The 50,586-nt window shown below is 34.0% G+C and overlaps 6 protein-coding genes across 14 annotated transcripts in view; 4 read left to right on the forward strand and 2 right to left on the reverse strand.

Annotated features, from left to right (window-relative positions):
- Positions 1 to 10,503: 10,503 nt before the first annotated feature.
- On the forward strand, positions 10,504 to 19,359 carry LOC132621071 (uncharacterized). 7 transcript variants are annotated; one of them, XR_009575403.1, is made up of 8 exons: positions 10,506 to 11,467; positions 14,548 to 14,844; positions 15,023 to 15,148; positions 15,873 to 15,953; positions 16,355 to 16,405; positions 17,901 to 17,975; positions 18,090 to 18,157; positions 18,737 to 19,359. XR_009575403.1 is itself a non-coding variant. In XM_060335204.1 (6 exons), exons 1-5 carry the CDS (start codon positions 10,615 to 10,617, stop codon positions 16,381 to 16,383), a joined length of 1,386 nt encoding a protein of 461 aa, XP_060191187.1. In that variant the 5' UTR covers positions 10,506 to 10,614; the 3' UTR covers positions 16,384 to 16,405; positions 16,805 to 17,888. The 7 variants fall into 7 exon arrangements, 3 of the variants coding, with proteins under 3 accessions (XP_060191189.1, XP_060191188.1, XP_060191187.1); XR_009575404.1 differs by lacking the exon at positions 18,090 to 18,157; XR_009575405.1 differs by lacking the exon at positions 15,873 to 15,953.
- Positions 19,360 to 19,635: 276 nt separating this feature from the next.
- Positions 19,636 to 25,429, forward strand: LOC132622886 (uncharacterized). The gene is made up of 5 exons (XM_060337567.1): positions 19,636 to 21,869; positions 21,951 to 21,995; positions 22,126 to 22,431; positions 22,768 to 22,952; positions 24,925 to 25,429. Exons 1-5 carry the CDS (start codon positions 21,638 to 21,640, stop codon positions 25,165 to 25,167), a joined length of 1,011 nt encoding a protein of 336 aa, XP_060193550.1. The 5' UTR covers positions 19,636 to 21,637; the 3' UTR covers positions 25,168 to 25,429.
- Positions 25,430 to 28,949: 3,520 nt separating this feature from the next.
- Positions 28,950 to 32,431, forward strand: LOC132623276 (RHOMBOID-like protein 9, chloroplastic). Of its 3 annotated transcripts, none has more exons than XM_060338012.1 (7): positions 28,950 to 29,100; positions 29,991 to 30,457; positions 30,543 to 30,723; positions 30,839 to 31,004; positions 31,509 to 31,679; positions 31,856 to 32,010; positions 32,091 to 32,431. In XM_060338012.1, exons 2-7 carry the CDS (start codon positions 30,112 to 30,114, stop codon positions 32,338 to 32,340), a joined length of 1,269 nt encoding a protein of 422 aa, XP_060193995.1. In that variant the 5' UTR covers positions 28,950 to 29,100; positions 29,991 to 30,111; the 3' UTR covers positions 32,341 to 32,431. The 3 variants fall into 3 exon arrangements, with proteins under 3 accessions (XP_060193995.1, XP_060193994.1, XP_060193996.1); XM_060338011.1 differs by lacking the exon at positions 28,950 to 29,100 and adding an exon at positions 29,113 to 29,271; XM_060338013.1 differs by lacking the exon at positions 28,950 to 29,100 and adding an exon at positions 29,300 to 29,424.
- A 2,524-nt stretch (positions 32,432 to 34,955) lies between these two features.
- On the forward strand, positions 34,956 to 36,600 carry LOC132621259 (membrane protein PM19L-like). Its single transcript, XM_060335449.1, has 4 exons — positions 34,956 to 35,194; positions 35,294 to 35,471; positions 35,987 to 36,035; positions 36,226 to 36,600. Exons 1-4 carry the CDS (start codon positions 35,062 to 35,064, stop codon positions 36,349 to 36,351), a joined length of 486 nt encoding a protein of 161 aa, XP_060191432.1. The 5' UTR covers positions 34,956 to 35,061; the 3' UTR covers positions 36,352 to 36,600.
- A 356-nt stretch (positions 36,601 to 36,956) lies between these two features.
- LOC132621258 (ultraviolet-B receptor UVR8-like) lies at positions 36,957 to 44,456 on the reverse strand. Its single transcript, XM_060335448.1, has 11 exons — positions 44,266 to 44,456; positions 44,008 to 44,152; positions 43,801 to 43,911; positions 43,659 to 43,719; positions 43,170 to 43,288; positions 42,551 to 42,636; positions 42,248 to 42,449; positions 41,874 to 41,927; positions 40,680 to 40,790; positions 37,766 to 37,822; positions 36,957 to 37,293 (listed from the first exon to the last, which is right to left on the reverse strand). Exons 1-11 carry the CDS (start codon positions 44,292 to 44,294, stop codon positions 37,096 to 37,098), a joined length of 1,173 nt encoding a protein of 390 aa, XP_060191431.1. The 5' UTR covers positions 44,295 to 44,456; the 3' UTR covers positions 36,957 to 37,095.
- A 4,825-nt stretch (positions 44,457 to 49,281) lies between these two features.
- Positions 49,282 to 50,586, reverse strand: part of LOC132624665 (beta-D-glucosyl crocetin beta-1,6-glucosyltransferase-like) — a 1,368-nt gene continuing 63 nt past the window's right edge. The window contains exon 1 of the mRNA XM_060339408.1: positions 49,282 to 50,586. This exon is cut by the window's right edge and continues 63 nt beyond it. Within this exon, the coding sequence (XP_060195391.1) occupies positions 49,282 to 50,586 (1,305 nt within the window).

The raw sequence follows: 50,586 nt of genomic DNA on the forward strand, positions 1-50,586 counted from the left end.
AAAGAAAATGCTTGATAATGAGACCAGTCATGAGAAGAGGTTTCATCATTTTATAGAAGGTGTAGAGCCGTATAGCAAGCTTAATAAACATGAGAAAGCTAACGTACTTTGTGTCGTAATTTTAGGAGATTTGTAACTAACTTATTATAGGTTATAGATATACAATCAAATATAAGTTGAATGCTGTGTTAGATTTCAAAATGGTCTATATCTGATATGATTTTTTAGGAATTCAAATCCAAATACAAATTTACCACATATCTCAAAACAGTTTACTTAATGTTATCCTCATCATCACTTATTTGGTTGTTATCGTACGGGAGATTCAAATATAAATTCAGATATTTATCTTAATAGTTTAATGCAAATCCAAAAGACGTCATCTCTGTATTCATTATTTGTGTAATGTTTAGATTATTAATTTATTATTTTTAAATAAAGTTGTATATTTAAAAAAAAAAAAAAAAGGTTTGTATATTTGTTATTATACATTTGTATTTCTATTTTATTTTTTCTGTTTTCACAGGTTGATTGTTGTCATAATATCTCAAAAGTTATTAGTTTGTGCTTTTACTGTAAGTGAATATTAGCCAAGTTCATATTTTCCTCATTATTTAATATTCATTAGTTAATATTTATTTTGAAATTCAATATCTAATGGGATAGGTTAGACAACAATAAGAGTTCAACTGGGACTCTTTAGCCGTGGACCATGGTAAATATTTTCCTAATTTAGCCTAATCATATCATTTCAAATCTTTTAAATACCTTTATATCTTCCAATTCAAATTTAAGAATTCAAAAATGTTATTACAATTCTCATTAACTTTGTCTTAAAATTGCCAAGTGGCTTGTTTTTAGCTTGCCACTTGGCTTAACCACATTGCTTGTACCTCTCCTTTTTTATATATATATAGATATAGATTCAACTAACTAAATGGACTAATAAAAGCCTTAAAAATTCCTAAAGTAAATACTATCTCTTTGTAATAAAAATCCATTACTGTTTTGACTAAATCAACCACGTAGCAGGGACTAATAAAAGCCTTTAAAATTCCCAAAGTAAATAGCACTTTGTAATAAAACCCATTACCGTTTTGACTGAGTCAGCCACGTAGCACTAATTATAGATTAAATCTGTTTACAGGTAAGTCTAAATAGTGTCAATTATTACTAACCCTGCAACCTTTCATATTCTATTGTAAATCATTAATACCTATTACTGCTTAATTTCTTGAATGGTACTTATTTCACATCATTATCCTTTTATAACGTCAAAGTTAATAAATACATATAAAGAGAGAGGTAATAGGTGGAGGCTCATGGTTGATAACTTGTGAAAGGGTGAACGCAAGCATGGATGGGGAATACTCAAGTCACTCAAAAATAATTTTGTGAACATGCTTTCTTTGGTCAGTAAGGTTTGATGTGAGAAGTCTGCTGCTTCTATTCGTTAAATAAGCATTTCGTTTTTTTTTTTTCTCTAGAATTTTTTTATAAGAAAGCATTTTCACATTTATTCATTGTTCTGGAATGTATTTGCATCTTACATTTTCATAAGGCGTATTTTCATGCAGCTTTAATTTGGATGTGGGAACAGAACAATATTGCGCATAAATTCAGAATTCTCAAGCAATAGAAGAACATGAAAGAATTTAGTTTCGAAGAGCACCCGGACGAGCGACGCCCTTTACTCTACTTCTAACTAAAGGTAAACAACAGATAGAGGCGGATCCATGATTTAAACTTTATGAGTTCAATCTTTTAAGATTTTTAGCATTGAATCATTATATATTTAAAATTATAAATTCATGTCTACTATTGCAGTTTTAAAATTCTTACACATTATTAATTTTTGCTCTGCATCGAAAGTTATGAGTTTAATCAAACTCGTATCTACAATGGTACATCCACCCCGACAGCAAACATTGCAAGCAAATAAAGAAGTCATTCCCCGATTTGTACTCTCTTTTCACTTTCAATTGATTATTGAGACTACCTTTTTTGTGGGATTTATATGCGATAGAGTAACTTTAGGATGTTTAGTCTGATTTTTTTTTAGGGAAATTAAAGGAACTTTTTCCCTATGTATTCTATTTGCTGGATAAGTGGCAGGTAATAAAGAGCGGGAAGGAAACCAAAAAAAAGGGGCGGGGGAGGGGGGGGAGAGAACAGAAAATAATGCTATTACTACTATTAAGAAGAGTGAGTCCAACTCACTTTCTCGTCGTCCGTTTAATAAATTAAAAAATGTGGGGCCCACAATTTAAACAACAACTAATATTAAAAAAAATTGTGTGCCCATAATTCTAATATATGCACTCTTCTTAATTGTAGTAATATATATCCGTTCCAATTTAATTAAAACAACAACTAATATTAAAAAAAATAAATTGTGGGCCCCATAATTCTAATATATGCACTCTTCTTAATAGTAGTAATATATATCCATTCCAATTTAATTAAAAAAAAAATTGTGGGCCGTTCCAAGTTAATAAAAAAAAATTGTGTGCCCCCATATTAAAAAACCAAACAATATTCATGTAATTTCCAAAATATCTCATTAAGTCAATAATGATAGATTCTTTGCCACGTGCGTATTCGTAGCAAACACTAATATAATAAAGTTTTAAATACGGAGCACAAACTACAATGTTATATTAATCGTGTTTTGAACATAGTATCTCATATTGACAAAATCAAGCAATATATATATAAAAAAAAAGTGAATCCCATATTAAAAAAAAAACAATGTCAAAAAAAAATGTGCAAAAAAAAATTGTGAGCCCCATAATTCTAATATATAAAAGTGCCCCCCATATTAAAAAATCAAGCAATATTCATGTAATTTCCAAAGTATCTCATTAAATCAATAATGATGGATTCATTGCCACATGCGTATTCGTAGCAAACACTAATGTAATAAAGTTTTAAATACGGGGCACAAACTACAATGTTATATTAATCGTGTTTTGAACATAATATCCCATAATGACAAAATCAAGCAATATATATAAAAAAAAAAGTGAATCCCATATTAAAAAAACAAACAATGTCAAAAAAAAAAAGTCCAAAAAAATATTGTGGGCCTTATAAGTGAATCCCATATTAAAAAAATAAACAATGTCAAAAAAAAGAAAGTGCAAAAAAAAATTGTGGGCCCCATAATTCTATTATATAAAAGTGCCCCCCATATTAATATGGAGCACAAATTACAATGTTATATCAATCGTGTTTTGAACATAGTATATATATATATATATATATATATATATATATATATATATATATATATATATATATATATATATATATATATATTATATGCATAAAAATAGTGCAAACTAATAATGTCCAAAAGGGTGGGCCCCATACTAAACAACACCAAGCAATATAAAAAATAAAAACAAAGAAAAGAAGAAACTATATAAAGCATGGGTTTAAACCCATGCTTCGTCGTCCGTTGTCCCTTAAAAAAAAAAGGGATGGACCCCATACTAAATAACACCGAGCAATAAAAAAAAAAAAAAAAAAAGTGGAACTCACCATCTCCAAACTCATGGGAAAAAAAAAGTGGACTTTATATTATCAAAATCAAGCAATATAAAAAAAAAAAAAAAAAAAAAGTGAACCCCATATTAAAAAAAATATAATGTTAAAAAAAAGTGTTGGCTTTGTATTCGTAGCAAACACTAATATAATAAAGTTTTAGATACGGAGCACAAACTACAATGTTATATTAATCGTATTTTGAACATAGTATATGTATATATATTATATGCATAAAAATAGTCCAAACTAATAATGTCAAAAAAAAAAAATGTGTACCCCACAAAGGGTGGACCTCATACTAAACAACATTAAGCAATATAAAAAAAATAAAAAAAAATGGAACCCACCATCTCCAAACTCACTGTAAAAAAAAAAAGTGGACCCCATATTAACAAAATCAAGCAATATCAAAAAATAAAAAGTGAGCCCCATATTAAAAAAAAATAATGTAAAAAAGAAAGTGCAGACTTTGTATTTGTAGTAAATACTAATATACTAAAGTTTTAAATACGGAGTACAAACTACAATGTTATATTAATCGTGTTTTGAACGTAGTATATATATATATATATATATATATATATATATATATATATATATATATATATATATATATATATGCATAAAAATAGTGCAAATTAATAATGTCAAAAAAAAAAAAAAGTGCACTCCATATTAAAAAATCAAACAATATTCATGTAATTTCCAAAGTATCACATTAAGTCAATAATGATGGATTCATTGCCACGTGCGTATCAATCCACTAGTGGGAGCAAATGAAATTGCTTTTCTTCAAAAAGTTAAGTAGCCAAACCATGCAGTTTTTTTTTTTTTTTATATATTAGCCTGAGATCTAATCTAGATATTAAAGTGTTGTATTTGCTATTCCGCCATGTCATTTATTTGTTATGTTCACTAAAATAAATATACTCAAAATATTTATATTTTAAAATAAGATAGAATTTAATTACTTTTTTATTTTTATTCTCTTTTAAAAAATATTAATAAATTTGCCGATTTTGTATTCGTAGCAAACATTAATATAATAAAATTTTAGATACGGAGCACAAATTACAATGTTATATTAATCGTGTTTTAAACATAATATATATATATATATATATATATATATATATATATATATATATATATATATATATATAATCACTATTCAAAGACAACTACATACACATAGATGCACTATAATCTAAAGTATTGGATCTGTGCGCAGCACGGGCATAGGCCGTCTAGTATATATTAGAAAAAGATCCATAACTATTTGAAGCTAATATAAGGTTCAGCCTTCAATCATGTTGGGACGGAGGTGTAGCTCTATTAGCTTTTGGGCAGTTTTTTTTTTAAAAAAAAAATGTTGAAGAAATTTAGTAGAATTTCTGAAAATACTTTATATTTGAATAGCCTTTCAACCAAATACAACACTCGAGCTTTCTTTCATTGAAGCGTCCGTTTTGATTTCTTGAAAAGCACTTTGATTTCTTTGCCAACAAAAAAGATTCTACAGTTTTCAATTTTTTTCATGCACCTCATAACTTGAAGGAATGAAAGATATATATTGAGACTATCACTAAATTGTCTTCCATTGGACAAGTAATGTACCAAAATTGACTTAAAAGTTAGAGATATTGGGATCAAAACTTAAAAGTTAGAGATATTGAGATCAAAACTTGCTTTAAATAAGTTTTTATCAAGTACCATGTGTCCATATGACCTACATGAATTGATATCATCTTTGGTTTGGTCGAGGTGAGAAGGGAAAAAAAAGGAAGGATGAGTTATCATATGATTGTTTTCCTTTAAAAAGCTAAAGAAGAGCGAAGTAGAAGAGAATTACCTATATATTCATTTAAGTTTTTATATTACTTAAAAATTAGACTAAGATGATAATATATCTATCTGTTATTGATATTGTGATTTTTGCCAAACAACTAACAAAGTAAATTATGAATAGTTTATGCAAAGGAAGTTAATAAATGAATTTTTCTCTCTCCTTTACTTTGTGAAATCACACATGATATAAGGGAATGAGACGGTCAAAATTTAGGTGAAGCAACCGGCTTTAATTATTTTAAGTGAATAAATATTAATATTCATAATTACCGCTCATGTTCACTAGTTATTGAATATTTACGTGATGTATTATCATTCTTTTGTCTAATAAGTTATACTCCCTCTGATAAAAAAAAGTCTATTGAACCATTTGCACACCCCTTAAAAAATACTAATTCTTATGCAAAAATAGGTAATTTGACAAAATACCCCTAATTAAATACGTATTGGATTTGGTCACTTGACATTTAATAAGGGCAAATCTAGATAAATAAGGTTAATTCTTACTTGATTTGGTTAATAAATATTTTTTTTTGAACCAAAAAATAAAGACTAAGTGAACACTCGTTTTAAATCTCATGGAGTACTAATTTGTAATGATAATGACTTTAGTTCTTCCAAATAAAGTTGATGGCTCATTTTGTCTGAAAAAGTTGATGAACCTCATTCAAACTTGTAATTTGTGTTTATTGTTTATTCTGTGAGATATAACCTATAGTTTATCATTTCAACAAAAATAGTAGTTTCTTAGAGTTATGTTTGGTTTATTTAACAACTTCCATGAAAACGCGTACATGAAACGATTGTATGAGAACATAATTATTTAAAAATAAAATCGTCAAAAGACAAGGATGTGTTATCTTTTTCACTTAAGTGAATCTTTCATGATTAACTAGAACTTCATAATAGTTAAGAGTAAATTATAATTTTGAACTTTTAGTTACTCTTTCCACAAGTTTCAACAATTCATTTGTTATTTTAGTACTATACATTTGAAGCAATGCTGATGAACGTAGAAGGTCAAACAACGGACTAGGCAAAGTCCAGAAATTGAATGTTATCCAGTCTTCCGATGGGCAATTAGCAGGAATGCCCTTGGGGTGGTCTTTAATTTTTGCCCTTCACCTAATATCAAGATGTTTGGAGTTCGAAGCCCGGTTTAGTAAAAAAAAAAATGCAAGATAGAATTTTGTAGCAAAGTTAGGTTTATTCGGGCAAAAGTTAGGCCTCAAGTAGAATTTTAAATGCAAAACTCTACCTGTAAGAAGAGTTTTGCAAGCAAAAATTAGGCCTCAGGCATAGTTTTGCAAGCCATCAGGTATAGTTTGCAGGCAAATTCTGCCTAGCGAATCTAAACCTCTGGCTTGCGTTTTTTTTTTGTTTTTTGTTTTTGGTCTGAGCAGGGATTCGAATCCGGAACCCATGAATTTTTAGGCGAAGGGCAAAAACTAAAGATTTCAAATTTGAGGGGCAAAAATTAAAGACAGGTGCTTTTGAAGGGCAATCTGCACAAAAAAATGTCTTCCAATTGCCAAGGCGAGTATTCAATTTGGGCCTTTGGGGGAATTTGTACTTTTACTTTTTTCTTGCGCTGATTGCCCTTCATGTGGGGTGGTCTTTAATTTTTGCACTTCAAATTGGTGGTCTTTAAGCTTTGCCCTTCGCGTAACACCCTGAGGTTGTGGATTTGAACTCCAGATCAGTTAAAAAAAAATTCGCAAGGCAAAATTTGCATGGGCGAAAATTCTGCCTATGCCCATTAGGGGTGGGCATTCGGTATTTGATCCGGTATTTCTAAATTTTGAGATCGGTAATTGAAAATAGATACCAAATATCGAACCGAAAAAGTCCAGTTCGATTTGGTAAATCAAACTTCGATTTGGTAAATTCCGGTACGATATTCCGGATTTACCATTCAAAAGAGAATCAATCAATAATCTACTATACTAGTTTTAAAATGAATTGTTCAATGCTCCATGAGAAAAGCAATTCAATGCTTTGTACATAGCTTTTGAAGCAAAATATGTCATGCAAAAGAGGAGTGCTACTAATTGTAGTATGTCAAAGTACATTATCTCTTTAGGACTGGGCAGAAGATTGGTGACTGCGTGAGAAGACTGAGCAGTGACTAGACGATCGATCTTTTAATATTGAGCAGAAGACGAGGGCTCTTTTCCTCTTTGGGACTAAGGCCTCGTTTGTTTTCATTGAGATTAAGACGTTTGAATCTGAATACAAATCTGAATATTAAGATGTACATTAAGATTAAGATGTCTAAATCTGAATACACATTTGAATATTAAGATGTTGTCTCTACATCTGAACACTGAATGATTAAGACTGTTTGTTTTCAATATCTGAATGTGCATAATTTCTCTTTTAAACATAATCAATATAAAATAAAAATAAAATTAGGAATTAAATATTATATCAATATAGTATTATAAACTATCTCATTTCAGCAAAATAAAATTATGTTTTTATATGAACTAATATTTCGAATATATACAAATAGAGAATGAATTTTATGAAAGTGACTACTGACAAGGATACTCTTAACTTTTAGAAATAGAAATGAGTATATTGTAGTGTTGTCTCGTATGTACTTCAGCCAAAACGAAACAAAGAAATCAATTCATAAGCAAAATAGATGAAGAATAAAATGGCATGAAGATCTTTTCCAGACACATGGCGGCAATATAATCACGCAATAGTAGTAGATACACATCAACCAAACAATCTGGTCGAATTTATAAAGGTTTAGAATTTTATCAGTTCAAAAGGAAAAAGGTTTGGTTGCTGATGGATAGTTGGAGAGGAGAGAGGCGTAAAATTCTTTTGCAAGGCAGAAGATGATGAGGTGTGAAATATGGCGGAAATAAAGTCATATCTATTTTAAGAGTCTGAATTGTGTTCAGACTTTATTAAAAATCCGTTTCATTCATATACATTCAGACCCATTAAGAGCTTTTAAAAAGGAAAAAATAAATGCACTTAATGGGCTGAATCTGAATTATTAAAATCCAGACATAAAAAACAAACATTCTTAATGCCTGAGATCTGAATGATTAAGATTGACCTCCATTAAGTGTAAACAAATGAAGCCTAAGTAGTTAACTAATAAGGACTGGGGTCTCTTTGTGGGCTGACAATTTAGTAGGGTCTGTTAATATTTGATGGGCTTTTAGTGTAGATAAATGGATTATAATTAGGATTTAGGGGGGGATCTTTAAACAATTCGGTATTCGGAAAATATCAAATATCAAACGGTATTAATATCTCGGATCGTTTTCGAACCCGAATACCGTACCAAATACCAAATTACCGAATCCCGAATTATCAAAATTCTCAGTTCAGTTCGATAATTCAGGTTTCGGTTATTTATGCCCAGCCCTAGTGCCCATGCAAATTCTGAAGGGCAAAATTTAAAAATTACCATTTTGCGGGGTAAAAATTAAAGACCATCCCAGTGAAGGGCAATCCTGCAAATTTCCCGTACTTTTATGGTTCAGATCCAGATGCTCATGGAATTGAATCTTGAATGTTGCAAATGTTATAAAATGGCCTTATAAATTATTCAGTCAAAACTATCCTGTCTTTTCTTGTTTTCCTTTTAACAATTCTTTTTGGACTAGGGGTGTGTTTGGTATGAATGGAATATATTTTCTTGAAATTTTTCTTATTCTAAAAGATGAGTGATTTCTTAAGCAAGCAATAACATTACTCCTATCTAGGGCTGTTCACAGTTTTGGTTAAAACCAAAACCAAACCGAAAATTTAACCAAACCGATAAAATAACCGACATTTGGTTTAGTTTGGTTTGGTTTGGTTTTAAATTTGAAAAACCGATAATATTTGGTTTGGTTATGGTTATGGTTATAGTAAAAAATAACCGAATAAATAACCAAACCAAACCGATAATTATATACATAAAATTTATAATTATTTATATGTATAATATTAGCTTTTCATAAATAATTAAAGATATTTTATACCTTTTAATTATTAATTTAATTTTGGTCTACTTATTTTTAAGGCCTATGTCTTAAAAGAATATGTTCAACAATCCAAGCCCAACTCTAATAAGTCGTAAGCATAAGGGTTGTTTGTATTTTGAAACCTCTGTTTGACTTGTTCTTTTGAATCTAAACTGCGTTGCAAGTTTGGTCCACCTGATTTGCCAACAACGTGTCTTTCCCTCAATATGCAGCAAAGTTCACCCTTCTGGGCCATGAGGAAAAAAAAGCTTCATAAGAAATTTGAAGAATGTAGAGAGAGAATATTTGAATTGTCACGGCTAGTCATAAACCGAAAAACCGAACCAAACCGACAATAACCAAACCGGTGGTTATTATTTTACTTGGTTTGGTTATGGTTTTAGACATTTAAAAACCGACTAAATTGGTTTGATTATGATTTTAACCAATAATCGACCCAAACCGAACCATGAACACCCCTACTCCTATCTCATAAGCATTAAGACAAAACTCATCTGGTTGTGGTAATATCTGGTTTTATTACAATATAGTTCATGGGTTGAGCCGTTTAGTTAAAAGTGGAATTTACCTTTCACGTGCGTCACGACTAACGGCGTTATTTATCACCAAACCAAAACCAATTCATTAATTACTGTAAAAGAAAATAAAAAAAACGGAAAAAGGTCAAAATTATCCTGAACTTTGAAAAATAATTCATCCATACCCTTCGTTATACTTTAGGGTCAATTATACCCTTACAGTTATACTATGGGGTCAATTATACCCTTCTGTCTAACTGTTGCCACGTGGTATTATCCCAGTCCTTCAAAATTATTTTACCCTCAAATAATTTTTTGCTCACTAAAATAACTCAATTCGACCCGATTTTTTTTTTTTCATCAAAAATAATACAGATTATTTGAGGGTAAAATAATTTTGAAGGGCTGGGATAATGCCACGTGGCAACAGTTAGACAGAAGGGTATAATTGACCCATAGTATAACTGTAAGGATATAATTGACCCTAAAGTATAACGAAGGGTATGAATAAACTATTTTTCAAAATTCCGGCTAATTTTGACCCTTTTCCATAAAAAAAAAAAAAAAAAAGGTTCGTCTCTTTCTTCTCTGAACATCAACATCAACATCAACATTGCCACAAAAACCGGTCCAAAATCCAAATTGTCCGAAGAAACCCATTCTCTTCTCTTCTTCATCAGAATTCCACAATAACAACAATGGTCGTTGAAGCTCATCAGCTATTTCTTCCAAAACCCCCTTTCTTTTCTCCATCTTTCCCTTCTCCACCCCCTCACTTTTCTTCTTTCCTCTTTCACCCTTGTTCTTTCTCTTTAGCTCTCTTCCATTCCGATTCCTCTATCTCTCTCTACCCTTCTTTCTCTCTCCCTTCCTCTTTCCCTCCTCCTCAAACCACCGTAACGCCGCCCATCTCCGCCGCCACCTTCCTCCTCCTCCGTAACCCTAACCCTAATACCCTCTTTCTCATCTCATCTCCTGTTTCAGGCGGCTCTTCCGTTCTTCTTCGTTTCTATATACTTAACACTGCACGGAAAAGCTTTACTCTCGCGAAGGTCGTGTGCAACCACAGTGATTTGAAGTTTGATGAGAGTAAATTAGGGGTAGTTTTTAGGGTTTCACATGGGGTTTCAGTGAAATTGGTTGGGGATGTTAATGTATTTGCTTTGTACTCTATTTCGAATGGTAAGATTTGGGTTTTTGCTGTGAAGTATTTAGGGGGTGAGGTTGTGAAATTGATCAAGTGTGCTGTGATTGATTGTTCTTTACCGGTGTTTTCGATTAGTGTTTCGTTTGGGTACCTGATTTTGGGGCAGGATAATGGGGTTAGGGTTTATCCTTTGAGGCCATTGGTTAAAGGAAGAGTTAAGAAAGACAAGGGTGTGGGTAAGAAGAGTTTGAATGGTGGGTTGGAAAAAGATAAAATGGAGATAAAAAAACTACCTTTACGAAACGGGATGAATCATGGGATTAATGCTGAGATATACGAAACGGAACTGAAGTTTCCTTCCAATGCTGTATTGAATGAAAGGATCGAGAGCCGCACTGAATCAGGTGCTGGAATACTTTCTGGTTTGCTGTCCTTCTATAGCTGTTATAGAAGCTTAGCGTAGAGACTCCATGTTTTTTTCAGTAATTGTTTCATTGCTTTTGTATTGCAATTACATTTGTGGTGGTAAATGTAGTATTGTTAATTGCAAAAAGATATGCATCACTTAATCCTGAATGTGGGATCTGTACATGCATCTATTATATTACTCACATTTCTACGAGCATATCCCTGTATAAAAATAAAAATTGGGCACAATCGTAGTGTTCCTCGGCGCAATTTGTTCTGTAAAAACTTGTCTGTGTACTGTGTACTCTATGTAATAGCAAGACTTTGGTTGGTATTTCGTGTACACGTCGTTGGATTAGTTTCTACATAGAAATAGCTACTTAGAAAGTTCAATTAGAATGAACAGGCACCTGCTATTTATGTGGCAACTTTAGCTATTCCCCTGCCCGAAGGAAAGACCCATAACTTCACGAGTCGTGGGGTTTGAGTTTCTTGATTTTCTTCAAAATAGTACGTTCTTAGTATGTTACGTAAATGACACCCTATTAGATTAGTCTGATACCAACAATGTCATGAGTGAGCAAATTTGAGCCTTAAGATATGTGTCGTAGTCTCGTCGAAATGCAGATGTTAAGATGGATGTGCAGATATACCAAATTTGAGAAAATTAGAGATGATCACATCTGTTAGAGAGCACAAATAACACCCGTAGATGATAAAATGAAAGGTCATCTAAAATGGTTTGGTTACTCGTACGAGGTCTTCATATGCGCTGATCCATAGCTGCAATGATATAATGATTAGAAATGATAATAGAGGACAAAGTAGATCTAAGATCAAATGGAGAAAAGTTGGCTTAAAGATATCCAATAGATTGGATTGAAGCAAATTTAGCTAAGGACATAATACAACATAATAAAAGGAATGTAAGCGATACCAACTAATTATGATGAAGGTTTAGTTGTTGTTATGCTTACATCATGCCGGGTGTTCGTGAAAGAGTGACATTATTAGATACTTGTATATCCTTTTAGGGATAAGAATGAGATTGACACAATGTCTAGTTTTAGAGAACTCTTAATTTGTATAAATGAAATGAACCTGAACAGAGCAGAATGGATACGTTGGATTCCTATTGCTAAATGTCTTCTCAATCTATTTTGCGGGAGTAGCTTGTCTTCTGTAAATAATATTGATCATTTTTCTGATTTTCCTAGCTTCCTGATCTTATGTTAGAAAGCAATCATGTAATGGAGCAAACTTTCACTTTTGTATCTACCACAGCTTCTTGATGCCATCAATGAAACTACTTACTTTAACAAAGAAGAAAAAAAGGATTATTATAGCACACCCCAAATAATTTGGGATTGAGGTGCATGATTGGTACTTGTAACTGAGGTAGTATTTTGTTTGTCTTACCAAGGTTATGGCTTTAATTTATGTCATGATTTCTCTTTAGAGGATACACTTCCTCCCTCCTCGTCCTATATGGATCTCCATTTTCCACATCTGAGAGATACATTTAATGTCTTGGAAGCTAAGTACATCCTTCTGTCAGAAAGGTATCATCAAAAGTGAAGAAACTAAATAAAACAAAGCTTTCGCGGAAATGATCTGATTTAGTTGCAGTTTTGGATTAGCGTATTCGCATTGGGAATGATGGTGATGCATTCTGATTCTACTTTTTACCTGCATGGGCACTAAGAGTATATTTTTTTAATTGATTATTATATTGTGTTGCGTAGATGTTTAAATTTATATATTTTTGAATTGTGAAAGGTTGAAGTAGTTACTTACAAAGACTACTTGATAAAAAAGTGGTAATCTAGAAAGATGTTAATTCTACCTTGAGATAATGTGAATTAGCGTTAGTTATATAATATAGATGGGCTGAATCAATGGATGGGTCAATGCCCAACCCTGCCTAAAGCTTGCTTGGGCTAAGATGGGCTAAACGATGGGTCATTAACCAACCAACCCAACTCAACCCACGTTTTAAACATTTTGAGAATCTAAAAATATTGATATTCTTTGATTGCAAATATTCTCTCACTCATGCTTTTCCAAATAAACGGCTTTTTCAAAATCAAATCTAAATACTTTTTGGAAATAGAGAAATAAAAAAAAAACAAAAATTATTTTAAAAACTAAATAATGATTAAAAAAAGTTAATCATGTTTTGTAGCTTTTATACTTTTGAACGGAGGGCAGTTGATGAGTCAGTTTGGGCTGATGATTTGTGATGGGTCAACTTGGGCTAGCCCAAATCACCCCATCTTCAAAATCACTCTATCCCAAACCCATTAAATCTTGGGCGGGTCAAATGGGTTTGGGCTAGTTTTGCCAACCCTAGTTATTTTTGGCTGAATTATAGGAATTAGGATGTAGAAAAACTTCCCTTTTGAAAAATATTAGTCATATTTTATTAGATGCATGAGAAAAGAGAGTAGGTCAATCATTTCTGGATGGCGGGAGTAAATTCCATGTTTCAAAAAATCAACCAACAGGTTAGGTTGCAATATTTGCTCTTATCCCCCCATCTTATGATAGACACTGCCTAACGAGAAATAATACAACACAAGTATGACACCCGGGTTTGTGTGACGTCGCCGTGGAAGTCGTAGAGAGGTGTGAATTAGTTAAGCTAATGACTCTTCACCAAACATTAGTTAAGCTAATGACTGCATGAAGATTTTTCCCTAATTCAGTTCTTTGAATTTTGATGCAGACCACTTGGCATTCCATTTCTTGTCCTTTGTTCCTCCTACTTTGTTTCTTTCACCTTCTCAAAGATATGAATGCACGACAAGGCTTGTAGGAGATTCCTATATTTATTTCCAGTGAACCTTTGTCTGTACTCATTCCTGTCTGATTCCATTACCATTTCTCTTTTTCACTTCTATTGGGGTGGTCTTTGTCTTTAATCTTACTACCAAGGTGCCTCGGTTGTGTTTGCTATTGTAGAAATGTAGTTTGATATCATTTACAAGTGTTCTGTGATTTCTCCATCATGTTAAAATCTTGAAGCTCCAATTTTCATTTCCTACAGCTGCTGATTGTGCATTCTGACTTGCAGCAAAGTTAAGATCTGTGAGACTCAGACAAGATTCCAGAGAGGAGATTGCAAACTTCGTGGCGTTCAAGAACGAGGATGATATTTCCGAGTCAATCAAGATACCAGCTAAGTCAGCAAAAGCAATTAGCATTCAGGGATTATCTTCAACCAAGTTTTTGATCTTGGATTCTGAAGGAAATCTTCACCTGTTGTTCCTTGCAACTTCTGTCCATGGATCAGAGACTCCTTATCCCATGAAACAGTTAAGTCACAACATGAAAGTTCGAAAGCTTGCTGTTCTTCCAGATTCTTCTACAAGTATATTCCCATCCTTTTCAATTTAATAATGTTGTGTTCATTATTATTTTTTCTTTTTGCGACATAATCCCATGTTAATTTGTTGACATCTTGCTTCAGAAATGTTTATAAAAAGGTGATGTCATAGATTATCAGCTTTCTCTGTTTTTGTAATGCCATTGGAAGTCCTTCTTTTCAGGATCACAAACTGTTTGGATTTCGGATGCACTTCATACTGTACACATGATTGCGGTGACGGACGTGGATGCTCCTGTCAATCAAACTGACAGCAAAGACCCTGCAGAGAAGCTTGTACAGACCTCAGGTATAGTTTTCCATGTATTATTATGTTTCTAATTTAGGAGAAACATTTTACACCATGAATAATGCCTGTAATATTTCTGATTTTGTCACCTCTTAAAGTGATATGTAAATCCAAATATGCACTCAGTTCAAACTTTGGACGGTGTTTTTGCTTGTACGATGATATGTATTGGTGAAGAACATTCATTTGTTTATTTACGATTAGCATCCTTGTATTATCAGCTCTTTTTTTGCCATTGCTACTGCATTTTGACTTGTAATCCAAGTGGCATTTGGGAGGGTACATGGGTCAATTTCATTAACTTCCCAAGGTGCATGCCTATGTCATGACAAAAGTGCCTTCAAAGTTCATTAATACTGCATTTGTCTGTCATCAGGTGATTAGTGGTTTGGTTTTCAGTGAGCATCATTTCTTTTAATCTCCAATGATAATCTGGCCAGATAAATCCTGGTCTTCTTTTTCTACCCGAATTTTTTGGATGTTCTGGAGTATAATCTTCTGATCTTTCAATTACTCCGTATCATGTTTATTCAAAATCGCAAATGTTCTTTTCCTTGAGGCTACTTCAAGTGGGATGAATCAATCTCATTAAACATTATTGGTCTTCTATTAGCACTGTTTATTTAACCCTTTATCATATGATTATATCACTCCTGATCTTCATCTATAAAGTTAGAGCTATTAGCAATTTAAGTAATTGTTGTCTTCTTTTACCTTTATGTAGTTGTGCAAGCAATATTTTCCAGTGAAAAGGTCCAAGAAATTGCAGCTTTGTCTGTGAATACAATATTGCTTCTTGGACAAGGTATGCACAACTTAAATTCTATCTGGACATGCGTCCCTATATCTTATCCTACTAATGGAAAGAGTCAAGAATTCAATCAAGTTAGTTAGCGTGCTTGAGAGAATGTCTATAGTGTCAATTTCAAAGTTAAAGTAACATGCTTGAGGTCATCCCATACAAGGTAATTCTTTCATGTGTGTGACTTTTTCAATATTAATTGACAACATATCCCGCCTGTCTAATTTTTGAGTTACATTGTTGGAATGGCCAGTTAACTTTTTAAATATTAATTTACAGCACCCTGCCTGTGTAAGTTTTTGATTTATATAGTAGAACCAATAGCCCTAGACGTTGCAGTCATTGGTGGAAAAAAAGCTCTATTATAAAAAACGTCTTCTGATCACGCCCTCTGTTATTTGCAGGAAGCATGTTTGCATATGCAATTTCCTAGCGATGCTGAGTGGTTCTTTGAGGTCAGTGAGTCCTCCCCTTTATTAGAATTTTTGTTCTATGTACTTTGGATTCTCAGACAAGGCAATTTCTTATGTGCGTAAACCAGAAATTCCTTATATTGATTGGTGTCAGCGAGATATTTTACATGAGAATCTTTACACATCAATATCAAGTTAATTTGTTTGCTCGTCCAAAGAAAAAAAATTATGTTTTTTAAAGGTAACAGTATATTATTAAAATTTTCCAGCGCAAAGGCTGTGCTGGAGCCATATTTACAGATCTGAAGTACAACAAAATATATCCTTTATCTTCTTACAAAAATTCAACGATATCTAGTAAAGCCTCTACATCTTCGAATAGTTCTTCTTTGCACCAAAAATAAAATAACCACGCGCGGTTCATCTTTACTTTCTGTGTAGGGCTACATTTCCTTCACAACACCTCGAGTTCCTTTCCCTCCACACAGTCCGCCACCACACATGCTGGGATTGAACTCCAACGTCTGTTCTGCTTCACTGTTGTTCCTCACATATTGTTCTAGAACTCCAGGAGATCTCCAGTGTACTTCGGCATAGCCCATTTAATTCCTTTCATACTAGAAACAATTGCCACAGTTTATCAGTGACTTCACAGTGAATGAAAAGATGATTGGTGGTCCCAGATCCCTTCTGGAATAAAAAGCATCTAGAGCATAACTGTTAACCCTGCCTCTTCAGATTTTCTTGTGTCAGGCATGCCTCTCTAACAATCAACCATATGCAGAGCAGGCTACCTTATATTTAACCCTCCATATATGTTTCCAGGGCCATATGCATTGGTTTCCAGTAGCATTAAAAACTGTTACGCAAGATTTTGCTCTGAATAAGCCTCTTTTGATGTTTCCATACTATTGTATCTTCGTTTGCTGTTGTACCCCGAAAATGCTCCAAAGCCTCAACTAGCTCAGCAGCCTTGCTCATTTTCCAGTCATTGAGTAGTCTTGTGAAGTTTTAAGTTCCATCCCTGCTCCCCAGACCTCATGGATAGTTGCATCAGGTTTCGGGCTAAACTAAATAGGTCAAGATGTTGCTCCTTTAATGGTTTGTGTACTAATGATGTGTCACTCCAGAAAGATATTTTCCTTCCACTCCCAACCTTATAGTTTGTAGTAGCAGCAAAACTAAGCCAGAGTCTCCTGATTATTTTGCAAACACTAGCACCAAAAGCTGTTATGACTTTTTTTGGTGCAGCAATGACCCCTCCTGTCCATACTTTATACTGAAGACCCTTCTCCATAAGGCTTGATCTTCATGGAAAAATCTCCATAAGCAAACTCTCGTTGTGTTATCTCAGGTTCCTTATACCTAGGCCCCCCAGTCTTTTGCTCTGCATCAAAATACTTCATTTCATGATTTTCAGTGCGTTATAAATTAAATTATTGCACCCTTTAGCTTTTGAAGATATGGAAATATAAACCTTTTCTTTTCTCTCCTGTCCTCCCCCTCTTTTTTTTTTTTTTTTTTTTCTGCATTGCAGGTCATTCATGTTTCACATTTGGATAGACACGTATTGCCAGTTGGGTGGTTTTGCTGGAGTTCTCTTGTGGGAGGAGTAAGTATTAGAAGCGATTTATATATTACAAACGTGCTTTCTTGAACTTTTCAAACTTTTTAATGTTCATTTATTTCACCTGGTTATGGTATTTCTTTTGTGGGTATTGAGCAGTCTTTGAGCTGCAGTTCTTAATATCTATCAAATGGTTCATATCAAGTGAAGGAGGCTGAGCTCTTGGAGTAAGGATCTTGATCTTTTCTCATTCTTGCTTCTAGATGATAAACTTCTCAGTATCAGGAGAGATTTAGTAAAAAGTTCGATAAAGTTTCAGGGTTCAGAAGTATTTCGTGAAAGACCAATTGTGAAGTTGGATGTTTGAGGGGGCGAGCATCGTGTAACACAATCTATATTCCCCGCAAATTATTTTCCTGTAACTTTTTAATGCCTCTACAAAATATCGATTGCATTGGAACATTACCGAGACTGAGTGCACCTTGAAATTGATAAATGCATTGTTTGTGAAGTATGTGTGCATGGTGGCATGAGTGATGGATTGAATAACTTTAAAGACCTACTACTTTTATATGGTGGATTCTAATCTGGTTCTGATTTCGTTATTTCTTGGCTTGTGAATAAATTGAGTCATTTCACTAAGATCTTCAACTGTTGTGTTGAAGTAGACAATTAGTTTTTTTTTTTTTTTTTCTGGTTTCATATTCTAATCTCTTGAGTACTATTTGACACCATATAATTAATGCAGCAGAAGTAGGTTGTATAAGAAACATACTCAATACCTTATATCGTGTTTTTATTGGCAGTGAAGCTATTGAAGGATCTGACTAGTGGCTGTTGGGCGAGGTCAACTCTTTCAGCAATGATGCCCGCTGTGCTGCATGGCTTCCATTACTGCAGAGATCAAAGTGCATTGTAACCACTGAAGCCACATGTCCGATGATACAAGTGTTGCATGTGTTCGTGGTCATTGCTGCTGGAATTCTCAACATTGATGGGGTATGAGACCAACCATCCATGTTAAGATGTGTGGTAAGAGGGCTTCTGCCATTATATTGGTCTAATATTGGCTTGTTTTTGGGAATTTAGCTTGTGTCTGTAATAAGCTTTGCTAGAATTATGCTTTGTTGGGATGAGGTTATGTTTTTCTGATACCTAGAGCTGCGTGATTAAGCTTCATACTTTGTGAGACTACCTCGTTATTTCCAGACCATAGATTATGAAATAAGAATTAAGAAGTCTTTAGCCTCTTCACTGCTAATTGTAGTAGAGAATCAATCATCTCAAGTATGTTAGTCAGTGGGGTAACTATTTTGCTTCGACGTTCTATATCTTTACTGCTATTATCTTGTCTCTCTAGAGTACTATAGATGCTGTAGAACTCAACTTGGCGACTTAAGTGAGAATATAAGATTTTGTTTTCACCCTTTATGGCTCTTCACAGCTGTTATAAGTTCTGTACTCGTATGCAAAGTTAATTGTGATTTAAGTTTTTGCTGGCTGAGAATCATGGCTGGGCATTTACGAGTCTCCTTAGTACTTTAATTGTCGCCCTCCATTTGAACTTTATCCCTCGTCTTCTCGACATTTTCAAAGTTGAAGTTTCCCTTTTCTTTTCTTCTTTTTTTTTTTTTTGTGGGGTTTGTGGGGGGGGGGGGGGGGGGGGGCGGAGAGGGCATTGGTTGAAACATGTAGATTCATTTCACTGCTGAGAAAATGAAGCTTATAAACTGTGACTACCTGGTAGAATCATGTGTTACCACTTTACAATGAAAAAGTAATTGAGGCCTTTGTTCCTTTTTATCGGGCTGCTGCTGTTTGAAGTGTGGTCCGGGTGAACTGCACAGCAAAGATTCTTCAGACATCAAATCTTTGTCTGTCTTTTGGCTATAAACAACCGAACAAGTTCGGGTAAAATCACTATTCAAAATTTGGGACAGAAAGTAAAAGTTGGATTCCCATTTCCACTCAAGAGTTGCGAGCGTCAAATAAATGATTTCTTTGACTGGCAGCGAGGCATTATGGCCCGAGAGCTACTAATCCAATCTAAGGAGTATGTTTATGAGTTCAACTTTATTATTATTGTTCGTTATTTTTTTTCTAATAATGTATATGAAAAAATAAATTTAAAACCATGCAACTTACATTCATTACAGAAACGACAGTCGAAAATGATCAACATCTTTTTCCCCTTTTAAGGATCAAAACGCATCAAAGAGACATAAGACAACTGAATTTCTATCTAAACTGCCAATGAAAATCCGCCTTGCATGTACGTGAGAAAAAAAACTGACAATGACTATGTGCCACAAGAAGATGGACCTACTTACTACGAGCCCCCCCTAATTATTACGAGGATGATCTTGACATCGTCACATGTATTCATGGATGTCCACTCACCCAACGACAGTTTATTTATTTATATCAATATCCCTCTATTTCAATTTTATAATATGCCACTAAATTTTATCTTCTCATTATATCCTTTATTCGCCTCTCTCTTTCAACAAAATCTTTCCAGCCCACAATGAAAATAACCCAACACTGAGGAACAATGTTGATTAAATTTTATCCCCTCTCAAATATCTTTAAGGTTGTGGCCATCCATTGGATTTCCTCGCCAACACATATCCTTATTCGAATGAAACTTCCTTGTATTAATTATATTAATTTTGCATAATAAAAAAGACTGACTCTTCTCTTTTGAATATAGGCGGGTATCTCCACCTGTCCCTTTCAATGTTGGCTGCTTCAATTACAGAGCTTTGCGAGGTTATTATGAAATATTCAAAGATTAAAAAATGCCATGAATTTAAGACCATTCTTCTTAATCGGATTGCAAAAACATGAGGTGAAATATCATATTCTTAAAATCTTTTTCTCGAGATGAGTTTTTAACACCTTGGGCGTTCAAAAGCTTAGTTGCTGAATCACTGTCGTTGTTATTATTTGATAGCATTATTGAAACAAGATTTTCAAATAAGAAACTGACGGTAGAATTGGGTCATAACAATTTTGAGTTCTTTCTCATAAAAGGCTAACGACCTCTGTCATTTGCTCGACTTTAACTTGGCATATTGGAATAGTTGACTTAGCCTGTTTAACTAGAATTGAGTAAGAAGGTTAATACAATGAAGATTCATCACACTCATCTACAGAAGGTTTAGGTGATTCAACCTAAAATTATATTATTTGTACCAAGTAACAAAACGGACCACAGTGCATGCCCCTATATATAGTACCCATTTCACACCCCTAAATTGGGAATTGAACAGCAAAACGGTGACCCATCAGAAAATGAGAGATGAATAATTGATCAGTAAGGGTTATATTTACCTACTTTGTTGCACTTAATCACCAAACTTCCCCTCCATTTTTAATGTAAAACCAATATCAGATTAGACTTCTCCTTTTTTATCTGCAGATAAGCCAAATATTCATTTGGCCCACTTTTCACCCTCATAATTTTTCTTGTTTTTATTTATCTAAAATTTATTTTCAAAAGAGGGTGTGGGTTGCTTTCAAACAGGAAATTTAAATTTGAAATCTCTGAGGCTTATTTTTTGGAAGTTACTCGTTCAGCAACTGCTCTCTTTAGCATCTTTTTGCTGATTCTGCAGGCAAAAGATTTTTGAAATGTATATATCCTCCCTTCTTTTTATTAAAAAGAGAACAACTTTTTAAGTCCAAACCAAAACTTCATCATCATGAAACTAGAAACTAGCATTGAACAGTCACCTAATGTTGGAAATTCAAGAAGGCGAGATGATGGAGACTTTAACTTGAGAGAATGGTCTCTTAAGGCCAAAATTAGCAGAGAAAAAACAAATTCAAGAAGATTCTCAGCTTCTTATATTACAAGTTTTAGAGATGTAAAATCCTTTAGATCAAACATATCCATTTCCAGTACTGCTTCTTCCCCTGGCTACACCTTAAGAGGTAATAAAACTACTTCTCCCATTTTCCTTCCTCATGATTGATTTATACTATTTCCTCATAAAGTTTCAATCTTTTTTACAGAAGAAATTGAACCATCAACTTACTCTTTTACCAATGCCCTTAAAGGTGAGTCCTTTACAATTCAGAGGCGAATTCAGAATCTAGAGTCTTGAACCAATAGAATTCGTCATAATGATGATGAATGACATTTTTATTTTTCAACTTCATAGAATTTTTGGTTTGTTTTTGAGTGCAGCATTGCAGGCAAAAACAATATACAGTTGGGAATACATGTCACCAGATGGATTGGCTCTAAATTCCAAGTGGAATGAAGCTGAGAAATATATCTGCAATCCTTTATCAGGGGAAGTTCCTTTGGAATGTTTATCTGCAAAAACACTAAGTGCGAGATCATTTCGACAATTAACCAGCAAAATCACCATGTCTGCACCTCTAATTTATCCTTCTCAAATTCAGACTCGACAATTCCCATCAAAACCTCCTACAAAAGTAGTACCTCATTTGCCTAAACATCAACTTGAAATCCAAATTCCAAACAAAGGTATACACACTTGTTCTCTTTCCATTTCCTCAATTCTATATATAATGTAAGTTAAATTATACTGATAGTGTAAGTTTTTTACACTGACTATATAATTCAAATCTTTAATAAAAAGAGTTTAGCTTAACCTGTTGGAGCAGGTAACTCACGGTACTTCCCAAGTTACTAATCCCACTTTTTACAGGCAATTACATGCAGTTAACTTTTAAGTGACTTATTTGTGTAAATATTCTTTCACGCTATCAGTGTATATAACTTAAATCTTTAATATAAAACTGTCTTTTTCCCCCTCACCACTCTGCTTTCTGACTTGTACATTTTTATTGTTAATTTTAGAGAAGCGTAGTGTTACTAGAGATGTGGGAACACAGAGTAGTACTCCAGCTAATTACTTAAGTTCAAAGAGTCCAAGTCCTGCTCGTACCCCATCCATTGATGATAGATCTACAAAACGCTGTGTAGCAGATGCTGATGATTCACCTATGAGTATGACAACTCCTGCATCAAAATCTGAGGAACAGGTAATAAATTAAATATTGCTCACTTTCTATGAGAAATATCCTAATCCTTAAAACTGTTTCTCTATGATCAACTACTATAAGTATCCAAAAGGTGGCACGTTGCCTTATTTTGCCACTAGTTATGATGTTAAGATAATAAGATTAGGAGTGCACTCAGTGCCAGAGCCATAAGTTTTATTATAAAGAAGTAAACACATGAAGAAGTCAATTAGAGAATTCAATATATGAATGTAAAATTATATTGTATATAGAAAGTCAATTCAATATATGTATGTAAAAATTTCCTACGAAGAGGCCCGGATGAACCCGTTGTGCCCTAGCTCAAACCCTGAGTGTACCCTCTCTGAAAGTTTAAACTTTTAGATGATGTGGTCATATATTTCAACATATGAAATGGTCGATCACATGATTGACCCTAATTGTTTTAGTCCTAGACTGAATATTACTTCAAATTTGTAGCTCAAATGAATTTTTTCTGAATAACTTTTGTTTTCTTCAGAGTTATTACTTGTTGAGTTTAATTTTTAATTTTTATACACACTGTATAAAAGATTTTTTACATTATCAGATCATTTAAAAGATAATGGGGAAGTACCTCTCTCTAATAAGTGGGATCAATATAAAATGAGACAAATCTATAACCTGCTATAGGTTAAAACACACTAATAATATCAAAATAGTAGTTGTGAGACTAGATTATCGAGATTGACCAAGTCGCATGAATTGCTATACCGAATTCTACTAGGTAGGTGGGGACTTTTGGTCCCTAGAGCATCGTTCAGCAAAAAGTACCATGCACATGCAAAAATCATATCATCACTTGCATTTGTGGGCACTTAACTTCTTGGAACGAGTGGCACATCCTAGCTTTCACTTTTCCCCCCCTTCTTTTTATTTTAGTTTGATCCTCTTTTACTAGAAATGGTTATACAAGCTGTGCTAGTAGGGAAAAAGTCACTTTAAGAAGCCAAAAAAGTTATGTTTTCTCCACGGGAAAGATTCCTTAGGAATTGTCATCTTCTCAAGTACTTCGCAATAATTACATTAATGCAAGAATAGTTTCTTTCAAGTTCCATATCAACGTTCCCCTTCTAAAATTGTATTACTAGTACATTATAACATATTATAACTGATTATTTGCTCTGTTTTCCATGTTATTGTACTAACTTGTTAGAATTGTTACGTGTTGTTATAGGCAATTTAACTTCTTGTGTAAACTAATATGCACTGTCGTCACTACAATTAAAGAAGTGAAACCCTCTCAAATTACCCCCTTTATCTCACCTTCTCATTTTATTATTTTTTGTGCTTTCCAGCTATTTTATTTGGCTATTTATTAGTGTAAGATTTATAAATATATCCTAAACAGCTTTAACATGGCCTAGTAACATAGTCCATTTTGCAGGTAAAACATATTTTTCTTACTTTGAACCAGAAAATGTGTAACACAAGATTCATTATAGTAGGTTAGAGTTCCTTAATTAATACGTAGGACAAACTGAACAGCAGAAACGTGTCTTGTAGGTCCTACTAGCTTCGAAAATACATACTCTGTACTACAATATAATTGAGTGGTCAGCTGTATTTTTGGTGATGCAGTAGAAAGAATAAGCAATTTAATTTTAAATTTTAGAAAAATAGAGTTGAAGTTCTATATATGCACTTACACCATAAAAGATACTTTTATTTACACAATCAGAGTTACTTATATTATATTAAGGGTAAATATTTACAATAACATTGATAGGTAACCTCGTGAAATGATAGTAGGTAGTTAACATGTTGTAATACGTTAAACTATACTAAGAGTAAGTTAAAAAAAATGTATATAACTTAAATACAATATTTTCTACACGAGTTAATTAATCAACTTCTCAATGGATGAAAGTCATGTTGATTGAGTTCAGAATCACAAGCGAACACAGATGCTGACAATGAATGTATATTTGTGTACGGGGGTAATGTTTTATAGGTGGAAGTGAAAGAAACAAGACGGAAAGAAGACACAAAAATAAATGAGGATGAGCAGCTGGAAGAGAGAAATAATAATTACAAGGTGATGCAACAGAGCAGTACTAATAGCAGCAAGTGCAGGCAAGGGTGTTTATCATGGAGGAGTTTATGTATGAGACAAAAGCAGCAGAGAGAGAGAAAACATAGTAAATCAATAAAGAAGAAGAAGAACATCTTTCTTTGCTATATAAATGGATGCTAAATAGTAGAACACTATGTCCTTTGAAAGATTCTTTCTTTCCCTTATCTTACTATCACTTGTCTCTTCTCTATTTCTCTGTTGTGTTTCTCAGATACTACAAAATCTATGAGAGAAATGAGGAACATGAAAGTGCAACCATGAATGAATGCCAGCACTTCAGAATAGGGTCATGGTTACTTCCTTTTTTATTATTTTAAAGATTCCTTTTTCCGTTTCTTTTGCCTTCTAGGTATGTTATGTACTTATGTTCTTTTCCTGGTAACATATGTTATTCACTGTGTTCTAAACTAGAAAATAAATATGAACAGTAGTACGTTAGATCTAAACGAAAATATTTGGAGCCCACAAAATTTACTTTATGTCCGTAAAAAATGTAATCCCCTCATAGTATTTGATGTATTGAATTATATTTCTTCCCATGATAGAAAAGGTGTGAGAATGCGTTTGACCAAAAAAAAAAAAAAATGGCGCAGAAGAAAAGGAAAAATAATTTTTGTCCAAAATTAATCAATCCATCATCATTTGATCAAATCCGGAGCTGCTGAGCGACCACACCGTGTTGTCTTTTTTTCTTTTATAAACTAGTGTAGAAATATTTTTCTATTTTATACTCAACAAATATTTCTCCTTTCTCCAATGTAACATGCCTTCATTTCCCGTTCACAACTCAACCCAAATTAAATGTCATGGTTCGAATCCATTCACATCAAAAGAAAACATATATAGTTCATATTTTTTTGTGATAGAGCTGACAGCTTGAGTATCACGTGCTTCCGTTAGAAACAAAAAATTATGTGCTATTGGCGTAGAATTCCTACAGAAGAATTATCTATTCAAACATACTGTTTAACCATGCATGTCCAAATTGCACGGTTCCTGGTTAATGTGAAACTGATATTGTCGCAGCAGTCCTATTTTGAAAAGAATGGCGATGTTGAAAATTATCAAGCAGTTCACGTGAACATTGATTAGTCAACAGTAAAGAAAATAAATAAATAGAGGAACACTTTTCATTATTTTTAGCTTGGGTATACCCCTTAATTAAGAAAACTACTCATTTCTATGAAGTAAATATGTATATTTTTATTAACTTACCTTTGATGTAGCTATTTAGTAGTTTTTTGGTAATATAAAACTCTCTTTATTTAAACAAGGGTAAAATTGAAAGAACGTTATTAATGTCTTCTTGATTATGTAAAACACATTATAGAAAAAACACATTCACAGTGCCTTAGCTATACAGGGGGTGTCAAAAATCAAAAAGAGATCTTGAGATGTAACTTTCACTTTTAAAACCAACCTCTTTACATATTGCAAATTGAAGGAAACATGTAGATTATCATTTGAAGCTTGAGAAGAGGATTATATGAAATCTATATCCAGTAACGCTTAATCATCAACAGCAAAAAACTCAAAAACTCCACTGAGGGAAATTGCACAGATTGAACCTGCTATTATTCTTTCGATGCATAAAGATCGCTTTTTGACAAGGTGTTAAAAGAATCTAAGAGCAGCAGAAATAGGGGATGCGATTATACCAAAACTAACGCATCGCATTACATCAGAACTCCGAAGTCAAGTATGCTTGAGCGATAATTAGATATAAATTTTTATGATAATTATAACCCAATAACCTGGTACTACAGCATTAGTTAAGGGGCAATTGCGAATTGCCCTTCTTTTGGGGTGGTCTTTAAATTTTGCCCTTCGGTTAAACCCCATGGGTTTCAAGTTCGAACCCCCACACAGTCAAAATTTTTTAAAAAAAATCACAACGCAGAGTTTAAATTTCGCTATGCCCCCACCGGCATACACTTGTGAAGGAATTACCAAAGTTATGCCGGACCCGGCATACTTATGCCTTATGGGCAGACTTGGCATAAGTATGCCGGGTCCGGCATAACTTTGGTAATTCCTTTACAAGTTTATGCCGGGTCCGGCATAAAAGTTTGCCCATTAAAAGTATGCCCCCACCGGCATAAACTTGTTAAGGAATTATCAAACTTATGCCGGACCCGGCATACTTATGCCTTATGAGCAGACTTGGCATAAGTATGCCGGGTCCGACATAACTTTGGTAATTCCTTCACAAGTTTATGCCGGTGGGGGCATACTTTTAATGGGAAAACTTTTATAGTATGCCACATAAGGCGGAATTTTTCCTTAAGGCATAACTAAAGGTTTGCCTTATAAGGCAAAGTCTATATCTTAAGAAAAAGTTCTGCCTTATGGGGCATATTTTTTGTTATGCCTTAATTAAAAGTCTGTCTCATAAGGCATAACTAAACTATGCCTTGAGGAAAAGTTATGCCCCCTCCGGCATAACTTTAGTTTTTCCTTAAGGACTTTATGCCGGATTCGGCATACACTCCCCCCAGCCCTGCCTTGCGATTTTTTTTTTTTTTTTTTATGCCTGAGCGGGGGTTCGAACCCAGAACTTCAAATATCCAAGCGAAGGGCAAAATTTAAAGACCACAAATATGAGGGGCAAAATTTAAAGACCACCCAAAAGAAGGGCAATCCGTGCAAAAAAATGTTAGTTAAGCTACTATGACATAAATTAAAATTCATTGATAGCACATATCCTAAACTAAAGATGTAACAGTTGGTGGGGCCAGTAAAGCATAGCGTACTTAAATATACAAGGGCAATTCGCAATTGGGCTTTTTTTGTGGTGGTATTTCAATTTTGCCCCTCATATTTGTGGTCTTTAAATTTTGCCCTTCGGCTAAAATCCATAGGTTCCGGATTCGAACCCCCGCTCAGTCAAAAATTTTAAAAAAAATTTGCAAAGCAGAGTTTAAATTTCGCTATGCCCCCTCCGGCTTTTAGTCATGTTTAACTAAAAGTCTGTCGGAGGGGGCAGACTTTGCCTTGAAGCATATATACGTATTTTTTTTAACTTTTTAAGGTAAACTTTTAGTAATGCCTTAACTAAAAGTGTGTCCCATAAAACATAACTAAAAGTATGCCCCATAAGGCGTAAGTTTTCCTTAAGGCATAACTAAAAGTTTGGCTTATAAGGCAAAGTTTAAATTTTGTTATGCCCCCTCCGGCAGACCTTTAGTTGTGTTTAACTAGAAGTCTGCCGGAGGGGGCAGACTTTGCCTTGAAGCATATATATATATATATATATATATATATATATATATATCTACTTTTCAAGGTAAACTTTTAGTTATGCCTTAATTAAAAAGTGTGCCCCAAAGACATAATTAAAAGTATGCCCATAAGGCGGAACTTTTCCTTAAGGCATAACTTAAATTTTGCCTTATAAGGCAAAGTCTATGCCTTAAGAAAAGTTCTTGCCTTATGGGGCATAATTTTGTTATGCCTTAACTAAAATTCTGCCCCATAAGGCATAACTAAACTATGTCTTAGGAAAAATTCTGTCTTATGGGGCAGACTTTTAGTTATGCCGGATCCGTCATAACTTTAGCTTTTCCTTAAAGATTATATGCTGGATCCGGCATACACTCCCCCAGTCTTGCCTGGCGAAATTATTTTTTTATTTTATGCCTGAGCGGGGGTTCGAACCCAGAACTTTATGTATTCGCCCACCTTTCCAAGCAAAGGACAAAACTTAAAGACCACAAATATGAGGGGCAAAATTTAAAGACCACAAATTTGAAGGGCAAAATTTAAAGACCACCCCAAAAGAAGGGCAATCCGCGCAAAAAAATGAATATACAACTCTACTACTGTTTACTTGTTACTATTAAAAACAATAAAAACAACCAAAAAGAGAAATATATAGGATGAGGAGGAGGACGTTATCCATGCGGCTGGTCCGTTGACCTAATAAACTTCTTATCGAGCATTAATCCTGGTTTAGTGAACTAGATTTAGTGGGACCTGCCCAAATCCCAAATTAATGGATATAGGGGCGTTTATTTAAACTTGGCAAAGTTTTATTGGGAGAATGGAGATAAGGTACAACTTCATTTAGATCTTTCCGATTCTTTAATTTGTACGTCTTCCACATCTTTTATTTAGACAATCCCTGCATTAAATGGAACTGAGGCTGCTGGTACTTGCTGTTTTGTCTATCTATGAACATCTCTCCTACTCTCGGGGAATACCGCTTTTAGCTCTTCTCTAAAGGTCATACGTTTTGTAACTGTCTTGTTTTATTACACACTCTCACAAACATATCCAATTATCCGTGATCCTTTATCTGTTTAAAGGCGGAATAAAGAGTATCTGTAGACTGTAGCATGGAACTTTTAATATCCATGTTCCTTTTGCAATAGTTTTGTAAGTTGATCTTTACTTTTGGTGTGAGAAACAATAGTGTTCTAGCAGTTGATCGAACTAAATCTTGAGATGCACTATTGTCAGTACAATATTTGCATTAAATAGGGATTAGAATCCACAAGTAAATAGGAAGGGGTATAATAATTGATCCTATAATTAAGGATTAGAAAGAGGTATCTGTGTTTGTTAAATACAAAGGATATGCCAAGAAAACAAACCTATCCCAAAACAATCAGAACAACATTATCATGAGCTAAAAGGTCTCCAAAAGAAGTCTGGACCTTGGACTAATTAATATTATGTTATTCTCGAGCAGAGCTATTTGTGTCAAAAATTGCATGACTAGAAAATCTTGTCAACTTGCAACATAAATACTTAAAGGCGTTTCAAAATTATGGACATCAAAACTGCACATTTTTATTAGAGATTTCTCTCACACATGACACAATCACTGCACTATGTTGTGCAGTGTCTATCTAGAAACTTTATAGTTCACACAATTGATTGATATTTACATATATAATGAAGTCCATTTGATCCTGACACAACTCTTATTCTTGTTGCAGAAGTTTATCAGCATATCTTAAATGCAATAAGTTGTATACGAGAGGTGACATTTTCTAAGGTCACTAGCAAGGATGACCATGAATTACTTTAAGGAACCAGTACATAGCTGAAAAAAACGCAATGGTCTGCACTACAGTATCACTAGGAAGAGTTCATACCAGGGGATGCATTCCTCAGCAGGTTGTCCCTAAATTAGCTCATGTATATAGGGAGAATAAAAGACACCTCCCCTTTGTATCCCGGCTTTCACATAGTTCTCAGAGAAGAATATTTGAGACAGTGAAATCTGCATTGAGTAGTCAGGAGAAGCAACTGAGGGCCTTAGAATCTTACTTCAAAAAACTCCATGATAGCACGGGAGATTCATCTTCGAATGAGAAAGCTAAACTAACAGGCAAAAATCATCAACTTAAAGCAGAAAAGGCACTGCGATCTTTGAAAGATTTTAGTGGAAAAGAAATTGGAGGTAAGAATGCAAGAACTGCTATTCTATGAACAAACTTTATGTCAACTATATTGTTGTGATAATTTCTTCTACTTATCATCTTCAGGTGCAGAGTCAAAACGCCATACCTTTTCTGCTTCTGATGACAACACATTTGAAGAAGCATCATATTTTTCCATGAAAATGATCAACAGTGATGGTAAGGCTAAGAAACTAAAACAGTACATGAAGTTAAAAGCTAAGGACATTCAGAGTTCGAATGAAAAATCATCTAGTTTTTACTTGATGTAAGACATCAGCCTCCCATTGAAATTTTGCAACTGCTAATTTAGTTATACTGTATAGTGTATGCATATTCTAATTTTATACCTTTTCTGCTGCTTTTTGTCTTTCTTAATGCAGAGGCATACTGGCTTCAATTAACATTGCAGTTTACCTCTTCGAGACAGCTAGTCCGGTCAGGAACTCTGATATAGGGATGTTTTCACTTCCGATGGTATATGGCGCGAAGATAAATCATTTGATCCTACTTGGTGAATGGTGGAGGCTTCTAACACCGATGTTTCTGGTACAAGATTGAAATTGGTTCGTCCTTACATGAGTAATTGCCCTAGAATTGCATAAAAATACAATAATATTGGAAACCATGGTATATGATTAAGTTTTTATGATTGCCAGATGCCAAGATACCGGCAAACACACAAAAACTTAACTTTTGCTTTCTTTTAACTAACTTTTGTTACATAAACAGTTTCTGATGATGAACCTAGAGTGGAAAAGAATTATTCAAGATATACAGAAGTAAAACTGCATATATAGCAACTGTTATTAGGGAAGATCAGCTTAATTTGGTGTTAAGAATAAAACAGATAGGTTAGGTAGTAAGAGTTTTACTCTATATACTGACAGTATAAACGCTTTTTACAATATCAGGTCATTTAAAAGGTAATTACAGGTAAGTACTGATAAGACAATTAATACTCGATAACTTGTTAAATTACGCTGATAATATAAATGTAAGTGGATATAAGTTAAATCCATTTAATTTGATTGTTGATATGCTATGTTGCAGCACTCAGGAGTCCTTCACGTAGCCCTTGGTTGTTGGGTGCTTATAAGTTTTGGGCCTCAAGTATGTAAATCATATGGTTCATTTCCATTCTTCCTGATATATGTTCTTGGAGGAATTTCTGGTAACTTGATCAGCTTTCTTCACACACCAGAGCCAACTGTTGGTGGAACTGTAAGTTCCATTACCATTATATCAGATTCTTTTTTCCTCAAGTTCAGCCTATTTGCCGTTGAATGCTCGTCTTCCTCAGAAGTTTATGTTTCTACAATATTATTGTAGTTGTAATAAGGTCTAAAAGCTGATCAACTTGGAAAATGAAAATCTAATTCGAGAATTGCATTTCTTAGGGACCTGGTTTTGCTCTAATAGGAGCTTTGCTCGTTTATCAAGCTCGGAACAAAGACATGCTAGGAAAAGAAGCTTCTAAAGGCATGATTGAAAAGGCAATAATAGCAACTGCTTTCAGCTTTGTCCTAAGCAACTTTGGGCCTATAGATGACTGGTTAGTACTTACTATAAAGGGAGGTAAAAATTTCCATAATTACTTAACCAAGAAATTGACAATTATTGTGATGTTTGCAGGGCACATTTAGGAGCAACATTGATGGGAATAGCATATGGTTTTCTTATATGTCCAACTCTTCAAGTGGACAATGCATCTTCAGAAAGTGGTGAAAAAGAAGGAATCACACTTGTCAAACAATATTCAGATCCTTGTAAATCTCTTGTTTATGTCTCGGTCTTAATTCTGCTGCTTGCGTCGTTGCTTTTGGTAATAGAACCTCCACTCAACTCATTAGCTGGAGGTGAAGACGGGTTCTATATAAGCTGAAGCGCGCTTATTTAAAACCACAAATATACCCCTTGTAAATAGGCTTGTTGTATACAGGTTTTGAATAAATAAGCTTTACAAAATTTTCTTACTGTTGATCTCTGCAAATATTTGTTCAATTTTAAAACGCAGGATCATCATCATGTTTACTTCTTCGTCTGTCCAGATTTGGTTGGTTCAAAACAAGTGTATAAACATAAGAATTTTTTATTGAAGTAAGCCATTATTTAAAGCAATTCACCAAAATAATACGTTTTTTTTGAAAATTTACTGAACTAGAATAGATGTATTTCGCAGTAACGTATTAGGCATTATTTACTCAAAAAAACCTAACGGGCAAAAAAGTTAGTGGTTGACTGTGTTAAAGGATAATACGTACTTGTGAGTAACGTTTTACCCTTAATACGTAACTGAGAGTAACAATTTTAAGAATCCACGCACAGATAACTTTTGTATGAAATCTGACAATGATTAATTTTAAAGTTGTAACCCAGAGTTACGACTTCAGGCTAAAACGTAACTAACAATAACGTTTCTACAGTGAACCCGTGAGCTGAGTTTAATATTTTGGTTTCAGAAGAATGAGATAGATCATTTTCATCCATTAAACTTATGACAGTGCAAGCTAAAAGTTATAAAAAATATAAATACATCATATTTCATTTTATTTGTATTAATTTAATTAGTTACGAAATTTTAAAAAAATTAAAAACCTTGTAAATTTTGTGGTTTTAATAAATATATTATAATATTTCTTACATAACTTTAAACCTGCTATGTTATATGTCGAAATAAAAAATAATTTTAAATATGAAAAGATTTTTTTAAATAAAATACATAAATTGAATTGGAGTGAATCTCTTAAGACCCATTTCATAATGTTCATAAGTACATATTAGATGTGTTTCATTGCTTACCCATGACATATCAATTGTCATTATCATTTTAAAGTGAATTACAATTCAACGATAAAATATGCATTGCTAATGTACGTGTTTCATGTGACGCATATAAGCGAGATATCATACTTATAAAACCAATAAAAATTGTTATGCAAAAACTTGAGTTTTTTTGTCTACATCTATAATCGATTGGATAAATATTATATTCTTAAATATCTATAGTTAAAAATAAATTCACGGTAAATTTTTTCTCAAGTGTATAAACTTTCCAAATAAAGGAACACTCCCAAACACCATGTACGTAATATGTTCTAAACATAGGCGGAGCCATGATGTAAAATTTAGGCATTATGAACTTATCATCAAATGCACAACTCGTTGTACTAATTGGTTTGCAATTAAAATCGTTATAATAAAAGTGATCTATCTCATTCTTTCGAAACCAAAAGATTAAACTCGCTCACTGGATAACTGTAGAACATTACTATCAGTTATGTTTTAGCCTGAAGTCGTAAAGTCGTCACTTTGGATTACGATTTTAAAATCAATCAATGTCAAATTTGTTATAAAAGTTGTCTGTGTCTGGATTCTTAGAGTCGTTACTCTCAGTTACGTTAAGGATAAAATGTTACGTATTATCCTTTAACACCGTCAAGTACTAACTTTTTTGCCCGTTAGATTTTTTGAATAAAATAATGCTTAATACATTACTGCGGAATACATTTATTCTAGTTATGTTAAAAAAAAATGTATTATTTTGATAAATTAATTTAAATAATAGCTTATTTCGGTCAAAAATTCATAAACATATAAGTTCACATAGTTACAACTTACATATGACCTACTCCCAAATGGTGCAAAAATTGTTCATGATTAAAAATAACAAAAAAAGTAAACTTCAAGCACGACAAAAGTCAGATATAAAGAATTAAATAGTAGTAGTTGATCAATAGAGGAAATGATCAATTTTCACTAATTTTTTCGTTAACCGTTTCTACTTGCCCTGCTAGTTTGGATTCACAGCAAAGCTTCTCTATCAAGAAGTTGTCAATTCTCAATCCGAAGCCCTAAATTAAAAATGGACTATCCCAACACATTTCTGGATGACATCTTACTCTGTCACTCCCTCCCATCAAAGAACAGGAAAACACAAGGGCAATTTACAGGATTGTCCTTCGCTGGGGTGGTCTTTAATATTTGCCCCTCAAAATGGTGGTCTTTAACTTTTGTCCTTTAAGGCAGAATTTGTACATGAATAGAATTTGTAAAATTCTGCCTTAAGGCAAAATTTGCATGGCCAGCCTCCTTAAAGTGTACCTAGAATTTGCATGGCCAGAATTCTGTCTTAAGGCAGAATTTGCAAGCGTTTTTTTTTTTAAAATTGAGTTGGGGTTCAAATCAACAATCTCGGGATGTTAGGTGAAGAACAAAACTTAAAAGACCACCAATTTGAAGGACAAAAATTAAAGAACACCCCAAATGAAGGCCAATCCGAGCAAAAAAAATGCTGACTTATGATGAGGCCCGGGGTCCTGGAACTATGGGCTTGGAGAGAGACTGTGAAGTAGTGGGCTTAATTCATAAATGCAAGCCCTGGAGCCCACCAGCATTTTTCCTTTTTTTTTTTTTTTTTGGTTATCAAATTTCTAACACCTGTAAAGGTGTAGCAATGGAGTCCTCTTGAAGCGACCACGTATCCAACAAACATAACACTACACTACTATTTCCAGGAAAAAACCAGACAACCATAAATACTATACAATGCAAGCAATATTGGTGGAACTCTTAGAGTATCAGCTGAAGTTAAGTTAATCAATTAATGGCGGTGGGAAGAGGTGGCAGAAGCCTTATGGGACCATTCTTGGTCATAAACTTAGTTGTTTATTTAATAGTACTAGGACTTGCTGGTTGGTCACTTGACAAATACATTGATGGAGAACAAAATCACCCCCGTAAGTTCAGCTCTTTAAATTTCCATAAAATAACATGTTTAAGTTCTGTTTGATAGTATGTTTAATTGTATTGCACGTATTTGTGCAATGTGTGAACAGATTTAGGTGGGAATACATCAACAAGTTTTATGTTGATGTTTGCATTGATTGGGGGAGTGATGGGTGCTTCCTCTATGCTAGCTGGGTTTGTTCATCTCCGAAAATGGACAAGTCAAAGCTTGGCTACTGCTGCTACTTCTGCTATCATTTCTTGGGCCATTACAGCTTTTGCTTTTGGGTATTAACTACTCCTATACTACTTCTAGTTCATATAATTTTGTCATTTGCAAATTGAATTTGTTCCAAAATATATGATACTATTTAATTTTTTAAAAAGAGTTTAAGTTATATGGAAAGTGTAAGGCTTTACCAAACCTTTTCACAAAAAAAATAAATAAAAAAAAAATAAAGTCAATATAAATTTTTGTTACACTGTCAGGTCATCCAAAATGTTTACAAGTCAGCCTCCTTAAAGTGTACCTAAAATTTATGATATTGAAAATAAGACATGCTATTTGCTATAACAGGTAAAATGTTGTAAAAGTGGCTGTGAGACGTACAACAGAGATACTCTCTGGCTATTAAATGTTTTGTTGAGGATTGTCAGAAAATCTTACAAAACACTGAAACACATAATCTTTTTTCTTTTTCTTTTTTTAAATGAAACAGATAATCTAAAAAACAGGTAATATGCACCATAATTAGAGGACTAAATCACTGATCAATGTGTTTGATGAACTTATGATGATGCAGTCTTGTTTGCAAGCAGATAATAATGGGAGGTCACAGAGGAAAACGTCTGGTAAGTGTCTCTCTAAACCTCCATTAATTACTATTACCATTTCATATTTAGCTACAAAATTACTGTTCTGTTAAGAGTTCATTTCGACTTCTGCTTGCAAACAGAACTACTGAATTACCATTTTATATTTAGCTACAAAATTACTGTTCTGTTAAGAGTCCAAGTCGACTTCTTTTTGTAAAATGGACAGCAAACTTTGGAAGCCTTGATCACCATAGCTATGGTTAGTCAATTGCTCTATATACTGTTGTTGCACGCTGGGATCTTTCGCAGCAGATATGGCCCTGTTTATGGTTCCTATGGACCTCAGCACTAGCTTTTGCTCAACTCAGCCTCCCCTGGTCCAGCTCCGAAATCGCTCTCTCGATGATCAAATTACATGATTCGTGTATATAAGTTTAAGTACATAGGATTGGGAGCCTTCCACTATGCGGATTAGACTTAAGAACTTGTACATTGTATACTCAATATCTGAGGGACACTTGTGCTTTGTATGCTTTATAACTAAAGGAAAATATGCTTGCCTTTCGAGTGTTTTTGCTTCAATGTAGTGGTTTAAAAGACTTACATTTCACTCCCTTTTTCATCAATTGGCACGGTAAGAAACAGCTGTACATAAAAAATGGGTTCTTGTTTTAGAAGGATCCTGGGGGATTCGAAACATTAGATGCAAGGGATGTTAGTTCCCGCATTGAAATGCAAGGTTTAATAAGAAAGAACAGAAAACTGAGTTCAGAAACCAATTTTTTCGATAGTGTATTGTGTGCACGAGGCCAAAACATGGCCCTACTGCCATTGGAATTCCAATGTTTCAGATTTAAGCAGCAAGAAGGTAGAATTAGCCTCGTCACAACATAGCACCAGTAGACAACATAAGCAGACAGTACTAAGTTCCCAGAAGGGAACCAGTAAACGCCAACCTAATTTCCACCTCAGTTGCATAGACTGCTCAATAATATTTATAATAACATTTATAAGTACAACCACCTCATACAACAGTGACAGTGAACCACATATCTACCATCTGAATTCAGACTTAAAACTGATACTTTTAAAGTGACTACTCAGACTCAAATGTCTGCCACTCTACACTCGCCATAGTATGGCGGCCACCACAAGCAACAAGTTTAGCGCACCAACGCCCTCCTTCAGGGCTGCTGACATCACTTGGAGGCGGAATATTTATTGGAACTTCCGATGGATGACCAGTTGTCACCTTTCTACCATATCCTAGTCGTCCGTGGTCACCCCGCCCAAACTGCCACATGACAGATAGCCAATGAGTCGTTATTTTATCTTAAGTACAAAAACACAGTAATACAGAATAATTATCGATGATCGTAGTTAGTCACCATTACACCGAACGCCTGTATATCCAATCTGTGCCTAACGTTCAAAGTAAGAATTTTCTGATATGTCGCACTCCCTTGGAGAAGGATGTTTCAAAATTGAAATATGAGGTGTACTCTACCTATTGCAGAAATAAATGTGTGTAACCATTCTTCAACATCACATTTCAGCTTTTAACAAAAGCTTAAAAAGGGATGGCGGATCACCCACAAGAATGTTATTCAAATGTTTGTTGCTATAACAAATTGGCTAAAGAGTTTTAGACAAGACAATTGCATGTTTTCGTTAAAGATTTCAAACAAGTAAAAAGATAGGCTTTGGCATGAGCCTAGCTTATGCAAATTTGAAGGTTTAGAAGGAAAACAGTGTCGGGTACTCACAGAAAACATTCGACCATCACGCGTTAATGCAACAGAGTGTGTGCCCCCACATGAAACCTGCATCATTAGAAAGAGAACTCACCTCAAGAAATTAGAGACAAAGACAGATATTAAAAGCTAAATTAGATTGACCAAGCCCACGAGTAGATAGTTTCGAAATAAGTCAGAAACAAGAAACAAATTCTTATCTCAAGCATGAGCATTCACAATCGGATTAATCTTCTTCCACTCCCTATGACGAACTAACAAGCACGGATACAAAATATACTGTTGCATCTCGGTATCAAACACCAATTGGTCACACAAGTTGCCAAGTTTTAGTAGAGAAAATGGCCAAATGAGCCCCCAACGTTTGACCGAAATCTCAACTACACACCTTACCTTTGCGGGGATCCTGAGCATTTTAAACGTGAAATATTTACCCCCCTAAATGCTTGCATGGCAAAGTGAGTGTATTTCACTCTCCTTGAGAGAGTGAGCACCAAAAACAAATATTAAAATTTTATTTTTAATATTTATTTTCATAAATATATGTATTCTTAATTATTATTATTTCCTTATTTGTTTCTATCTCATTTCTAAAAATGTTTTTCCTTATTTTTTTTATCTGTGAAAACTTCTTCTGCAACACCATCAAACACACTGATGAGCTCTTCCATCTCCGCCGCCAAAACTTCTACCACCACCCCTTTCATCTTCTCTTTCCGCCCTTTACCTCAGTGCCCTTGCGTTCCAAAATAATGGCCAGTTTCGCTGCCAGGTCAGTCCTTCGCTACGCCAGAACCGTCGCCACGAGACTTACCGCCGGTGCCAAGCCCAAGGCCGCTCCTTCTCCCTTTCGCATCACTTAAAAACCCCTCAGTGCTCCCATTTTCAGGTCATGCAGTAAATACAAATGTTATACTTCTTACATTTCATCGATCAGCCTACACCCACACTCAATTTAATCGACCCGATTCATCAATCTCTTCTATGGTGCATTACCTCGACGTGGGAGCTAGGAGAATTTGGCCGGAGATGGAGGATAATGACATGGCGTGATGGAGCTGAAGAAGGAGGACGTTCTTGAGAGTCTTGAACTATCCCTTGTAGGAATTTTTAAATGGCTGCGAAGATTTCTTGAACCCAAATAGGTTGATTTCTTGAAAAGAAATGTATGATTGAAGATGAAATTGAATGTGTGTGTGTTAATGGAGAAAGAAAATGGTCTCACCTATGGCTTTGGAGGTGTTGCAGAAGAAAGAGGGTTTTGATTGAGGAAGATGAAGGAAAAAGAAAAAGAAATTAAAAAATAGGATAACAAATCAAAAAATTACAAAAAAAAAATAAAAAAATTAATTGATATTTACAGGTGTCAAGCGCGTGCGTTTCACCAGCAAGCATCTGTGTGGGTGTGGCCTTTTAGGGAGGTAAATATTCCACTTTTAAAATGCTCTTACCATGGGTTTTGGTCCCGCTATTCGGAGGTTCGAATCCTTCCGTCCCAAAACATATATATATTCTATGAGAATATAGATTGCTTTTTTAACAATGTTCTGTTTAAAATCGAAATGTTAGCTGGAATGTGGTTAAGGAGCAAAAACTTGACTTAATCTGGACTTGTTTGGCTTTGTGCCTAGACAACTCACATTTCGTAAAAATAAAAAAGACTAGGACACCCCCTTCTTTTCTTTTGATTTATGCTGCATCAGTCCCATAGAATGGGGTAGATAGGAGTTAATCAGTAATGGGAAGGGGGTAATAGGACCCCCGCAAAGGTAAAATGTGTAGTTGGGATTTCGATCAAACGTTGGGAGCTCATTTGGCCATTTTCTCTGCATTTTATTTTGGTTTTCCTGCATTCTTTTATTTTTTAGGCGCATGTGTCCTTGGTCAGTTGGCCGTGCACATGTTTTGTCACAAGTCTCCTATTTTAAAATAACAAATAGATACTAAGTATGCCCCAACATTGACGAAGATATTGGGGCAGCGGTGTAACGAGCAAAATCTATTATAATCAAACTCAGAAGAAGAAGAAGAATAGCTGAAGAAAATCCACATTTTTACTCAAACTCTAGAAGAAGAAGAAGAATAGCTGAAGAAAATCCACATTTTTACTCAAAATCTATTATAGAGTGTAAGCCTAAAAAAATTGCTGAAGCTCCCCTATCTGCACCCTGGGAAGCTCAACGACAATGGAAAATATAAAATCAAACTCAGAAGAAAATCCACATTTTTACTCAAACTCTAGAAGAAGAAGAAGAAGAAGAATAGCTGAGCTTGATGAAGAAAAGAGCATTTTTCCACCTTTATTTACCCCTGATTCGCTGTTTTCTTTCTCAGAGTTCCAGTCTTTCTTACTTCTTTTTCTTCAGTTCAGCTCTGACTTCCACTCTGACTGTTCTCCTGATTCTTTTATTTCATCCTATGAATTTTGCTGCTTTTCTCCATTGCTGCTCCATCATGTTTTGCATTTTTATTGTACTATATGTTTTATCTGGTGCTATTTGGGTGCTTTATCAAGAACTATGTGAATCTAAATTATTTTTGCATTTCTTTGACAGTTACTAATACTCATCGCGGTATTCACATAATAGTTTAACCTACACATAATTTTGTATAAATAGTGTCCCCTTAATTCTAGAAACTTCTGTGACTTCCTGCCGTATTCATGCCACAACGCCACTTAGATGATGAGCAATATTTCAGTCTCAAGTAAGATTCTGGCAAAGGCAGGCCTCTTAGTAAGACAAAGTCAGTCTAAAAATAATGAGCACGAGTGCAATTATAATTTTTCCTGGACATACAAATTATATTCCATAGCGTCGCACCTCCATCGGATACACAAAGAGTGCTGACAAAGCACAGGGCAGTGACTTCCATAGTGATGAGCAGAGAAAAGACCTACTGATAATGAAAGAAATGAACAACTCACCTGAACAATATTCTGCTCAGCTAAAAGTTGAACCTGTTGCGGCAACATTTTACTACTTTTGTCATCTCCAAATCCAAGTCTACCATGTTCCCCTCTTCCCCAGCCATAAACCTGTAGTAAGCAGAGGTTAACACACAGTTGACACAGGTTGTTGACTGTAGAGGATCATGAGAGTCATGATTCTGCATTCAGGCTCTTCCAAGACACAGAATAGCAAACTGGGAGAACGTGTAGCCACGTCTGCAGATTGATCTAGGTGAACCCCTGCCATAAGCAATCTTTCCCACAAAAATGATGGTCATGGACTCATGGAAGTACAAAGCAAAAATACAGACCTAAAGTTTGACAACTTATCCGCCAAATTGACCTCCTGTTGGACCTATTTGCTAACCAAGCACTATGATTATTTTAGTTTATTTTTTTTATGACAAGGGAACCTGGGTGCGCACAGAGTAAACCCCGCTCCAGTGCAATAGCCTGCAAACCACACAGGAGAGATAACCCGCACTAGGCAAGCCCCGTGCGACAAGCTTGACCCAGAAGGCAAATCCCCCTCCGTCGTAGGCAGGGAGTTTCGAACATGAGACCTCCGTTATGGAAGCCCCATGCTCAACTAACTGAGCCACCCTTGCGGGTGCTATGATTATATATGCTAACATTTTTAATAATTAATCAAATTTAACATCTCAAGAGCTGGAGTGAGACCAGCCTACCACATTGGAACCTGCCAGACAACCCATTGCTTGAAATTTTTCAAGTGCAAAAAGAGTGGCATGTATTGTGGAGAAGATTGTTAGAATAATGACAACCTCCTTTGCAATACAAGAAAGTATCACTTGTGAGAATCAGAGAAAAAGCTGGTGTACTCTAATCAAGAAAAATGCACATTGCGTAATATATGCAACTTCATTTAACTATATTATTTGTATGTAAAAAGATTTATCTAAAGGAAAGAAATCACCTATCATCAAAGTATTTTCACTTAGGTTTTGCACAAGCCAGAAATAAAGGGAGATCAGGAAATCTTTGATCAGTACCACAACAATGACATATGGTCAGATGCCCAACGTTCAGCCAGAGGTGTATTTATCTCGAAGTAACATATATGCTGATCGTTGTTTAAAAAAGTACAGGACACACAAAGCAGAGAATGTTATGTAGAACTAACATAAAACATTAAAACACAAGCTATACCTCTCCGTCATCTGTCAAAGCTGCAGAATGCCATCCTCCAGCAGCAATATCAACCTGGACATGAAAACAGAAATATCTTACATACTTGTTTTATCTTATGTGTTCATTATAACTCTTTGGCCCATTTCGGTTCTAAAATCAATAGAATATTAGGGCTTGTTATGTTTCATGCAGTAAGATAAATATCCAAAGAAACTGGACTGAACATCTGGTCCTTTAACATGATGAACAACTTAATGTGCAATATACCGAAGTACTTAATGAGAAAATGAAGAGAAATATAAGGACAAGCAGAGGTTGGACCAAAATGATCAAGTATAAACCATCTTTCAAACAAAAGCACAATCAAATGACAAGAACGGATTAATACAAACCAAAGTGAGACCAGATAGCCCTTGAACGGCAATGGGTTGTGATCTTGGCTGGGTATCCCCAGTTCCAAGTTGCCCATACTCATTATTACCCCATGCCATTAGAACTCCATCATCAAGAAGAGCCAAGTTATGAAAGGCTCCTACTGCAATCAACCTCACACTTGCAAGACCTTGTACACGGACAGGAGTAGAAATTTGCTTTCTGCAAGGTTTAACGCAGCACTTATGAAATTCTTAAACAAAAAAAATAATTTATTGTACATATCATGTTTACTAGAGACCAATGATTAGAATAGACTGTACATGTCACCAGGAGGCCATGGTTGACCCCATGTCCATACTTGTCCTTCCCTTGTAAGAACAACAGAGTGTGTACCACCAGCAGCTACCTGTTATGTAAAGAAATTAGGAGTTAATTGGCAAAGAAGACAACACATCCAACATCGCTGCACATAATATAAGTATCCAGCAGAAAGGGAAAAAGCATTTAATAGGCCTGCATGTATTGAGATCCGGTTAGTGAGAACCTCTAAGTAAATTATTTTCTCCCTAACAAAAAAGAAATAAATATTTAACAAATGAACTTGAACCTATATCTTAAATCTATTTCTGTCGATTTTTTTATTTTTTTTGGGATAAGGTAAAGTTTTAATACTAAAGTAAAAGCTATTTCTGTCGAAAGGAAGTACAAGAATTAGCAATAAATTTGCTGGCGTGAGACTTAGACCCAGACACTAGAGGTTAGAGAGCACGTGTAAATATCCAAAATCCTGAAGCTCCAGTATTCAGTAAGCATTTATCAGGATCAAGAACCAAGACAAACAAGGAAAAGTCTTTGCAGAGTCATCAACCAACAAAACAAGGAAAGAAACTCCACGTGTCCAGCTCCTTATGAAATGAATCAATATAACGAGAATGTCACCTGATGAACAGAAAGCTTAGGAGCACAACGCTTAGGGATCACAATATCTCTCTTTATAGGCCTTCCAGTGTCATCTTTCCTTTCCGGTTCTTCACCACATTGCCCGTATTCATTACCCCCTGCAAGGTTCATGAACTTGAGAAGATAACTAACGCTCCAAGTCACCAGAATCCAGTAATTTGAACACTGAACTATTAAAGCAGACTGCTGAGTATTGGAAGAAACTAGAGGCGAAGATGGGTATGGAGGATTCATACAGTCAACCCTAGCTAGTTTGACGGTGAGCCCTTGTTGTCTTAACCTATTAAAGCAGATTTATACAAAGTTCATAGATGTTAGCTTTGTGGGTAAAATCCACCAAAGCAAAGAACAATTGAAACTTTTCCTTTCTTTTTTGTACTTTCTTTATTGGAAATCACCCTAACTGATATATTTGGAATACATTATTGCTTTTAAATAAGGATAAAGATGAACAAAGCGAAAGCGTACCCCAAGCATAAGCCTTTCCTTGATCATCTACTGCCAAACAATGCCAGCCACCAATAGCTGCCTGCAATCAGAAAATCCCATTAAAACCTACATCAACAAACTCAACTCTTTTGCACAAATAAAATTAAAATCTGGCTCTTACCTGAACAATTTTCACATTGGCAAGAGCTTTAACCTGACTAGGAATATTCTCAGTTTTAGTCTCAGGTGGATGCCCCAAAGTCCCTCTTTGATTCCAACCCCAAGTAAATAACTGATTATCCAACACAACCAAGAAACCCAAAATCAGACATAAAAATAACAACTTTAATCAGTAACAGCTAAAAAGAAATAAAGGGTATAATCGTACTTTGCCATCTTCACATATAGCAAGAGAATTTCTACTGCCAGCAACAACAGATGAAACTTTTTCTGATTTAAGAGCTTTAATTGTACAAACCCATTCTTTCTCTTCATTGTTTCCAATACCCAATTGACCATCTTCTCCAGAGCCCCTAAACATTAAAACACATATATGTATAACAATAAACATAGTCATTACTTTTATTAATTAAAGAGGCTATAAACAAAAAAAAAAAAAATTATCAGCTTGGTTTGAATAGCTTACCAAGCGATGACGGCGGTTCTGGAAGCCATAACTCTCAGTTTACTCTGTGTTTTTTTTTTTTTTTCACTGCTAAGTTGGAGGTTTTCACTTTTTATTACAGTTTGGTGGAAATCTGATTTCAAGAATCGCTGTTGGGTGTGTGTATAAAAATGGTGGCTTCTTTAATCTCTATATAATATAGTTGAAGTGGACTAGTTGAGTGGAGTAGTCAGTGGAGGCGCCCCGATATATTAATTATTATGCATTTCTCTAATTATTGCTGCTTTGGAAATTAACTTTATTTAATTAGTCCAATAGATATGTGCTCACTCCGTTTTAAAATACACAACCTTTAACAAAATACTAAATTCTTAAAAGAGAATTGATTTTTTTAATTAAAATACATATTACTAGTATTAACTTTGACGTGTTGGATCGGGTTCACTTAGCGACAAATCTGAAAAAATAAAATTAATTTCTTTTTAATTATATAAATGGACTCTTATTTTAAAATAAAAAGAATAAACTGAACACGGACCGGAGGGAGTATCTTTTAAGATAATAGATTTTATTTAATTATAATTGAGTGACGAATATTTTTAGTTTAATTTATTATCTTTAAATTTAATTAAGGAATAAATACATGACATTGCTCCTTTATCCCTGTCATTTTGTTTAACTCGTGTAGGAATCAAAGCACTCGGGAATAGTTTTAAAACTAGATGTTGAAAGCCCGTGCTAGCACGACAACATAAAAAATAGTATCACACTTTCTTTTTAATCTGTCTTAAAATAGAATGATATATTTTTATGTTTAGAAATCATTTAACTTAAACTTTCTCTTTTATCTTTAATGAAATGATTTAAATCCACACAAATATCTATGACTTGTTTTAGACTACAAGTTTCAAACATCTTTCCTTTCTTTTTTAAACTTCATGTCTAGTCAAACTATGTCACATAAATTAGGACAGAGAGAAATACCTTTTAGTAATATAATTATGGAATTTTTATTATAGAAAGTATTATAATTCAATTAATTGAAAATATCAGCAAATTATATATGACTTTCCTGGTTTAGTTCTCCAATTGAAAGATTTGAAATACACCTTCTCCTACCGAGTTTCATGTCATCATCTCTTTCTACTCAACAAAACTGAAAAGCGCTTTCATGTGTTAGCATCCGTTGTGGTCTTAAATTTTTAAGTATAGACCAGCTTCATCATTTTAAGAAAATATGTGTATACTTTTCTTGATCGTTTATATTTCGTATTCTTGATGTTATTCCTCATTATTTGTGTGAGACATATGTGTCTAAAAGTATAAGTTTTAAATCTTTTGGTTTTATGAATTCTTTAGCGGGTTTTGTGTTCAATTTAATTTGTTATTTCTTTTTTCATGAATTTCTCTTCTTTAAATTTTCTCTAAGAATACCTTCACCATTTTTTGAACTTATTATCATTATTTAAATGTCCTTTTTTTTTTGCAATTGTCTTTTACTTCTTCACGTGGATCACACCTTAATTTTTTTTTTATTTCTGCTATTGTAGAAGAGTGGGTCTCACCTTTATTTTTTATTTTAACTATATTAGAAGAGTGGGTGGACGACGATCCAACCCACTCTTCTAATATAGTAGAAATATTTATTAGCAAAAAAAAAGATAGGTGCATCGGAGAGGGTTTGCAAAGTAATGAAATCCAAACAGGCAACTGGATGTAGTAATAGTTTATGTTTCCTCCTCTGGACTCTTATATCACTCACTAGGAGAAGTGAAGAGCACGGGCCAACATGTGTGTGCGATTTTATATTTCTACGATTGTAAGAATTTTTTAACATTTTTTAATGTGTTTCTCAAAATTAATATATAAAAATAATATAAGATAGCATTACATAATCATTGATATATTATTGTACTTATTATGTTCTTAATGACCGTGAAAAAAGACGCATCATAATTAAAATGAGATTGACGAAGTGTAAATTTCTAGTCGTATTTTTCTATAATTTTTTAAAATCGGTTTGCTTACCTGTTAAAAGTGCTAAGTTGCATTACTATTACTTAGAATTGATTTGATTATCCTAAGAAGTGTTTGAAATTTGTGTTGTTTTACAGTTGAGTAGCATATTTTTACACTATTAGTATTTCCAATTATTTTAAAGATAGTACTTAAAATTTAAATACAATAACTTTAGCACGAAAAAGGTCATTAATATATAGGTACTCTTCAATTTTTAAGATGTAATGCAAACACAATGCTATTAGAAAAAGCAACATTACTCTATATAAATTTTATAAAATATTAAAGTATTTTTGTATTATTACTAATGAGTTAAGACTCAAAATGGAAAAAGCTGGTTCATTATTTTTCTTACTTTCAATTGTAAACATAGAACAATCAAACTAATCCGCACTTTAAAGAAGAAATGAATATGAACAAATTTTAAATTTTTTATTTTCTAAATGTTACATAAGCCTGCACCAAGTTTTTGTGCGTAGCCTGAATTTAATTCGTCTTTAAATAAATTAATATGTAGAATAATAAATGGAGAAGTAACTTTATAATATGGTATCCTCACAGTTTAGCATATAAGTTAATTAAGCTAGCTTTTACTAAACTATATACTTAATCAAATTTAAATATGCGACAAAGAGAAGAAGCCCTGAATTACCCTTCTTATTCTTTCAATATATTTTCTATTATTTCATATTGGCTATTAATATGTATACCAAAAAAGTTATTGGCTATTAACAAATACTCTCTCGTCCTATAATAAGTGTCATCTTAATTAAAAAAAAATATCTCATAATAAGTGTTACTTTAGGAAGTCAAGACATAAATTGACTAGTTTTTTTCAACTCTATCCTTAGATAAAAACTGACAAGTTAAGGTAACATCTAAATGATAATTGGAAGAGCCACATAGTAACTTGGTATTGTTAGATCTCCAATGTCAAAAGGATTATTACTTGCGCATGCTCTAATCAAGAGGAAAAAATAATTTATTTTAATTATATAGAAATAATTTAGTGAATTTTACATTGCATTATTGATTTCTTAATATACGTATTTTTTATTAAGGTATTATTATGAGACGGAGGGAGTAATATAAGTAACATGAGCAAAACGTGGCATGCAGACATGATGTGTTGGTGTGTCCATTAACTGGGCCTGCTACCTCAAAAAAGATGAAGTGGGCCAACAAAGAAAAGTTATAACTGGACATGCGTAAACTATCCCCATGCAAGGGGTGAAATTGTCAAAGCAACACAAATATTTAAGAAGCAAGCCACGGCACGTTACCTTTCAGCCAATGGAATTCCTCCAATTCTACGAAATGACTAAACTTCCCTCAACCTGTTGTGTGCTTATCCCCATTTATATAGATTAGGTCTGTGAATAAAATAAATTATCTTTTGGGTTTAAAAAGTAAAATCAAATTAAGTTTGTGAATTGAAAAGGATGTAATGTGATAGAAAATTAAAATTCTATTGGGAGCCCGCCCCTATCAACGGGTCCTGCAGTGTGCTATTTGAATTTAGTCGGGCTTCAATGTGGGTGTCAGACATCGGGTGGAAACTAAAAAAAATTGCATAAGATAGTCAGATTTCTCTATAACAGCATCGTTGGTATCGAGATTTTTTGGCTGCTATAGCGATTGACTGTTATACACCTATAACAACATTAAAAAAAATTGTCCCTCCTAAAAAGATTATTCCAGAATAAATGGGAAATAGTTAGGAGAGGTGCGCCAGCGGCGAGCAGAAGCAAGGTTATTAGATACCTCAGGAAAGTCCGGCCAAAACTTTTAAATAATATTTGATGTTGGCAAAAAGATCCATAAATTATAGTCATTTTTTATTTTAATGTTATAAAATATAACAAAATTATTTAAAATTTAAAAATAAAACAAATGCATGCTTCACTAACTCAAAGTTAAAGAAAGTTAATAGAATTTCGATGATGGAAATATATATTCATAATATTCTTTGTCATAAATACTGTGTTAAAGTATCAAGATATTTAGACAAGATCTACACCTATTATTGGTAGTTTTAGACATTCTATTTCCATAAAAATAATTAATTATTATATTACAAAAAAGAATATAGTTATTATTAAGGGGTCTGACTGTACGTATATAGTCACTGGTAGTCGCGTAGACATTGCTAATTTGCCATTGGTTCCATGGATCCTAGATTTGCAATTAGGAAGATATATACCTTAATAAAGAAAAATTAAAATAGTTCAATGGAATTAATTGGAGGAAAATAGGCTACTGAGACTTAAATTCTAGAGAAATCTTCAAAGTCTTTCTAATTTATCTTTGTTAAATCTAATTTTCTAATGAATTTGAAATATCATATTCGCCACCTTTATTTTGAAAATTTACGACAAAGTAAGAAAAACGAATTTATTGATTTATGAGAATCGAATTAAAAAAAAAAAAAAGTGCAATGGTATGCGACAATAACTAGTAGTAGTAATACTCATTGATAAAAAGACACTGAGAGAGTGTACTTTTTTTCCGCATGGAAAGAGACTTATCACTTGTAAGTAGCGTTCCGTAATCCGTTTGGGTATGATCTCGCTACTTGTACCTTATTTTTCTTTATAATATTGTAATTTATTCTTTAAATTGAAGATGTGTAGCACTATGTAATGACGAAAAATTATTCAAATCTATCCAAATGTTGTATTTATCAAAACAATACAATACAATATGATGCTTTATGAAACAATAGATGCAAATAATACAATGCATTATGAAACATATGTAACAATCATCCAAACAAGCGGTTAGAAGTACTTCTTTTGAAGTACCATATTGTTGATCATGTAATTTAAATAAAAAGAAATTGAAAACTAATTTTATAATAAGTCAATAGGATGTCCAACATCTAAAAGAAAACAAGCAGACAACTAAAAATTTAAAGACTAGCAAATGTTTCATCCTAATTAACTAGTAGGGCAATAAAACAATCCCAGCTAGTAGCTACCATGTTGTATGACATAAGCATCTAAATAAGAAAAAACCCTAAAAACCGTGAGTTTTCTTGGCACAAAGCTTTTTCAATTCCTTGACAACTTCTTCAATTTCTTCATCTCCTTTGGAACAAAGCATTTCCTTCATATCCTTTGCCTTTTGCCTTATAAATTCACCATTCTTGTCAATCACCACTTGGTTGATTATGGTTGCAACTTCTTCTCTTTGAAGCTTTCCATTACTATCCCTCACAACTTCCACAGCAACGCCAACGTCTTCAACAAGCCTAGAATTAATTGGTTGATCAATATGCATAGGCATTGCGATAATCGGAACCCCATATTTCATGCTTTCCATTACAGAACTCCATCCACAATGACTCACAAATCCACCTATACTCGAATGCTCCAAGATTTTTGCTTGTGGTGCCCATCCTTCAAAAACTTTTCCCCTATTCCCTACCCTATTGAAAAACCCTTTAGGCAATGCCTCTTCAAGTTGAATATTTTCCCCCTTTTGGAACCTTATAGGCCATATAAAATTCACCTTACTATTTTCCAACCCATAAGCAATCTCTAACAAATCTTCCTTGGACAAAAAATATTCACTTCCAAAAGACACAAAAATTGTGGATTCCTTCTCTTTATCATTCAACCATGTTATTAACTCTGATTCCCTATCGTCAACGCTAGGTTCTTGAACTAAAGGTCCAAGAGGTACAACCTTTTTCCCGGTTAAATTTGTGATATAGTCACTATATTTACCCTCAATCTCCTTAAAACTTTTTATCAAAACAATATCACATGATAGGTAGAAACAATCTCTAACTCGCTTCTTATCTTCCTCAAGCTTTTCCACAGGCATAGATGATTCTTGTTTCTCAATACGAGCCATCTCATAATCGCGATAATAAATAGACGAGAAGGGATATTTTATACCTGGCTTCTTGAACACATGCAACATGTAAGCGGTCATTGTGGAGCTGCTACTAATAAATTCCACAGCAGGAATTTTTAGTTCAGCAGCAGCTTTTGGAGCCCATGGTTGGAGAAAATCATAAATCAATAAATTCGATTTTAGGGTTTTCAAGATTAGGGTAAAATCAGGGCTAGCTAAGTCAAAAGCTTCTTTGAGAGTGCTCATGAGATGGGGTGGGAGGCCATTGGTGGTGTGGTAACAAGGAGGAAGATTTGGTAAAGTTTGGAGATGAAGTTCCAAGAATTGGATTGATGGTGAAAATTTCGGGGTAACTTTTTTCTTGATAGAGCTTAGGATTACTGAGGTAGAACACAAGTAAATAGTGAAATTTTTTTGGCTGAGTTTTTTTGCTAACTCTAAGAACGGTGAAATGTGTCC

Source organism: Lycium barbarum, chromosome 12 (genome assembly GCF_019175385.1).
Source record: "Lycium barbarum isolate Lr01 chromosome 12, ASM1917538v2, whole genome shotgun sequence".
Lineage (NCBI taxonomy): Eukaryota > Viridiplantae > Streptophyta > Magnoliopsida > Solanales > Solanaceae > Lycium > Lycium barbarum.

Coding starts and splice junctions, on each gene's coding strand:
- LOC132623276 (XM_060338012.1), top strand. CDS start 30,112: ATGGTCTGCACTACAGTATCACTAGGAAGAGTTCATACCAGGGGATGC. Junction 31,005..31,508: donor TTCTAACACCGATGTTTCTG/GTACAAGATTGA, acceptor GCTATGTTGCAG/CACTCAGGAGTCCTTCACGT. Junction 32,011..32,090: donor TTTGGGCCTATAGATGACTG/GTTAGTACTTAC, acceptor TGATGTTTGCAG/GGCACATTTAGGAGCAACAT.
- LOC132622886 (XM_060337567.1), top strand. CDS start 21,638: ATGAAACTAGAAACTAGCATTGAACAGTCACCTAATGTTGGAAATTCA. Junction 21,870..21,950: donor CCCTGGCTACACCTTAAGAG/GTAATAAAACTA, acceptor TCTTTTTTACAG/AAGAAATTGAACCATCAACT. Junction 21,996..22,125: donor TTTTACCAATGCCCTTAAAG/GTGAGTCCTTTA, acceptor TTTTGAGTGCAG/CATTGCAGGCAAAAACAATA.
- LOC132621259 (XM_060335449.1), top strand. CDS start 35,062: ATGGCGGTGGGAAGAGGTGGCAGAAGCCTTATGGGACCATTCTTGGTC. Junction 35,195..35,293: donor TGGAGAACAAAATCACCCCC/GTAAGTTCAGCT, acceptor ATGTGTGAACAG/ATTTAGGTGGGAATACATCA. Junction 36,036..36,225: donor GTCACAGAGGAAAACGTCTG/GTAAGTGTCTCT, acceptor TAAAATGGACAG/CAAACTTTGGAAGCCTTGAT.
- LOC132621071 (XM_060335204.1), top strand. CDS start 10,615: ATGGTCGTTGAAGCTCATCAGCTATTTCTTCCAAAACCCCCTTTCTTT. Junction 11,468..14,547: donor CGAGAGCCGCACTGAATCAG/GTGCTGGAATAC, acceptor TCTGACTTGCAG/CAAAGTTAAGATCTGTGAGA. Junction 14,845..15,022: donor TCTTCCAGATTCTTCTACAA/GTATATTCCCAT, acceptor CCTTCTTTTCAG/GATCACAAACTGTTTGGATT.
- LOC132621258 (XM_060335448.1), bottom strand. CDS start 44,294: ATGGCTTCCAGAACCGCCGTCATCGCTTG. Junction 42,637..43,169: donor CTAAGCTTTCTGTTCATCAG/GTGACATTCTCG, acceptor TTTACATAACAG/GTAGCTGCTGGTGGTACACA. Junction 37,294..37,765: donor GTGATGGTCGAATGTTTTCT/GTGAGTACCCGA, acceptor GTCATGTGGCAG/TTTGGGCGGGGTGACCACGG.